Genomic DNA, 71,599 nt, shown 5'->3' with positions numbered 1-71,599 from the left:
TTACCATGACCTCCGCTGTGTTTGAGAATACCCTTAAAGCTCAAATTTCCTCATCCCGTGTTGCTAATAAAGTCAGTTCCTTTGGGATGAGATTACTGACTGTTTTGTGACCTCCTCCAAAGAAAAAGCTCCAAGCCAAGACTCTGGGGTTGAGGGCTGAGGTTGTTTCTTTCTGTGCAACCTCCACACTTTAGGACTTGAGTGCTAGGCAGAGGTGTGGCAATAAACTCAGGTCTTCTCAGCTTGCCTCTACCAGTGTGGAACCACCATATCAGCCAGGGCAGTGGTGATCAGGGCCCCAGTATTTTTGGCCCCACTGTGCTCAAGATAGAGCCTCTGTCCCACCAGAGGGAGCTGGGTGAAAGAAGGGACCCCGACCTTTCAGCCACATTACCCCAGTACTTAGCCATAGCAACAGGTAGCCAGAGGCAGGATGAGAAATGGCAATGTCTTGCCCTTCCAAGGAAGATAGCCCTCTATGGGAGCTACAAAGAGAGGGAGCCCTGTATTCTTGGCTACACCAGTCTGGAATGGAGCTTCCATCTCACTGAGCTGGGAACTAGGAGGGAGAGAGCAGTCTTGGTTCAAATACCATAGGCTCTTGCTGTTCTAATAGAATCTTAGTAGATCTTTCTTTCTTTCTTTCCTTCTTTCTTTTTGCTGCATCACATGGGAACTTAAGTTTCCCAACCAGAGATCAAACCTGAGCCCCCTGAAGTGGAACCACAGGGTCTTAACCACTGAATGGCCAGGGAAGTCCCAGTAGATTTTCTTGGATAGGTATTTTCTTCATTTGGTGTATACTTTTAGGATTATTTCCAGAGACTGTAAATGGTTTTTTTTTTTTTAATAATCTTCACCAGTTTCACTGGGGAGTGGGTCTATGGAGCTCCTCATGCCATCTATAAGAATTCAGTCTTTCCTCCCGCTTCCTCTTTAGCTCACCAAAAAGCCTTCTTTTGGCCTTATCATTTCTCAGGGACATTTATTAGTGATGACCAATATCTTGTTTCCCTTCCTTCTGGGGCACAGGAGACTACACTTCTAAATACCCTGAATTACACAATGCCACATGGCTAGATCTGACCAAGGAAATGTGAACAGAAGCAATATCTGCACAAAGTCTCTATGTGAGTCTCCAGTTTCTCCCTTCCCCTGTCCAAGTGAACCTGGAAGCCTCCTGTTGAGATGGTGAAGTTAACATATCAAAGCACAGTCAAATTTTAGTCACCCCAGGGGGGACAGCTGTTTTGATGAGTTTTTTGGACCTGAAAGACTTAGGGAAAGGGAGAGTCTTGTCTCACACCACTGAAATTTCTGGTGTTGTCTGTATTGCAACATCGTCTACCCTGTCTTGATAAATTCAGCATTCCAGGAAATTCCCTGGTGGTCCAGTGGTTAGGACTTGGCACTTTCACTGCCTTGGCCTGGCTTAGATTCCTAGTTGGGGGAACTGAGATCTCACAATCTGTGTGGTGCAGCCAAAAAATAAAATAAAGAGGTTTAAAAAATTCACCTGGATAAGGAAATGGCAACCCACTCCAGTATTCTTCCCTGGGAAACCCCAAGGACAGAGGAGCCTGGTTAGCTATAGTCCATGGGGTTGCAAAGAGTCAGACATGATTTAGTGACTAAACATGGACAACTAGGTTTGAAACCCAAGGTCTCCCTGGCTGTGTGACCATAAGCAAGTTACTTAGTCTCTCTGAGCCTGTTTTACCTTTTGTAGAAGAGACACAAATCCCCCATCTCAGGATGGTCTGAAGGTCCTTGAGGACATGGAGCTCAGACACTGTCCCTGGCCACCCTCAGAACCCATTCCAGTCCCCAGGAAGCTCTAGTTAGGGCCAACCCTCTGGCCAGTTACCAAGGGTCAGAAGAGAGGGAGCTGAATAACTGAAGGCTAGGGGTAGCAGTCCCATACTGACAGCGGGGACTGGGGTCTGCTGAGACATGCCTACTGGAATGGGGGCTGGGAGGCACCTCTCTCCTGGCTCTGCAGATCCCCAATCTGGCCCAAGTTCCCCTCCTACAACCTCACAGCCTGGATGCCAGTTAGGGACCTGGGTTTGGGGGCTCCTGCCTCTCAGTCAGGTCAGGGGTGGGAGCAGGTCCAGGCCTTCCTAGGTTATGCTTTGGTGGAAAGACTGGTGAGCCTGGCTGGGTATAGTGGCAGCCTGGGTTCCTGCACTGAGTTTCCTGAGGTCGAATGCACATCCTGGTTCTTGGTTTTCCCATCTCTATAAAGGGCATCATGGTAGCACTTGTACTGAGGTTGGGGAGGGGAGCAAAGCTGAGAGGACATGGGCTAGCAGACATGAAGAGGACTGAGGGGGTTCCTGGCATGTGATACTTAGTTTTCGAACCAGGAAGGTCTTAGGCAGATGGGGACAAGTTGGTGACTCCACATCTCAGGCACCTAGATAATAGTGCCTGGCACATGGTCAGAGCTCATAAAAGCTGGTCCTGGGTACACAGACGAGACAGACTCCCTATAGTACCTTAGGGTCCCCAGGAATCCCCAGGACCCTAGTGGTGTAGTCAGAGCAATGGTGGACTGCAGTTTTAGGATCAATCAGCCAGAAACACAAGACTTATACCAAATTAACATCAGATGGAGCAATGCGGGGGATGAGACATAGAACAGGAACCTTGGATTTCCCCATGGACAAGGGCAGGCATGTCAAGTGAACAATAGAGCCTGAAGTATTGGGGAATCAGGTTAGTCCTGAGCCTGGGGAAAGGAGGGCTGAGGAGGGGTCAGTATATGAAGAATTGAGGTTAATTTCAACAGATGTAGAGCTAAATGATTATTAATTTTGTCTAAATAGACAATACATTCACATAGTTCAAATATCCCAAAACTTGAAAAGGCCTTTGTCCTCCCCTCTTCCTTATTCCCACCCCACTCCCTTCATAACTGCTGTTAGGTTATTTTCCTCTCTTTGAACTTCAAAGACAAGCAAACCTGCATTTGTATTCTTATAGATCTCTGCATCTTTACACAGTATTTTCAGTCCTGCTTTATTACTTGCATCTGAACCCCCCAAACTCAGCACTCCACTGTAATGACTTTTGCTAAGGTCACCCAGCCTTAACAAAAGGTTTATACCTTTCTAAAGTATAACCTAGTTCCAAATTATAATTTTTAGTATTTACCTTATTTTATTTCTCTGCAGCATACAACTGCTACTATTTATAGAGACATGCATGGCTAGCTTTTTATAAATATTATCTCATGAAATAAAATGAAATCAAACTTGTCAGATGAGGGGTCCTAATTTGGGGGTAGTGGAAACTAAGTCACTGTGGCAGAGAGGTTAGCACCTGTTTCTAGAAAAACAGCCCCTGGTTGAAACCACTGGTCTAGGTATACCAGACAGCCAGCATTTCCTAACATGACATGCTGTTTCATACCTCAGATAATTTGCATAAACTATTTCCTTCATCTGTAATATCTTCCCGCCTCCTCCTCTGCCTGACATTTGTTAATGGTTCAAATACCTGCTTAAAATACCTTTCTTGGGTAAAGTCTTTGTTTCCTGTGTTAATTTCTTTCCTTTTTTTTTTTTTTTGGCCATGCCACACAGCATGTGGGATCTTAATTCCCTGGTCAGAGATCGTACCTGTGACCCCTGCATTAGAAGTGCAGAGTCACCACTGGACCACCTTAATTTCATTTTTTAAGCTCCAGTGCCTAACACAGTCCCTGGCATAGAGTAGGTGCTGAATGAAGAAAAGGTAAAATTAAAATATAGGTGCTGAATAAATGTTTGCTAAAAAGATTAATCATCATTATTAAGATAATTTTATTTTAGCTCCTTAAGCACTGAATTTCATAAAGGGTATAAAGCAGGATCCTAATTCTAGGGTGGTTTACAATTTAATGGGTATGATAGAAACTGTTAATTATCCTCCATTATCCTTTCTATCATTTTGTCTTGAATAAAAGAAGCCCTGATGTCTGCCTAGTAAAAACATTTCTCAACCTCCCTTACTAAGTCCTAGTCTTGTGATATAAGTGAAAGTGGTATGTGTCCTTTCAAAGAGGAGGGCATGTGCTTCTTACCTTCCTCCTTCCTTTTGGCTAGAATGCAGATGAATTGGCTGGAGCTCAAGCAGCTATTTTGGGTTTTTTTGTTTGTTTGTTTTCAAACAGTTATTTTGGACGTGAAACAGAAGCCTCATGCTAAGGATGGTAGAGCAACAATAGAGAACAAGCCTGTGTCCCCGATGAACATGAAGCCACTATTCCCACCTTGGACTTTATGCCTTCTGACTTCATTTATAGGAGAAACAAATACTTTTGTCTTGTTTTAAAAAGTATTAAATTTAATCTTAAGCAGACAAGATTGGATTGAAGCAGAAGAGCAAAACAGAATCCCAGGAGGCCTGAGGTAGTTTGCACAAGGGTAAACAATTGCAAAAGGGGTTCAACATCAAGGATGCATCAGGCCCAGAGGTGCTTGGGAGTACAGTTTAAATTCTTCACACCTGCAAAATGCAAGGTCCCTCAAGCTGAGAAACAAACAATAGTAACAACAAAAATGACAGTAAAACAGATCTGAACTGGTGGAAATCAAGGGACCCAGTAAAGGCAAACACAAAATTTATCTGTAAGGACATTCTTATACCCAGACACATGGGACTTCTACAGAGAGCAAGCCCAATGAATATGGGCTTATAGCTAAGATTATAGACCACATCAGGAAATCTTCCCTCTGCTTGAGGGAGGAGTCAGAAGAGGCAACAAATGGGATAATTTACATCTGAGGAACTAGGGATAATCAGTTCTGTTCAGTCGGTCAGTCGTGTCCGACTCTTTGCAACCCCATGGACTGCAGCACACCAGGCCTTCCTGTCCATCACCAACTCTTGGAGTCCACTCAAACTCATGTCCATCGAGTCAGTGATGCCATCCAACTATCTCATCCTCTGTCGTCCCCTTCTCCTCCTGCCCTCAATCTTTCCCAGCATCAGGGTCTTTTCCAGTGAGTCAGTTCTTCACATCAGGTGGCCAAAGTATTGGAGTTTCAGCTTCAGCATCAGTCCTTCCAATGAACACCCATGACTGATCTCCTTTAGAATGCACTGGTTGGATCTCCTTGTAGTCCAAGGGACTCTCAAGAGTCTTCTCCAACACCACCGTTCAAAAGCATCAATTCTTCGCTGCTCAGCTTTCTTCACAGTCCAACTCTCATATCCACACAGGACTACTGGAAAAACCATAGCCTTGACTAGATGGACCTTTGTGGGCAAAGTAATGTCTCTGCTTTTTAATATGCTGTCTAGGTTGGTCATAGCTTTTCTTCCAAGGAGCAAGTGTCTTTTAATTTCATGGCTGCAATCACCATCTGCAGTGATTTTGGAGCCCCCCAAAATAAAGCCTGTCACTGTTTCCATTGCTTCCCCATCTATTTGCCATGAAGTGATGGGACCAGATGCCATGATCTTAGTTTTCTGAAAGTTGAGTTTTAAGCCAACTTTATCACTCTCCTCTTTCACTTTCATCAAGAGGCTTTTTAGCTCTTCTTCGCTTTAGGCCATAAGGGTGGTGTCATTTGCATATCTGAGGTCATTGATTTTTCTGCCGGCAATCTTGATTTCAAGCTTGTGCTTCATCCAGTTCAGCATTTCTCATGATGTACTAAGCATATAAGTTAAATAAGCAGGGTGATAATATACAGCCTTGGCAGACTCCTTTCCCAATTTGGAACCAGTTCCCCATTGGAACCACTAGACCATTTAGGTATGACCTAAATAAAATCCCTTACAGTTATACAGTGGAAGTGACAAATAGATTCAAGGGATTAGATTTGATAGAGTGCCTGAAGAACTATGGATGGAGGCAGTGATCAAGACAATCCTCAAGAGAAAGAAATACAAAAAGGCAGAATGGTTGTCTGAGGAGGCCTTACAAATAGCTATGAAAAGAAGAGAAGCAAAATGCAAAGGAGAAAAGGAAAGATATACCTATTTGAATGCAGAGTTACAAAGAATACCAAGGAGAAATAAGAAAGCCTTCCTCAGTGATCAATGCAAAGAAATAGAGGAAAACAACAGAATGGGAAAGACTAGAGATCTCTTCAAGAAAATTAGAGATACCAAGGAAACTTCCATGAAAAGATGGGGGCAATAAAGGACAGAAATGGTATGGACCTAGCAGAAGCAGAAGATATTAAGAAGAAGTGGCAAGAATACATAGAAGAACTCTACAAAAAAGATCTTCACGACCCAGATAATCAAGATGGTGTGATCACTCACCTAGAGCCAGACATCCTGGAATGTGAAGTCAAGTGGGCCTTAGGAAGCATCACTACGAACAAAGCTAGTGGAGGTGATGGAATTCCAGTTGAGCTATTTCAAATCCTGAAAGATGATGCTGTGAAAGTGCTTCCCTCAATATGCCAGCAAATTTGGAAAACTCAGCAGTGGCCACAGGACTGGAAAAGGTCAGTTTTCATTCTAATCCCAAAGAAAGCCAATGCCAAAGAATGCTCAAACTACCACACAATTGCACACATCTCACACGCTAGCAAAGTAATGCTCAAAATTCTCCAAGCTAGGCTTCAACAGTACATGAACCGTGAACTTCCAGATGTTCAAGCTCGTTTTAGAAAAGGCAGAGGAACCAGAGATCAAATAGCCAACATCTTTTGGATCATTGAACAAGGAAGAGAGTTCCAGAAAAACATCTATTTCTGCTTTACTGACTATGCCAAAGCCTTTGACTGTGTGGATCACAACAAACTGTGGAAAATTCTTCAAGAGATGAGAATATCAGACCACCTGACCTGCCTCCTGAGAAATCTGTATGCAGATCAAGAAGCAACAGTTAGAACTGGACATGAAACAACAGTCTGGTTCCAAATCAGGAAAGGAAGTATGTCAAGGCTGTATACTGTCACCCTGCTTATATAATTAGGGATAATAGAGCAGTCCAAAAGAGCTTTTGGAAAAAGGAAGAACCATAATACAAAAAAATGTTAAAGCATTAAAAAAGATGGATTTGAAAAACATCCAAAGAGAAATTTTAGCAGCATCTCTGTCTGCTACCCACTACATGCCAGTAGCACTGGTAACAACTAAAAAATAATCATTAAACTTTGAACAAAGTTTATAAATGTATAGACTGGACACAGCCAAGGGAAAAAAGTCACTAAATTGGAATACAGATCAGAAGAAATAACCTGGAACCTAACACAGTAAAACAGTAAAAGAAAACCTGATTACATGGTAGGGGGAATGAGAAACTCCAACACACATCTAATAGGGAGTCAAGAAGGAGAGAATGAGAGACAGACAATATTTGAAGAAATAACAATTGAGAAATTTTTAATAAATGAAGTAAATTTTTAGAAAGAAAGTAAATCTTCAAGCTAAGGGAGCAACCTCAAGTACTTGGCAAGATAAATAATAACAGATCAACATCTGATATGTTGTAGTAAAATTGCAGAGCATCAAAAACACAGAAAAAAATCTTAAAAGATAAGAGAGATAGACAGTAACAATAGCAGAATAACTACAGAATAACAGGCTTCTCAAAAAAAATAAATAACAGAGATGATAGAATAATAAGATGATAAAATAATATCTTCAAAGTGCTGAAGAGGGGCTTCCCTGGTGGCCCAGTGGTTAAGAATCTGCCTGCCAATGCAGGGGACACAAGTTTAATCCTTCCTCTGGGAAGATCCCACATGCTGCGTGAAAACTGAGACAGTGAGCCCCAACTACTGAATCAATGCTCTAGAGCCAGTGAACTGCAACTACTGAGCCCACAAACCAGAACTATTGAAGCCTGAGTGCACAGAGCCCGTGTTCCCCAACAAGAGAAGCCACCACAATGAGAAGCCTGCACACAGCATTACAAAAACGTACACAATAGCCCAAACTTGAAAACAACCCAAATAGTCAAACACAGAATGACATCCAATAGACAGGGGAGTCCAAGAAAGGCAAAGTGAAGTCCCAGGAAAACATTTATGTAGTAGGCCTAAAGATCAATCAACCCTTACAGGAGTAGAATGGTAGATGGCAGGAGGAAATATGTCTCCAAATATAAAACAAAAACTAGTAAATGACCTGATTTATTTGACCTTATGGAGTATGACTTGACATCTCTGGATGGGTTTGGCAGAAAAATTAGTAACAGGTAGTACAAGGAGACAAATCAGTCAAACTAAGTAAATAACCAAAGTAAGAATTTCCCAGCAGTCTAGTGGTTGGGACTCCTCGCTTTCACTGCTGAGGGCGTGTGTTTGATCCCTTGTCGGGGAACTAGGATCCTACAAGCTGCAGGGCATAGCCAAAGAAATAAAATAAGCAAAGTAATTAATAACTCCAGGGGGAAAATGTCATATACTAAAGGAAGAATAATAATAATATGTTATATGTCTCAGCTAGGAACAACATTCACATAGTCAACGTTAACAGGCTTTCCTGGTAGCTCAGTGGTAAAGAATCTGCCTGCAATGCAGGAGACACAGTTTTAATCCCTAGGTTGGGAAGATCCCCTGGAGAAGGAAATGGCAACCCACTCCAGTATTTTTGCCTGGGAAATCCTGTGGACAGAGGAGCCTGGCAGGCTACAGTCCATGGGGTCACAAAGAGTTGGACAGGACTGAGCGACTCAACAAAAAACCAAATAATGTTAACATTGAATTAGGATTAAATGAAAAAATAAAACTAAATGGGATAAGGAGAAGTATATGCAAGAACAAGATGTGGCATTGTGAATAAATCCTGTTGGAAGCTGTTATTTACTTGCAGTTTATCACTCTGCCATGATTTGAGTGATTTATAACATACAATTTGTGAGCCGGAACTATTTTCTACAATAGACATATTTATGGCATCACAAAATTCTCCAAAACATGTTTTACAAGCTACTGGAGCTAATACATGCCTAAAATAAGATGGGTAAAGACAAGTTCTTTAGTAAAATATTATGAGTCCTTAAGTCCTTATGAAATGGAGCAGGGTTTTATGGTCCTTCCCCCCGCCACTCCTCATGTTATCTGTGAAAGGAGTTAATATAAAAGGGACAATACAATTGATAAAAAGCTGCCTGCTCAGTGAAGGCCAGGGAAGAATTTTCAAGTAAGAATTTTTCTCTTGTATGTGTAGACAGACAAAATTCTTTCTGCTTTTCTACAGTAGAGTCCCAACCATGATATTGCCAGCTTGGGAAGCTGGAAGAAGGATCTTGCAATGTTCAACCAAATGCTGAGAATCAATGATGTAAGGAACTTTGGGGAGAGTTCTTTCTGTCTCTCTTTTGCTCTCCCTCAACTGGTGAAAAGGAGCCATAACACCTCTTCACCATGGTTATGTTCTTTTCTTTTGCTTTGGAATAAATAATATATTGACATGGTGTGATAACCAAAAGGTTAAAAAGGCATACAGTAAAAAAAAAAAAATGAAAAGGTGCTCAACTGAGTTAGTCATCAGAGAAATGCAAAGTAAAGCTACAGTGTGTGCTTAGTGGCTCAGTTGTGTCCAACTCCTTGTGACCCCATGGACTGTAGCCCACCAGGCTCCTCTGTCCATGGAATTCTCCAGGCAAGAATACTGGAGTGGGTAGCTATTCCCTTCTCCAGGGGGATCTTCCCAACCCAGGGATCAAACCCAGGTCTCCCACACTGCAGGCAGATTCTTTACCATCTGAGCCCCAGGGAAGCCCCAAACTACAATGAGCTACCACTATACATCCACCAGACATTACCAAGTGTTGGGAACGATGTGAAGCAACTTGGACTCTCACACACTATTGTGAGAGTGTAAACTGGTACAACCTCTTGGAAAACTATTCGGCAGAGTCTAATAGAGTGAAGTGTATGCTTACTCTATGATCCAGCAATTCCGCTCCTAGATATGTATCCATAGATATGTAAATGCATACCTATGATCACCAAATAACATGTACTACAATGTTCAGAGTCGCATCTCAAATATTGGAATGGATCAATTGTGGTAGATTCATTCAATGCAATATTACACAGCAATGAGAATGAACAATTCAAAGCTACATAGGACAACATAAATGAATCTCATAGTCATAAAAATTGCAAAAGGGAGTTCCCTGGTGGCCTAGTGGTTAGGATTCTGGGCTTTCACTGCTGTGGCCTAGGTTCAGTCCCTGATCAGGGAACTGAGATCCTGTAAGCCGCATGGTGCAACCAAAATTAATTAATTAATTAATGATAAAAATTGAGAGAAAGAAGCTCAACATAAAAGAATACATACTATGTGATTCAGTTTACATAAAGTTTAAGCAAACTAGTTTAAGCAAAACTAACCAATGGTCTTGGTGGGGGAAGTAACTGGGAAGGAACACAAAGAGAGCATCTGGAATGTTGGCTTTGTTCTGCTTCTTGATCTCAGTGCTGCTTACAAGAGTGTATTCACTCTGTGAAAATGCATCAAGCTATATGTTTATTTTTTGTGCACTTATCTGTGCATGTGCTACACTTTCAAATTTTAATTAAAAAGAAACTTTACAGTGTGTGGTAGACAAAACATTGATCCTTTCAAACTGTCTACACCCTAATCCCCAGAACTCCAGTGACTGTTCAATTATGTGGCAAAGGGAATTAAAGTTACTAATCAGCTGACTTAAACATAGGGAGAGTATCCTATATTATCCAGGTGGGCACAACAAAGTCACAGGGGTCCTTAAAAGAGGAAGGAGGGGGCTCCCCTGGTGGCTCAGTGGTAAAAAATCTGCCTGCCAGTGTGGGAGAAATGGGTTCGATCCCTGATCCAGGAAGATCCCACATGCCATAGGGCAACCAAGCCTGAGCACCAAATCTATTGAGCCTGTGCTCTAGAGCCTAGGAACTGCGACTACTGAGCCCATGCACCAAAACTGCTGAAGCCCGCACACCCTAGAGCCTGCACTCTGCAACAGTAGAAGCCTCCCCACAATGAGAAGCCCACGCACCACAACGAGAGAGTAGCCCCTGCTCGCTGCAACTAGAAAAAAGCCTGCATGGCAATGAAGACCCAGCACAACCAAGAAAAAGTGGACGGGGGAGGAAGAGAGAGTGAAAGAGACATAGGTGAAGCAGGGTTAGAGAGAGATGCCATGTTATTGGCTTTGAAGATGGAGGAAAGGGTCACAAGCTGAGGAATGTGAGTAACCTTAAGAATCTGAAAAAGACAAGGAACTAGATTCTTTCCTACAGCCTCCAGGAAGGAACTCAGTCCTGCTATCATTTCAGTTTTAGTCTAATGACATCCCTGTTGGACTTTTAACATACAGAACTGTAAGATGATAAAACTGTGTTATTTTAACCCACCGAATTTGTGGTAATTTGTTTCAGCAGCAATAAGAAACTAATACAGGCCATGTTAGGAGAGATCAGGTGTTTGGTTTCAGACATGTTCAGAAAATCTCAATGTGTTTGATATCTAAGTGGAGATGTCAAAGTAGGCAGTTAGATACATGAGTCTTGAATTCACAGGAGAACTATGGGCTGGTGGTATAAGTTTTGGAGTTGTCAGCGAAGAGAGAAAAGCCAAAAGAACAGATGATAGTAACAAAGGAGTGAGCACAGATAGAAAAAAGGTCTACAAACCGAGCCCTGGAATACCCAGCTCTGACGACTGAAATAGAGTTGTTTAAATCTAACAAGCACCCCAAAACAGGCATATACCAGGATATAAGTGAAGTCGCTCAGTCGTGTCCGACTCTTTGCGACCCCATAGACGGTAGCCTACCAGGCTCCTCCGTCTATGGGATTTTCCAGGCAAGAGTACTGGAGTGGATTGCAATTTCCTTCTCCAATACCAAGATATAAATGCAGAGCTAAGTAGGAGGTCAGAAGCAGATAGATACTTGGCTAGGCTTGTAAGAGTGGGCAGATACTGGAGGCAAGAGTGAGTGACAGATCTCAAATACAGGAAAACAGTCATGGCAACAGGAATTATGAACTCAAACATAAGCTTGGCAACAGAGATAAGAAAATTTAAGTACAGAATCTGGGTAATATATTCTAGATGTCTACAAAAAATGGAGCCTTGGCCCTGAGCCAGCTTTCTGCTTTGTGTTTCTATTACATCCTTAATTTGGTTCCTGCCTGCTGTGGCTGGCTGTATCTCACTCTGGCTTATCATTTGCCCTCCTCTCCCATTTTACCTCTTTTTACCTTAATGGCACATAATACAGATATATGTTCAATTCATACTAAGACTTTTTTCACATTTTAAAACTTTTTATTTTATATTGGAGTATAGCTGATTAACAATATTGTGATAGTTTCAGGCTCACAGCAGAGCTGTTTAGCCATACGTATACATGTATTCACTCTCCCCCAGGGGCTTTCCAGGTGGTGCTGGTGGTAAAGAGCTCGCCTGCCAATGCAGGAGATGCGGTTTCGATCCCTGAGTTGGGAAGATCCCCTGAAGAAGGAAATGGCAACCCACTCCAGTATTCTTGCCTGAAGAACTCCATGGACAGAGGAGCCTGGTAGGCTACAGCCCATGAGGTCGCAAAGGGTCGGATACAACTGAAGCAACTGAGCACTCACTCTCCCCTAAACTTCCCTCCTATCAAGGCTGCCACATAACATTGAGCAAGTTCCCTGTGCTACACAGTAGGTGCCTGTTGGCCATCCATTTAAAATATAGCAGTGGGTATGTGTTCGTCCCAAACTCCCTAACTAACTCTTCCCCTGCCCCAACCACAAGTTCATTCTCTGTAAGACTTTTTTTTTTTTTCTCACATTTTAACACCTCTGAAACCAAGATGCATCTTAAAATTGATGATATGCCATATTTCAATCGGCAGCATTTTTTTCTTTTTTTGATATATAAAATAATGGTTTTAGGTTCATTGATATCTTAGCTTTGATGAAGTACAAATGCTCTATCACTTAGAGCAATACTTCTTTTTTTCCTTTTTATTGGGATATGCTGCTAAGTTGCTTCAGTCATGTCTGACTCTGTGCGACCCCATAGACGGCAGCCCATCAGGCTCCCCCGTCCCTGAGATTCTCCAGGCAAGAACACTGGAGTGGATTGCCATTTCCTTCTCCAATGCATGAAAGTGAAAAGGGAAAGTGAAGTCACTCAGTCATGTCTGACTCTTCTCGACCCCATGGACTGCAGCCTACCAGGCTCCTTCATCCATGGGATTTTCCAGGCAGGAGTACTGGAGTGGGGTGCCACTGCCTTCTCCATTATTGGGATATAGGGGTCTGCAAATTATTCCTCACCATTCTATTAATAATCTTCCTGCAATAGCTTTTTGGAGCTTTTTCTTGGAGCTGCTGCTCTTGCTGAGCAGCAGGTCCATGGTTGAGTGGCTCCTCCTTGAAAGAGAATTTCCTCTTTATCTTGGGGACTCTCTTCTTTCCTGACTCCTCAGGGTCACTAACTGCTTCCTCTTTGGGGAAAGAGTTCTTCCTCTTGGAACAACTTCCACCATCAGCTTTCTCTTCAAGATCACTACTAACTAGCTCCTCCATGGAAAAAGATTTCTTTTTCTTGGGTTGGGAGGAGACACATGGGTCTTCCATTCCGTTCTCCTAAGGAGCCTTCTGGGACTTTTGCAGAGCAATATTTTTCAAATTTTGCATTTCTTTTCATTTCAGGGGCTGATCTTCGAAAAATAATTTACATAAAATAACATTTGGCAATTTTGTGTACAATTCAATGAGTTTACACAAATGCAACCACCACCACAATCATGATAAAAAAAATATATTTTTTATTATTCCAAAATGTTTCCTGAAGCCCCTCTGCAGTCCATCCCTTCTCCCCAACCCTGCCCCTGGCTATCACTGATCTGCTTGAGTGCATGCTAAAATGGCCTCGGTCAAGTCAGGACTCTGCAACCCCATGGACTGTAGCCTGCCAGGCTCCTCTGTACAAGGAATTCTCCAGGCAAGAATACTGGAGTGGGTTGCCATGTCCTCCTCCAGAGGATCTTCCCGGGACTAAACCCCATCTCTTGAATCTCCTGCATTGGCAGGTGGGTTCTTTACCACTAGCGCCACCTGGGAAGCCCTTCTCTCACTCAGTTCAGTTCAGTTGGTCAGTCGTGTCCCACTCTGCGACCTCATGAACTGCAGCACACCAGGCCTCCCTGTCCATCACCAACTCCCAGAGTTTACTCAAACTCACGTCCATTGAGTCGGTAATACCATCCAACCATCTCATCCTCTGCCGTCCCCGTCTCCTCCCACCTTCAATCTTTCCCAGCATCAGGGTCTTTTCCAGTGAGTGTGTTCTTCACATCAGGTGGCCAAAGTATCGGAGTTTCAGCTTCAGCATCAGTTCTTCCAATGAGTATTCAGGACTAATCTCCTTTAGGATGGACTGGTTGGATCTCCTTGCAGTCCAAGGGACTCTCAAGAGTCTTCTCCAGCACCACAGTTCAAAAGCATCAATTCTTCGGAGCTCAGGTTTCTGTATAGTCCAACTCTCATATCCACACATGCCTACTGGAAAAAACATAGCCTTGACTAGATGGACCTTTGTGGGCAAAATAATGTCTCTGCTTTTTAATATGCTGTCTAGGTTGGTCATAGCTTTTCTTCCAAGGAGCAAGTGTCTTTTAATTTCATGGCTGTAGTCACCATCTGCAGTGATTTTGGAGCCCCCCCCAAAATAAAGCCTGTCACTGTTTCCATTGTTTCCCCATCTATTTACCATGAAGTGATGGGACCAGATGCCATGATCTTAGTTTTCTAAATGTTGAGTTTTAAGCCAACTTTTTCACTCTCTTCTTTCACTTTCATCAGTCAAGAGGCTCTTTCTTTGCTTTCTGGCATAAGGGTTGTGTCATCTGCATATCTGAGGTTATTGATATTTCTCCCGGCAATCTTGATTCCAGCTTGTGGTTCATCCAGCCCAGTGTTTCTCATGATGTAGTTTTCATATAAATTAAATAAGCAAGGTTCGATTCCAGTTCTAATTGTTGCTTCCTGACCTGCATACAGATTTCTCAAGAGGCAGGTCAGGTGGTCTGGTATTCCTATCTCTTTAAGAATTTTCTCTCACTAGTTTTACCTTTTCTGGAATTTCGTATCAATGAGATCATACAGCATGTACTCTTTGCGTTCTGTTTCTTTCACTCAGCATGATCATTTTGAGATTCATTCATGTGGATGGATGGATGGGTTCATTTGTAATTAAGTAGTATTTCATTCCGGAGAAGGCAATGGCACCCCACTCCAGTACTCTTGCCTGGAAAGTCCCATGGACGGAGGAGCCTGGTGGGCGGCAGTCCATGGGGTCACGAAGAGTCAGACACGACTGAGCGACCTCACTTTCCCTTTTCACTTTCATGCATTGGAGAAGGAAATGGCAACCCACTGCCGTGTTCTTGCCTGGAGAACCCCAGGGACGGGGGAGCCTGGTGGGCTGCCATCCATGGGGTCGCACGGAGTCGGACACGACTGAAGCGACTTAGCAGCAGCAGCAGCAGTATTTCATTCTATGGATGTGCCACATTTTGTTTATGCATTAGTGGGTTGACAGACATTTGGGTTGTTCCAGTTTGGAGATATTATAAATAATGCATAACTGGCCTTTTTAAAAGCTGGAAGGAGGTCAATCCTATCTAAAGTGAGTTGGATTTTATTTTCTCCTACCTACAGGGCATCAGTACCATGATAGATTCCTAATAACTTTTAAAAAGAGCGGTGAAAACAAATCTCACACATTTTGGTCATAATGCTCCTTTAAATGTCAGTGTTTTGTGCATTAAGTGTCTGTGAATCCTAAAAAATATAAGGAAAAAAAATTCTAAAGGTTCTGAAAGCTCACTTTACAACCAATAATAGAAAATACAAGTCGTTCCCCTAGTGAGGTAAACTTTGGATAACATCGGTTTTATCTCTGGAAAACGAAGCCCACAGAGTGTATCTTTCGATCTGAAAAACATTAACCTTTCAAGATTAAACTTTCCATTTACTTATAAACAGGGAACCTGAAATACTACTTCAGAACTCAGCCAGAAGCGGGTAACCGCTTTGAATGCCGGGATTTGTAGTCCGTGAATTACTCGTCCTAACCAAGATGGCGGATATGCTAATGAGCGGCCCCGAGGGAGTCTGGGCCGCGAGGGGATTGGGCGATGCGGGGATTCCGCGGAAGGGAAGCTAAGACCAGGTGTTACAACCTTTCCAGCGAAGGAAGCCGGATGCCCTGAAGTCTCGCGAGATCCTGCCGGGGCCCAATGGAGCGTTGGGGTCGGTTTATCACTAGGAGAGCTTGTTGGGGGCGGAGCTTTGCCGTGAGCGGGCCGGGAGGCGTAGGTCCCCGGCGTAGCGGCGTTTAGGCCGAGCTACCGCGGTGAGGAGCGAAGCTGTGGCCATGAAGGAGGAGAAGGAGCACAGGCCTAAGGAGAAGCGAGTAACCCTCTTGACTCCCCCAGGTGCTACAGGCAGCGGCGGTGGGGCTTCGGGAGACAGCACCAAAGGGGAAGATAAGCAGGATCGGAACAAGGAGAAGAAAGAGGCGTTGAGCAAGGTGTCTGGCCGGCTGTTGGCCCAGGAGAGGGCGGGACGGTTCCACCACCCGAGAAAGATGGTTGGGAATGGGGCTGTCCTCTTCCTCTCCCAATCTCTTCCTCTGTTTCTTCACTTGAGTGAAAATCGCATCACCCTGTCTCATCCACTCTCCCAAAATGGGGGTTCCCTTCCCGGCAGAGCCCCGGGATGGGAGTGAGGGAGGGCGGGGGGATTCCCTGACTAGAAGGGTTTAAGTCAGAGCCGTGAAATGATGATGGGGGGGGGGGGGCGATAGCGAAAAGGATGAGGAATTGAGGGGGCATTATTAAACAGGAAGGTACTATCACCAGCGGGAGTAGTACGTGATAGGAATATTAACAGGTTAGTTGAGGGAATGGGTGGGTGGCGGCTATTAATGGTCTTGGGCCAAATCGGGTACATTCTGTTCGGGGAGCAGTGAGGGAATTGGGGGTATTTCTTAGAATTTTGAATTCTTTATGCTGACTGAATAAGGACTTTATCAATCAAGAATTCCTGGCACCCACAAAAGACCAGGGTTGGTTTACAAATTTCTTACCACTACTGAAAAATGGGTGACAGAAAATGAGGCGAAAACCTAGTAAACCGTGGGGCTTCGGGTTAACAGAACCTAAGATTTCCTTGCTCCAGGCAGTTCTCGTTTCCGAGAGTTTTTTTTTTTTTTTTAACTATGTTACTGTTAACGTTTGACTAATCGTTCTGAGCGTTCTGAACATTCTCTTGGGTTTTTAGAAGTGATCTCATCTTTTAAAGGCCAACTTTCTTCAGGGACAGTGATTCAGGTATGACAGAAAATTGATTTGTACTAATTTTATTTTCCTTATTCATTTCTTAAGGTGGTAATTCGGAGATTACCGCCCACTTTGACCAAGGAGCAGCTTCAGGAACATCTTCAGCCTATGCCTGAGCATGATTATTTTGAGTTTTTTTCTAATGATACTAGGTAAAATAAGAGGGAGGGGTAAATGAAAAAGGTTTCTTCCATTCTTTTTTTTAATCCTACTCATGATTTCTATTTGATTTTTGAGCCTTTTTAATATATGCATACTTGTAATTCAGCCAGACACCTGCAAGCACATTCACATAATTGCTTTCCTCCCTGCAGTTTGTATCCTCATATGTATGCAAGAGCATACATCAACTTTAAAAACCAAGAGGACATTATTTTGTTCAGGGATCGTTTTGATGGTTATGTATTCCTTGACAATAAAGGTGAGTCCTTTTAACTGAAGGGGAGTTTGTCATTTGTTTAAGACAATGTATCCCTGTTCTCTTGATGCCTTCATAGTGTTTCTGAAATCCTGAGTGATAAGATGAGCAACATTTAAAGAGTTTTATGCATTTGATAAGCTTATGATAGCCTTATAAATAGATAATATGAGTTTTTACAGGTATTTGTATTAACCTATTATTTCTGTAGTTTGTCAACCAAAGGAAATTGCCACTGTTTTCTCCTCCTGTGACAGTTCTTTTGCCCTGTTTTAGGTGATCCGTTGTCTTGAGTATTTACTAGTTTTAAGTGATACTGACAAGTGACTCTTTAAACTTGTATGACAAGTTTTAAATATTTACTTCTCATCTTGCTTCAAGGACCGATACTTATTTAATTCAGATCCTTTGTCAATAGTTGCCAGTTGGAGTACTGTTTAACATTCTAAGTTGTATGTAATTAAACCACTGAGCTTGATGATTTCCCACTTCCTATCCAGGAGTTTATAGGGAAGAAAAACTTCTGCATTAACCCTCATTTTATTATTTGTTGCTTGCAACATTTAGCCAGAGAATGTCCAAGCCTTGCTACTTTTGCTACTAAGTTTGCTACTTTTCTTTTGGCTTTGCAATATTGAATGATGTGTGTTTTTGTTAGATTATATTTTTTCAATATTACTTCAGAGTTGGTAAAAAATGAAATCTTTGTCAGGGAATATGCCAGTAAAAGTTGAAGAATTGCTACTATGTTTGTCCAGTTTTTATTAATCCCCCCAAACCAGCTACTTTTCTGCTCCACCAATTTATTCCAGTAGATAGCAAGTGGTTTCCTGAAAATCTGAGTTGTGTTTAACTTTTTCCTCTCTTTATCCCTTACATTTAAACAAGTGATGGATTTTGTCAATTTATTGTTTTTAATATCTTGTTCATCTAGACTGAGGACGTTAGACTTACTGATACTTTCACATGTCCTCATCACCTAATGCTTAGACAACCACTCTCTCTAAACTTATAGAATTTTCCATTTTCTGTATAATTTAGTCTTACTTAGCCATGAAAATAATCTTTTTGAAGATAGTGACTTAAGACAGCAGTTGTGGGAAAAAAGTCCAAATTCCTTAGGTAGACAAAATATTTTCATCACTTCAGAAAGAATCCTGTATTCATTAACAGTCATCTCCCATTGTTTGGCCTCACTTCTATTATTATTAATTTTTTTTTTTGCCTATATTCCACAATTTCCTTTTGCTTTGGTCTGGTTTATCTATTCCTTTTCAGGTATATCAGTTATTAAGGTAATATGATTCTGCACTCACTAGGATTTCTAAAATCTTGTTTCCTCTGTGACTGCTTTGTGATATCTAATGGTCAGTTCTAGTCATTTATCCTGGCTTATGTTTACACACCAAAGGTGTAAAGATGGTATTTTATACCTTCTATGACATTATTCTATAGCAAGGATTTGATGTATTTTTCCAGTAGTCACTTAGGTTTTTAAAAAATTATTATTGAGATATAACTCATACCATAAAATTCAGTGGTTTTTAGTATATTCACAAAGGTTTATAACTATCACCACTGGGTAATTCCAGAATGTTTTCATCACTTCAAAAAGAATCCTGTATTCATTAGCAGTCATCTCCCATTCTCCTCTCCCCCAGCCCCTGGCAACGGCTAATCTACTAACTATGGATTTCCTTATTCTGAACATTTCATATGAACTAAATCATATAATATATGGCCTTTTGTGACTACCTCTTTTACTTAGCATGTTTTCAAGATTCATCCATGTTATAGTATGTATCATTATCTCATTGCTTTTTTGTTTTTTGACATTATTAAAAATTATGATAAAATACACATAAATAAAATTTATCATCTTAACCATTTTTAAGTGTGCAGTTCAGTAGTGCTGAGTACATTCACATTGTTCTGCAACTAATCTCTAGAACTTCTTCATCTTGTAAGACTGAAACTCTGCCCATTAAACAACTCCCCATTTCTCCCTGCCCCAAGCCTCTGACAGCTAGCTGTTAATACATTCTGCCTCTTTGAACCACTATTCTTATTAAGTTGACCATTCTAGGTGTCTCATATAAATGGAATAATAGTATTTGACTTTTAGTGACTGGCTTATTTTAATTAGCATATTGTCCTCAAGGTTAAGCCATGTTATAGCATGTGTCAGAATTTCCTTTTCCATTGTATGTATATACTTCATTTTCTTTATCCTTTCATCCTTTGAGAGACATTTGGCTATTGTGAATGCTGCTGCTGGAAATGTACAAACATCTGTTCAAGTTTCTGCTTTCACTTCTTTTGAATATATACCCCAAAGTGGAATTGCTGGGTCATGTGGTAATTCTATTTTTAATTCTTTGAGGAACCACCATACTGTTTGCCATAGTGGCTGCACCATTTTATATTCCCACCAGTAATGCCTGAGGGTTCTAATTTCTCCATGTCCTTGCCAACACTTGCTATTTTCTGGTTTTTTTCCCCCCTTTAACCATTCTGACAGGTATAAGGTGATATTGCATTGTGGTTTTGATTTACATTTCCCTAATGATTAGTGAGGTAATATTTTAATCTCTTCACATTCTTAAGCACACAGCATCTTTTCATTTGCTTATTGGCCATTTATATATCATCTCTGGAGAAATGCCTATTCAAGTCCTTTGAACATTTAAAAATCAGATTATTTGGGGGTTTTGTTGTTGTTGTTGAGTTACAGTTCTTTACATATTCTGTATATTGACCCCTTATTAGATATATGATTTGAAAATATTTTCTCCAGTTCTGTAGGCTTCCTTTTCACTCTGTTGATTGTGTCCCTAGATGCACAGAAGTTCTTAATTTTGATGCAGCACAGTTTATCTGTTTTTCACTTTTGTTGCCTGTGCTTGTGGTGTCTCCTGCTGTATTTTTTAATAACAGCTTTACTGAGATATAATGCACATGCCATAAAATTCACCCTTTTAAATAATTACAGTTCAGTGTTTTTTTAGTATATTCACAAAGTTGTGCAGCTATCACTACAATCTAATTTTAGAACACATTCATCACACCATGTACCCATTAGTTCTTACACCCCATCTCTAGACAAGCACTAACCTGCCTTCTATCTCTAGCCTTACTTATTGTAGAGATTTCTGGTTTTGTAAAAAAATCAATTAAGGTATAATTTTCATTTTAAAATGCATCCATTTTACATGTGCATTTGGTGACTTTTGGCATATTTATACCCCTGTATAGTCAGTATTGTGATCTTGTTTTGTTTTTTGTTTGTTTGCTTTTTGGCTGTGCCATGCAGTTTGCAGGATCTTAGTTCCCCCACCAGGAATCCAGTCTGGACCCTGAAGTGAAAGTGCCAAGTATTAAGCACTGGACCACCAAGGATTCCCTTTGATATATTTTTTTAAATGAAAATTAGTTTGTAGATTTTTCCCCCCACATATCACAATATCAGAGTTTAGAGGTTGAATTTAAATGAATATTTTAATTCCCTCCCATATATTTTTGTTGTTTTTTTGGTATAAATTGGGGACTGCTTTGGTACCATGTTAATTTTAGTTGTGCCAATGAGATTTATGCCTTTTGGGAGACCCTATTCAGATCACTGTCATCAAAGGAAGCCTAGAGAGCAGGAGATTGAGTCTCTTGTATCCATTTTTGACATTTTCTTTCTTTTAGCAAGTGTGCTATTTTTTCTAAACAGGTCAGGAATATCCTGCCATCGTAGAATTTGCACCTTTTCAAAAAGCTGCAAAAAAGAAGACTAAGAAAAGAGATACTAAAGTTGGAACTATTGATGATGGTATAGTATAGCTCTAGTTACTTAATGTGCTAATGCCATGTGTTTTTTCATTTAATCTTCGATTAATAATTGATTTACAATGTTGTGTTAAAGTGATTCAGTAATACATATATCCATTCTTTTTCAGATTCTTTTCCCATATGGATTATTACCAAATACTGAATAGAGTTCCCTGTGCTATATAGTAGGGCCATAGATTTTTAAAAGAATATATTACCTTTGTGGGAATTGAGTGGACTCCAGTCTTTTAAATTAAAACATATGAAATAAAGTTCATGAGAAATGTAATTCACTGATGAAAGCTTTGCTTTTAGAATGGAGATGGGTTTCCTCTAGTTATCACTCTCTTTGGCTAATGGCTTTTCATTCCTTCACCATTAAACAATATATTGTTGACTGTTGAGTAGTAAATCACCTTAGGTATATTCATTAGAGGACAATGGAAAAAGTCAGATGTTTCAAAATACAACTCCTTAAGGCCCCTTACATAATTTGACTTTTGGTTTCCATTTGTATAAAGAGGAAGAGTTATTGAGAACTGTGATGGAAAAATTTCTGTGCTTGAGTAACAACATAAAGTAACTGAAGTGGCCAATCCTGTTTCTAGGCTTTGAATATGCAGTTAACTGCACACATTGAACTGAAATACTGGAACTAAAAAACAAATAATTGCCATTTATGGTAAACTGGATCCAAGTTTTGAGATCTCTGTAATGTGGTTGTTGGTTAAGGACTTAGCCATAATATTTTATATCAGATTGGTATTTCAGAATCACCTAGTTTGGTTTCCATTATTATTTATTACTATAATGTGTATTTTATAAAGAAAACACAGGCAAGACTCAACACACAGCTGCTTATTGACTATATCATAGACTCAGATGTTGAAGACTAGATCAGGTGACATGCTCCACAGTGCATTCTCCACATAGAATATAATGACTCAGATGTGCTACCCCTTCTGATGTCGGAGGCATCTAGGAAAGAATTCCAGATATTACCATCACCTCTAGTGCCACATCTAGGACATCCCCCCTCATTTATCTGTTTAGAACACCCAATTTTCATTTTCTGAGTTTCTTTAAAGTGAGGTGTACCCATGTAGGAACTGCTTACATGCTCTACATGATACTCTCTGAGGGTCCCATAGCTATAGCTTACAGTTCTCCCATAAGTATGACTCTGGATTAATAGGAGTGGTGGTTTTTAAAAGCAAACTACTTAACATCCCTGGAGGTTGTGTTAAAATGCATGGTGTCTCACTTTGCCTGACTCTGTCGGTATATCTAATAGGAGTTCTCAGAGTAAGTGACCAATAAAGCCCCAAATAGTCTATCTTATGGGTATAGTTGGGTTTATTTTCAATCTTCCATGAAGCCGAAAATTATCTTCTTTGATAAGTAAATAGCCTGGATAATATTTCTTATTTTGTTTAAAGTCTGCTATATTTTCTATTTACTTAAATAATTCTTTAGATCCAGAATATAGAAAATTTTTGGAGAGCTATGCTGCAGATAATGAGAAAATGACATCTACTCCAGAGACACTGCTAGAGGAAATAGAAGCAAAAAATAGAGAACTAATAGGTAAGTGGGCAAAAGGAATTAAGCATTATGGTTTTTTCATCAGAAGACCTGTCAGACTCCCACTTCCGTCATTTGCTAGCTATGTGACCATAGTAAAGGCACTAACTTCTCTGAGACTGCTCGTTCTACTATAAAGTGCAGGTAATAGCTGACTCACAGGATTATAAGAATCCATCAATAAGATGGGAAATATTCTCTGACTTAATTGCACATATGCATATGTGCAATTAAGTCATGTCCAACTCTTTGTGACCACATGGACTATAGCCTGCCAGGCTCCTCTGTCCATGGGATTCTCCAGGCAAGAATATTGGAGTGGGTTGCCATGCCCTCCAGGGGATCTTCCCCACCCAGGGATAGAACCCGGGTCTCTTATATCTCTTGCATTGGCAGGCGGGTTCTTTACCAGTAGAGCCACCTGGGAAGCCCCCTCTGACTTATTTAGTGCCACACAAATGTTAGTATAAAACTTTGAAGAGCTATATGGGACCTTAAGATGTTAAAGAGTCTTTGAAGATCAGTTGGTTTTCTACTAATAAGTTCATATTCATAAAAAAAAAAATTTGACTTGAAAATATTTAAAAAAATGACATTGGTTACTGCAGAATTGAAAACCTCTTGAGAAATTCTAGCTTGGATGTTGGTTTTGGTATTAAGTTGTCACTACTGCATCGGCTCTAAACATAAGCATAGCCTCCAACATGCACAGGATTTCCACTCCTAGGAATTTCTCCAAAGGAAGTATGCTTTTCAAAAAGCTAGCTGTAAGATTAGATAGCATTGTTCAGAATATTGAAAAATGAATTAAATATTCTTTTAAAACTTGGTTTTTATTAATGGATGCTTCCCTGGTGGCTCAGCTGGTAAAGAATCCACCCGCAATGCGGGAGACCTGGGGTTGATCCCTGGGTTGGGAAGATCCCCTGGAGAAGGGAAAGGCTACCCACCCCAGTATTCTGGGCTGGAGAATTCCCTGGACTATATAGTCCATGGGGTTGCAAAGAGTCAGACACGACTGAGCGACTTTCACTTTCATAGTATAAGCCCACCTCTGATAGTTTCCATAAAATAAATTCCCAGAAGTGGAATTACGGGGTCAAAAGTATTAAAGATATTTTTAGCCCCTTATCCCAGTTTCTTCCTGGTTGAACAGATTTATACTCCCATCTGTAAAACAAGAGAATGTCCTTCACACCTTATTCTCACTGACACCAGGAATTGCTCTTTTTAAAATTTGTTTTATTGTTTTAATTTAAATTTCTTAACTTTTAATAAAACCTTCCTAATTTAAGTAGACTATTGTAAAACTTCTTTCCAATAAGATAGTTGTGAACTTACTGTTTGAGGGGTGTAGTTTTCCCACCTCGGGTGGTTGGCAGGGAATGTCAGAAAATGGACTCCTTTCTAGGGTTTGATTAAGTATTATTAATAATCTGTTTACATTTGTGTAGCTAAAAAGACAACTCCACTTTTGAGCTTCCTGAAAAACAAGCAGGTAAACCTTTTGTTTTTCTGGTTCTCACAATACTTCTATTTCATTGGTTCGCATTCTGTAAATTTAAGAGCATTGGGATTGTACAGTAGGGATAGCTGCTTTCTCTACCACTGTTCTTTAAATATTTGGCTCTCTGACCTGCTCCTTCACTCTGGTTGTTGGACCATAGATTCACTCTGCAGCGCTAGGGGTTCCTTAGCTTGTTCCAGTGGCATTCTTGATTTCCTGAAAGCCTTTGGATACTGTAGCAAGGCAGCAGTGGGAAACTGATGAGCAGGCTGTGGTCTTTTTCTCTCTCATATTCTGAATGGAGTCGGGAGGGGGTTAAGGAAGTGGAAAGTGGGAAGGAAAGATGATACAGTTAAGTGGGTGCCCACCGTACTTTCTGAACTATGTTTTTCGTGGTAATTACCTTGTCTGAAGACTTTGTTGATGTTTCTTTGCAGAGGATGAGAGAAGAAAAGAGAGAAGAAAGGAGGCGGCGAGAAATAGAAAGAAAAAGACAAAGAGAAGAAGAGAGGAGAAAGTGGAAAGAAGAAGAGAAACGAAAACGGAAAGATATAGAAAAGCTAAAGAAGATAGACAGAATTCCAGAAAGGGACAAATTAAAGGATGAACCAAAGATTAAGGTATGAACATAAGTTAAACTGACTGCATGTTGCTGAAAATTGCATGTACTATATCTACTTCTTCAAATGTGCATGCATCTTGTATTGGTGTAAACTATTTTAGTTTTGTTTTTGTCTTTTTTGGGAGGGAGTGAATCTTTCCTGTAATATTCATGTATTACTCTTAATTTAAGATAATTTAAAAGATTAAGTAGTTTACATGGGATTTCTCTAGTGCAGTGTTATTTATAATCATTGAAAATGTTCGATTTTGGATTATTATTCTCTCAGTTCATATATAAGGGCTTAGGGCTGGCTGGCATGAATTATGGGTTTTATTCAGCTTTTCCTTCATATTTGATACATGAAGTTGCCTCATCTGTTTGTTTTCCACTGTCTTCAGGTACACAGGTTTCTGTTACAAGCTGTGAATCAGAAAAATGTAAGGACCAAGTACATGATACAGAGCACCTAGTATCATGTCACACACACACAGGTCTTAGTTAATAAGTCCTTTTGGTGGCGGTGGTGGTAGTGTTACCTGTAGAAAATGCCCTCAGGCTGACTTGAGTCTTAAAAGCTGAACCGTTTTAAATTCCTGATTTAGAAAGAAACCCAGATGATTTCCTGATGCTCTGCTGTGTACCCAGAAGCTTCAACAATGTGCAGTCATGCCTTAAGAGCTCTTTCCCCTTCCTTTATACACCTCTCATACCTGGCTGCCTTGTGGGAGTTTTTGGAATATACATCCTCTCCCCTCTCACATGATTCCCCACGTTACCTTCTTGGGTCTACCTGGGAATCTGTGAGCAGCAGATTCTGATTAACACACTGCATGTAGGAAGAGGAAAACCTGTGGAAAGACTCCAGCCTAGCTGCTTCCCTTCCAGGGGCCTGGCTTGGGCAGCCCTTGCTCCAGCAAACTGCCCAGGGGAGTACTTGTACATAGTATGGCAGAGAAAGTCAGAGAAAATCTCACAGAGATGATGGCTGAGTCTCCTTTTACCTCCTCAGAATTCAGCCGGTCAAGTCGCTAGGGCACCCCGAGGCTCTCCAGGACTCATTGGTGATAAGGGGCTTGGCGGTGGCAGGGTGGGGAGGTACTCGTCTTAATTCCTTCTATCGATCTCTGTGTCTGCCCTGCTACAAGCAACCTGACTTGCTATTTCTGTCAGCAAGGCAGAAGGTCAAGCCGGCTATGCTAGAGACGTTCGTTAATAGTCTTATTAGAATAATGAACATCTTGGCTCCTGACGAAGATGTTCATTAGAGAAATAAGAACACTTGCAATGAAACCTGCACATGTTATCCTCACTTTGCACTGGTGCCTCTATAGTGTCCACTCTGGACTCACTGTTTTCAGTGGCTGTCTGTGTGCTGAAATACTTCATGCTTAAGTCTCATGCGCGGTGCTTTGCCTTTAGCTTCGTGGCTTGTATGATGCCTTCACACTGAGATGAAACTCTGTATGATGCCTTCACTCTGAGACTTGAAATTCCTAAAAATCTCTCTGAATATCCAACACTTAGGTGTGTATTCTAGAGAGATTTGTAGAAGCGGCATAATAAACTGTTAACAATCTGAACTTTATAAACCACTTTTTTTAGAATTGCATTCTGTCATATATACATATGACATTGAACAGAGTTCCTATTCAGTAGAGATGGAACTTCACAGTTCTGTTGTATGAGATATTTGGATTTTTAAATCAAATGCCAAATAATTCTTGCTTTTCATCTCTAATGATAGTATGATTGTACCATCATAAGTATGTAGCTACTCTCAGACTCAAGGCAAAATTATTCCTGCAATGGATCTCTCCTTTGGTGACAAGGTATTTGTTGTTCTAATAACTGTGTAAAAATAGTCCAGCAATAATGACCTGGCTAGCATTTTAAATTTGTACCATATTTTCCTATCAAGTTATACCGACATGCTGGCTTGCTACAGAAGGCGTACTTGAAAGTAAGGGTTGATCTACTCAAAGGTTGACCCATTTAAAGCCAAAGGAGTCTTGATCCTATTGCCACAAAGTGATTAAACCACTTCACTGGAGTGCATAACACTTTCACATTAATAGCACCCTTCTAGCAAATTACTGCTCTTTGTGCACTGTTTGTTCACCTGAAAGTCTGAGTACTGCAGAGACGGGGCCTTCAATAGCCTGCATTGAAAATATTTAGTATATTGTTTTCTTTGCGAGAATCAGAAGACAATCCCATCCTTCAAAATAAACCTAAGTTTGTTCTCTTTAAAGCTGCTCAAGAAGCCAGAAAAAGGAGATGAAAAAGAATTGGACAAAAGAGAAAAGCTCAAGAAATTGGACAAAGAGAATCTGAGTGATGAAAGAGCCAGTGGGCAAAGTTGTACATTGCCCAAGCGTTCTGAGGGTGAATTTAAAGATGAAAAGCCTAAGAGGTCGGTAGTCGAGGGCTCTTGGGTACATTTGTTTTCGACCTGTTTCTGGCTGCTAGTTTTACTGCTGCATTCTGGACTTGTACCTGAATCAAGATACTGGGTTTTATGAGGGGTATGGGGATGAGGAGGACAGGTTTCAAGTATTTTAGTATCTTAATCTGGTTGAATGACTTGGGGTTTTTTCCCAAATTGCTTTTCAAAATAGTAGGTTTTTTTTTTTTTTTTTTTTTTGCAATGCTGCTCCGAAAGTTCAGCCTCGTTGGAGTGGCCAAGGCAGGATCAGAGTGTTCCTTGTGATTAGAAGAGCTTCAAGGGTGCATTCTCAGATTTGTTTTTCGTGCAGACCTGAAGATGAGAGTGGCAGAGAATACAGGGAGAGGGAGCGGGATTATGATCGAGACCAAGAGCGCATCCTGCGGGAGAGAGAGAGGCTGAAGCGGCAGGAAGAAGAGCGCCGCAGGCAGAAGGAGCGCTATGAGAAAGAGAAGGCTTTCAAGAGAAAGGAAGAAGAAATGAAGAAGGAGAAAGAAACACTTCGGGATAAAGGAAAGAAGCCTGAAAGTACAGAGCCAGTAGGCAGCTCAGAAAAAACTGAAAAGAAAGAAGAAGTGGTTAAGAGAGATCGCATAAGAAACAAGGTGCTGCATTTCATTAAACTTCTTTTCATGAGGATTTTCTTTGTCTTTTCCTGCAAGTATAAAGGAGAGGGCTAGCTCATTGTTACGGAATTTTAGGGGAACTTTATCTGTACCTTTTTGCAGTCTTGGTGGGGTCCTTTTATTAAAGTTTGTGTATACTTTTCAACGGAGAAGGCAATGGCAACCCACTCCAGTACTCTTGCCTGGAGAATCCCATGGACGGAGGAGGCTGGTAGGCTGCAGTCCATGGGGTCACTATGAGTCGGATATGACTGAGCGACTTCACTTTCAGGTTTCACTTTAATCCATTGGAGAAGGAAATGGCAACCCACCCCAGTGTTCTTGCCTGGAGAATCCCAGGGACAGGGGAGCCTTGTGGGCTGCCGTCTATGGGGTCACACAGAGTCGGATGCGACTGAAGCAATTTAGCAGCAGCAGCAGCAGTACTTTTCAAACATACACAAAAGTAGAGAGAACAGAGGAGTAGTAGGATGTACTTATCACCCAGCTTTGGCAATTATCACCTTGTGGCCAATTTTCTTTCTACTCTACCCCATCTTACTCCTATGGGATTATTTTCAAGCAAAACCTAGACAGATAATTTCTTATTTAAATATGTCAGTATTAAGAGTAAAGACTTTTTTTAAAAAAAGTTTGGTCACACTGTGAGGCAAATGGGATATGGGATTTTAGTTCCCCGACCAGGGACGAAACCCATGCCCTCTACAGTGGGAGTGTGGAGCCTTAACCATTGGATTGCCAGGGTTTTTTCTTAATAAAATAACCCTAATATTATTTTTCTTAATAAAATAACCCTAATAGCATTTTCACACCAGACAGAAGAAGAATTTCTGACAATAACTCCTTAGCATCCTATCTACCCAGTGTATAGATTTTCCCAATTGTCTCATTAACATCTCTTTTCATTAACATCTTTTTTATAGGCTCTAAACAAGGTCCACAAATTGTATTTGCTTGAAATGTTCCCTTAAGTCTCTTTTAATCTAAGTAATTCCTCTTCCTTTCGTTTTCTACCATTTCTTTGTTGCAGAAACCAGTTTGCCCTCTAGAGCGTCTAATAGTCCAGAGTGGCTAATTATATCCCCGTGGTAACATTGAACATGTTCCTCTACCTTCTATGTTTCCTTGAAAACCAGTAGTCATATCTAGAGCAGGGTCAGAAAATTTTTTCCGTTCAAGGGCCAGATGGTAAATATTTTAGGCTTTTGTGGGCCATGTGGTCTCTGTCAAAACCAGTAAGCTTTGTAGGAAAGTAGGCATAAACAGCATGTAAAAGAATAAGCATGGCTGAGAGCCAAACTTTTTTCACAGAAAGAGGTGGGTGGCCCCCTCATCTAGAGGCCTTAATATATTCAGACCCAATTGTTGGCAAGAAAACTTGATAGGTGGTGGTGTGCAGTTCCTACTGCATTGTATCCGGGAGCATACAATGTCTTGGTATCCGTTTATTGTGATGTTAAGATTGACCAATAGTAATGGTACTATGGTTATGTGATAAGATGTTCTTGCTCTTAGGATACACAAGCTGAAATATTACCAATGAAGAATCATGTGATCAATAATAATGGTATTATGGTTATGTGATAGGATGTCCTTGCTCTGAGGATACACAAGCTGATACACAAGCACTTATTCTCCAGTGGTTCTGCAAAAATAATAATGTATCTATGTATGTGTGTACCTGCATACACACTAGAGACAGCAAAGGCATTTTTGACAAAATGTTAATCATCATGAATCTAGGAAAAGGGGTATTAGGTATTCATTGTACAAGTTTGGCAACATTTCTATAGATTTAAAATTTTTTGAGATAAAAAGTTGGAAAAATGGCTGATCAATTAGCTCCGGTATTGTAAGCCTGATCCATATAAAATTTTTTTATCAGCCTTTCTCCTAATGATGATGTTTAGGTTCATTATTTCATAGGGAGAGATTGGAAAATGTTGATATATATATACAAATTCTGCCTTTCCTGTTGCATTTATGATCTGAAATTCTTCCACAGAGAGTTGTTTTCCCTTATCAACTATTTGGTTAGTCTTGAAATTCAGTTCACACAGGAAAGGCAAAAATAGCACTTGATCCATTCCTTTTATTTACAGTATTCAGAGTAATGAGTTGGTGTCCCAGCAACTTGTAGGGGTTATCAATGAGTTTTGTTCTGCTTAGTCTTTAAATAACTTGTGGATTTAGAAATACTTGGTGAACTCCAACTTGTTATTATCAGTTATTGCCCTTGCTGACGTTTAACTTGTACTATCTTTGCACACTGGCAGCCCCATCATCGGTTTCTCTAAATACTATGTGGCAGTCTCATCTGTTTTAACGTTTCTTCTTGTTAAAGCAGTGAAATGTTTTGCTGGAATTACTCACTTGAGAATAATGCTTTAAGGCTCTTTCATATGTCAGGGAGAAAGGACAAGGAAGGCTCATGTTGTCTTTTGTTGAATTAGGAAAAAAAAGGCCTATACATTTAAGTTTTCCAGGGTCATATTGTGATAAACCAAACACATTACTTGAACTGAGAGGTATCTGGTGATGATATTGAGGCCTATTTAGGAACGTGAGATGTAAAGTGTTACCTAGAGATTCTCAAGCTGGGTTGTCACCTTGTCAAATCTGAATTAAGAGAGAGTCATATTTGTGCTAAGTTACTAGTGTCTGAGCTCATAACTTCAGGGACTTTGCATTATTAAGAATTGGCATTCTTTATTATTGTTTTCACTCCTAAAATTTTCTTAAGTGGTGGTGCATTTTAAAATCCATTTACTGATGGGGAGGAGAGGTAGACAACAACCACTCTAAATAAAAACTATTCAAGCTGATTCAGTACATCTTGAGATAGTAAAGAAAATTAGGCAGTAAACTTATCAAAATTTACTCTGGGCATATAAAATAATACTTGATAACTATTGCTTATAAATAGTTGTTTTTTATTTATAAAAATAAATAGTTGTGAAATAGTTGTTTTTCTTTGTAGGTAGGGGAAAGGAAGCAGGCAGTTTGAAGCCAAGTAACCATCAACACTTACTGTCATGTACTGTGCCCTCAAATTTTGATCTCGTGTGGGCTCTCACTGGTATATATATTCCCCTGGACATGCTTAGTAGCAGTTTTGTAACATGAGCATTTCATTTTACTTTAGGATCGCCCGGCGATGCAGCTTTACCAGCCAGGAGCTCGAAGCCGAAATCGACTCTGTCCCCCTGATGACAGCACCAAGTCTGGAGATTCAGCCATAGAAAGAAAGCAGGAAAGTGGTATTAGCCATAGAAAAGAAGGAAGCGAGGAGTGATAGGTCCAAATGGCCTTAGGTGTCCTGACTGTCTAGGCAGCCAAAGAGCACGAATTAAGCAATCCAGAAGTGCCTTCAGGGCAAAGGAATAGAGAGAGAGAGAGAAAGGGGGTCGCTGTGCTGGTGGGGTACACTGCAGAGGAGTATGTTTTGCGTTAAAGCAGGAACCCGATTGCAGGTTCAGATTGGAAGTACAATTTTCATTTTTTATGCAGTTCCTACAAATTTAAAGTGTCAGACAAAGCTGAGGGGGAGAGGACACGCATTGCAGTTTGCAGGCAAGAAGTATCACGAGAGGACTTATTTAGGTATGACACGAGAAGAAGATAGAAGAACTGGCTTTAAAATCAAAAGGTTTTCTTAATCCTGGATTGAATTTTCTTAAATTTCAATGGAGCAGAGTCACTGTGAAGTCTCGTTCAGATCTAGTTATAGTCATTGTTGGTGATAACTGTTGACTTTGTGTAGTGTAGAAGCAAGAAGCATGTAATTGTAATACAAGTACAGTGAAGGATATAACACATTTTCACTTATGCAGAAATTTAAATAGTCATGTCATGTCGATATCTTATGTCCTAAAGTTTTAGGATTAGTTTGGGAACAGCTACCCACTCCAGTATTCTGGCCTGGAGAATTCCATGGACTATGTAGTCCATGGGGTTGCAAAGAGTCGGACACAACTCAGCAACTTTCACTTTCAGTTTAGTTCTTTGTTTGCTTACGTGAGATTAGTGTAAAAAAAAAAATTTTTTAAACATCTCCTTTTGCCTTTAGTAATTTTTATATTTGTAAACTTTAACCCTTAGTTGGTTCTTGACAATCCAGTCTTTGTTTGACTTTAGGTCTCATGAGCTGAGTGCCTACCCTCTCCAGGAAGGAAACTGCACCAATATTTGTTCCTGTTCAACTTAGCTTGTTTTGCATTGATGTCAATAAATATCAACATCACTCAAGTATGAAGCTAAGTGTGTTTATTAACTTTACAAAATAGCTATTACTTTTGAGAAATTAAACTTTTGATACTTATCTTTTGGGAATTTTGAAAGTGGATGAATGCTATTTGTTTTTGCCTTCACTAGCACCATGCTTTTATTTTACCCCCAAAGAAGACCAAATCATGGTTCACCGTTCTTGTTCCATGAGAACCAGAATTCGTCTGGACGACATCCTTGAGCTACTGCTTCATTTCCATCTTGCCAGCTTCTCCTATGATGGCGTCAGTTTGCCTTTACTTAATAAGTCACTGCTTTATGTTTACTCAGCTTTTAGAAACCAGAATCCCAAAAGGCAGGTAAAGAGGAAGAGACATTGAAGGTGATTGAAAGAGAATGCTCCTCAGCTGACACAAAGGAGGAGGAATTTTCAAGGAGAAGAATGTCTGGCAGTGTCCCATGCCACAGGGAGAGGAGATTAAGGAAGACAAACATGCAGTGTTCACTGGATTTGGCACTATTGAAGCATGTGTGAACTGGTGAGAGAGAAACCATGTTATAGTGAGGGGTGAGTGGCAGGTGGGAAGTGGAGATGGGGGCAGATGGACATTCGGGTCTTGGAACTCAGAGGAGAGATTTGCACTGTAGATACCAGTTTCGAATTCATCTATTTTTAGGTGATCATTGAAGCCATGGACCTGGATTTAATCACTTAGAGGGAAAGAGTAGGGAAAAAACAGAAATAGACCTAGAGCCCAGCCTTAAAGAACTCTTAAGGATGCTAAACAGGTAAGGGAATGTATCTATAAAGACAGAAAAGGAGTAGCCAGAAAGTAAGTGAAAAACCAGAAGACCAGTATTACCTAACCCAAGAGAAAAAAATGAAGAAGGAAAGGGGAGTGGCCATCAGGGTTAGATGCTGCTGGAAGGTCAGTGTGATGCCTGAAAAAAGGCCATGGAATTCAGCGACTTAACAAATCACTGATGACCTGGAATGATAAGGAATGAAAGCCAGACTGCCCTGAGAATGGAAACAGCATAGACAGCTCTTCAGAGAAATCAAAAAAAATGGTGATAAAGGGTATTGGGGAAGGATTTTTTTTTAAATATGACAAATACTAAAGCATTTTTAGAAGCCCAAAGTAAAGATCTGAGAAGAGATGAATACCAGGGGAAGAGAGAACCAGTAGTGTAGGTTTCCTGAGAAGGCAGGTGAAAAGGGAGCCTCTTGACAGCCGAGGTTGTTGACAGTAGAGGCGTTGGCCTTCGGAGGAGCATCGCCCCAAAACTATCAGTCATGAGTTGGCATCACTTGCCTTTGTACCCAGCCTGGGGCCTGTTTCCAGCCCTCATGGCTGTTTTTGTGTCACTACCTCCCTCTTCTCTTCTGCTTGCCTTGCCAGTCCAACTCGTTAAACCATACTTACCTATCCCCTGTTAAATTTCCATCCATTGATGTACTCCCTTTAACAAACATTTACTAGTCTCTGACTGTGTGCTAAGCCCTGGGATTCAAAGACTCAAACAAGCCCTTGTCCTTGAGGAACCATCGGCCAGTGGTGTCAAGAGACAACCAGAAATAACCAGAGCACAGTGCACCATGTGAGAAGGGCTGTGGTGACAGCCTGGAGTGGGGATCTGCCCCTAGGCTGCCAAGTGTTGCTGAAGAAAATCCCTAAACCAGGCCAACTGCTGAGACTACAGGAGGGCCCTCCCTCCTGCAAAGCAACTGATGGCATTTTTGCCTTCTTCAGATACAGATTTGATTTCTTTGGAAATAAAGACAGGATGGAGACAGTTCAGACACTGGATATCTGAATATTCATCTAGCACCTCCTGTATGTTGGCACTAAGGCCATAGTTGTGAATAAGGTCCCTGCCCTCCTGAGGCTGACAGCCTTGCAGAGTTTGCTGCTCTGGTGGAGAGAAGTGATACTAAGGGAAAATAGGCAGGAAAAGTTCAAGGAGCGAGGGTAGTGAGAATAGGTACCTACAGGGCAGTGCAAAGGGGGTGGCCTATACATTCATGAGGCTTTAATGCCTTCAAAATCAGGAACTATATCCCCTTGCCCAGCAGGCATATACAAAGTAGTCCTGAGGCAGTCATTTAACTGATTATAAATTAAGATCTAACTTGACCTTTAGTTCCATAGGAGATTAATTAGAGTTTTGTGGCCTTTTCTGGGTATATAGAAGCTCAGTGTACATGTTTTTTTGGAGCAGTCCAGAATTTACTATCTCTAGGACTGTCCTCTACACCGTAACAATGTATTATGACCATTTATATCCTTAGAAAGAAAGCAAGGAGCAGATAAGCTGCCATTTGGTGAATTCTTGGAAAGTGTATACTGACAATATATAGGATAGGCCATCCTTCAAAATCACAGAGTTCATTTATTCATCTACCAAATACTGATTTCAGCTCCTACTCTGGAGACATGGGTAAATACATAACAGTTCATTGCTACTGTTGGACCTGATGTATTATCCACATTTCCAGACTTTAAGACTCTCCTCCACATCTCCAGCCCTGACTAATCCATCCCCTGGACATCATCCAAAGACCCCAAGCATCTGGCCGCAAACTGAACTCAGGTTCCTCCCATCCGGTTTTCCAGAGGATGTGAACCACCTACTCACTCATCACTGAGGATCAGGTCTGACTCCATCCTCACTCCCCATGGCCACTCAATCATTCTGCCCATTCATCTCCCTCCTCTCCAGCCCTTTGTAGCCCAGGTTCAGGCTGCCATCATTCATGCAGCCATTTAGTCATTCACCATTTTCTGAGCACACACCATATGCCATTCATGTTCTAGATTCTGGAATTACATCAGTGAACAAAACAGACAAACTTCCTGCCTTCATGGAGCTTACATTAAAGTAAAGAGAGAAAATAAGCAAACTACTTATGGTTAGAAAGTGACAGGCACTTAGGGGGAAAAATAAATCGGGGGAAAAGGAGTATGATGGTCATGGATGGGGGCTGAAAGACTTCCATGAGAAGATGACTTTTGAATAAAAAGAAGGAAATGAGATAAAAACCAGAAAAAAAAGATTCTGATGGAGCAGTCAGTAAGATAGGAAGAAAACCAAGCCAAACGTGCTGTCCTGGAAGTCAAGTAAATAAAGCATTCTAAGGAGAGGTCAGCTAAGACAAATGTTGACAGGTCAGATCAGATCAGAGAAATGAGTATTTCACAACACAGGGGTCACTGATAATCTTAGGACAATTTCAGCTTGAGTGCTAGGTGAAAACCTAATTGGAGTGGGCTCCTGAGAGGATGGGTACCCACTAGGATGGCTATAATTTTTTTAATAGAAAATAACAAGCATTTGGGAGGTTGTAGAAAAATTTGAACTATTATGCAGTGTTACAGGGAATGTAAAATGGTACAGCCATTGTGGAAAATACCCCACTAGTTACTCAAAAGGTTAAACAGTTACCATATGACCCAGCAATTCCACTCCTAGATATATATCCAAAATAACTGAAAACACGTAGTCAAACATACTGGCTTCCCCAGTGGCTCAGTGGTAAAGAATCCTCTGGCCAATGCAGGAGATGTGGTTTGATCCCTGGGTTGGGAATATGGCAACCCACTCCAGTATTCCTGCCTGGGAAATTCCATGGACAGAGGAACCTGGAAGACTACAGTCCATGTTGGACTACAGTCCAACAGTTGGACACAACTTAGCAACTAAACAACTCAAACATAATTGCACACCAGTGTTTATAGCACTATTCATAATAGCCCCAAACACAGAAGCAACCCTACTGTCCATCAACTGATAAATGGATAAACAAAATGATATGTCCACACAGTGGAATATTATTTAGCCATAGAAGGAAAGAAGTACTGACACATACCACAATATGAAAGAACCCTGAAAAATTAATTATGTAAAAGAAGCCAGACACAAATGGTCACATAATGTATGATTCCATTTATATGAAATGTCCAGAATATGCAAATCCATAAAAACAGAACGTGGTTGCCCAGGCCTGGGAGGAGAAGGGGACTGCAGAGTGACTGCTAATGGGCACAGGTTTCTTCTTGGGGTAATCAAAATGTTCTGGGCTTAGATACTGGTGATGGTTGTCCACATACTAAAACCCACTGAATTATACACTTAAAAATGGTGATGTTTATGGTATATGAACTATAGCTCAAAAAAAAAGGATGGGGAGAGTAATTGAAAAGTACATATAGAGTGATAGTAAGTCAGAAAGAAAAACACCAATACAGTATACTAACGCATATATATGGAATTTAGAAAGATGGTAATGATAACCCTGTATGCGAGACAGCAAAAGAGACACAGATATATAGAACAGTCTTTCGGACTCTGTGGGAGACGGAGAGGGTGGGATGATTTGGGAGAATGGCATTGAAACATGTATAATATCATATAAGAAACGAATCACCAGTCCAGGTCCGATGCATGATACTGAAGGCTTGGGGCTGGTGCACTGGGACGACCCAGAGGGATAGTACAGGGAGGGAGGAGGGAGGAGGGAGGAGGGTTCAGGATGGGGAATACATGTATACCTGTGGCGGATTCATGTTGATGTATGGCGAAACCAATACAATATTGTAAAGTAATTAACCTCCAATTAAAATAAATAAATTTATATTTAAATAAATAATAAATAAATAAATAAAATAAAGACCAGGTTTTTGTTTTGAGTGGATTTTTAAGATGGGAGAAACGACCACGTATTTATCTGTGCATTGATGGGAACAATCCAGGGAAAAGCAGGGACAGAAAGGGAGAAACAGCCAGAGACAGGTTTCTGAATAGGTAACAGGGGTTAGGATTCATTGTAGGAACAGGACAAAGGTAGAGAGGATTGGAGTACAGTGTTGGTAGCTGGCATATGGTAGGTGAGTTGTGGAGTTCTCCTGTAATTGCTGAAGTTTTCTCAATGATTAGGAAGCAAGGCTGTCGCTGAGAGTGAGAAGGGAGGAAGCCGGGCTGAGACAGTGGGCAAACTGTGGACCAAGCCTGGTCATTGCCTATTTGTATACAGTCTGCAAGCTAAGAATGGCTTTTGTATTTATGTTATTATTTTTCAGTCACTCAGTCGTGTCCAGTTCTTTGTGACCCCATGGACTGCAGCACGCCAGACATCCCTGTCATTCACCATCTCCCAGAGCTTGCTCAGACGCATGTCCATTGAGTTGGTGATGCCATCCAACTACCCTTCTCCTGCCTTCAATCTTTCCAAGCATCAGGGTCTTTCCCAATGAAGTCAGCTCTTCGCATCAGGTGGCCAAAGTATTGGAACTTCAGCTTCAGTTTCAGTCCTTCCAATGAATATTCAGGACTGATTTCCTTTAGGACTGACTGGTTTGTATTTATAACTAATGGGGAAAAAATAAAGAGAATAATATTTTGTGATATAAAATAATTCTATGAAATTAAAATTTTAGTCTCTGTAACTAAAATTTTGTTGGAACCTGATCACACCCATTAGTTTATGTACAGTAGCTACAGCAGCAGAGTTGACTAGCTGTAAGAAACATCGTATGTCACCTGCAAAGCCTAAAATATTTGCTATCAGAAACAGTGTGCCAGCCCCCTGATCAAGGCCCTTTCTGGGACCAGGGGTCACCTGGGAAGCTGTCAGAAATGCAGACTCAGAACCTCTCATCTTGGACTTCCCTGGTGGTACAGTGTGTAAGAATCCGCCCGCCAACGCAGGGGACACCGGTTCAATTCCTGATCTGGGAAGATTCCATATGCAATGGAGCAACTAAGCCTGTGTGCCACAACTACCAAAGCCTGCATGCCTAGAGCCTGTGCTCTGCAACAAGAGAAGACACTGTGATGAAAAGCCTGCACACTGCAACTAGAGAGTAGCCCCCGCTCACTGCAACTAGACAAAGCCCAAGTGCAGAAACGAGGACCCAGCTTAACCAAAAGAAAATAAAGAGAGAACCTGTCGTCCATGTCCAACAAATTTCCCAGGTGACTCGTGTGCACGCTGAATCTTGAAGAGCACTGCTCTAAGAGGACCAGAGGGTGGCTACACTGGGGGAGTTCAGAGCTGCAGGGCAGCACTGAGAGACCCCTGGAAGCCAGAGGTTGTGAACCTCAAGGGAGGCCCGTCGGTCTTCTTCAGCCTCATTCAGCTGCCAGAGGCACAGGCTGTCAAGGAGGTGAACTGGATTTACCAGGGTTACTGTTTCTCCAAGCAAGTACAAAAAAGGGCAGGGTGTGGACCACTGAGTGGCTGATACAATTTAAGTGAAATAAGGAGGGAAGAGGAGACATGGCGGGGCAGCAGAGGGAATAGGGAACGGGTATAGGTTCAATGGCTGGGTGGTCCTAGTGAGGTGGGAGCATCATCAGTACTGGGGTCCTACAGGAAGTTAGCTGCAAGGAGAGCAGAGAGTGGGATCGTCGTAAGGTTGAAGGCAGGGCAAAGGAACAAGAGGCTACAGGTGGATGCTGAATTCACCCGAAATCATGACAGGAACAGTGCTGGAGAGAGCAGCAGTGAGCCAGGAGTTAAGTCTGCAAGGAATGGTGGGAGAGGCTGGGGGACACTGCAATGAAAGAGCGCATGGTTGTGCTGGGACTTGGAGCAGCGGCCCCTGTGGGTCTCCTTGTTTCCACTCTTTTTGAAGCTCTACTCTGAGGAACCCTCTTGGCTAGGCAGAAGTGCTTTAGGGGTTCCTCAAACAAGAAGTGTCCAGGCCAAACACTGAAGCTGTCCACTGCCCTGAGGGGCCTGTTCTGTTTTGTCTGTCTGAGGTCTTTAGTCATTCATTAAGCTTCCCTTGTAGCTCAGTTGGTAAAGAATCTGCCTGCAATGCAGGAGACCTGGGTTCAATTCCAGGGTCAGGAAGATCCCCTGGAGAAGGAAATGGCAACCCACTCCAGTATTCTTGCCTGGAGAATCCCATGCACAGAGGAGCCTGGTGGGCTACAGTCCATGGGGTCGCAAGAGTCAGACACAACTTAGCGACTAAACCACCAAACCAAGGTCATTCATTCATCAAATATTTACTGAGCACCTACCATGTGTGAGGCACTATTCTAGGCTTGGGGAAGACAGCAGTGAACAAAATACATAATCTATGACCTCATGAAATTTACTTTCTAGGGAGGGAGTTAGGCAATAAAGAAAGAAAAAAAGGACTTCCCTGGTGGTCCAGTGGCTAAGACTCCATGCTCCCAATGCAGGGCACTCGGTTTCGATCCCTGATCCGGGAACTAGATCCCACATGCCGCAATTAAGATCTCAAATGCTGCAACAAAAAGAATCCACGTGCTTAGTCAACTAAGACCCAGTGCATCCAAATAAATAAATAAAAATAATAAATATTAAAAATATTCATTTGGCTGCATTGGGTCTTAGTTGTGGCACGTGGGCATGCAGGGCTAATCTGCTCTGCACCATATGGGATCCTAGTTCCCCAACCAGGGATTGAACCCACATCCCCTGCATGGGAAGGTGGATTCTTAACCACTTAACCACCAGGGAAGTCCCAAATAATAAATATTAAAAAAAAAAAAAGACTCCTCGAGTCCAATGCAGGGGACCGAGTTACATTTCATCTATAGTTTTATCTTTGGATCCAAGTAAAAGTATCTTTATGTTGAAATATAACACCCATACAGAAAAGCACACAAACCCAAAGTGTTCAGCTAGATGAATTTTCACAAAGGGAACACACCCATAGAACTAGCACCCAGATCACGAAATAGAATGTGACCAGTGTCTCCTCCCCCAACAAGGACAACCACTATGCTGACTTCTAAAGGCATAGATTAGCCTCGCCCAGTTTTTGTTTTTTGACATAAATGGAATCATACAGTAAGCATGTTTCTGTGTCTGGCTTCCTTTGTTCCACATTAGTGGATGTTTGTGAGATCCACCCATGCCATTGTGGGTAGCTGTAGTTTGTTTATTCTCATTGCTGTATAGGAGCGGTTCACAAACATTTTAGTCTTTAGAACCCCTTTACAGTTAAAAATTATTAAGTGGGAAGACCTTTGTTATGGTTGTGGGCTCTCCACCTCTGCCGGATCAGGAAGCTGGGGACACGCCCTCAGATGCCGCGACTGGTCCCTAACTGTAGCCCCTCCACTACTCATGATAGATTCCTGTGGCCTTTTAAATGATTTAATAACGATAAAAATGGATCCAAAGTGATTTCTCTACTGAAGCAGAAGATTCTTATTATCTTCCATTAACTCAATTTAGTCTTCGGGAACGGGCAGAATGAATGAAGTACAGAAAACTGAAGAGAAGAAAACCTCACTTTGGAACTTTCTCCATGACTATTCTTAAACCCTGCCTTTCTACTTATTTTAATTTTGCTGTAAATTTATAAATAGTGAGGACCAAAGAAATAGAAAAAACATTTGGGAGCTTTATACCAAGAAATTTGCCTAGAAAGCTGCTATTCTTGGAGGGAAAAGCATATCAAGTTCCTCTCTTTTTTCTTTTTAACAAAGTTTCTTATGTCCTTTGATTTTGAAGGATAGGACATATAAACTCATACCTGCAGACTATTTTTACAGCTGTGTAAGAATAATGAGATTTGTAAATTAAGGGCTTTGTAATGTAGATGTTTTGCTACTAGAGTTGACTACTCAGAAAATCTTTTATAGCTCTTCAATGTTTTATTTTTGATCTATCACTTCAATGACATTATTTGACCAAACAGAAGTCATTCTGTCTTCTTAAGCTATGACCTTGTGAACAGTATCTGCATTTACTGTGCAAATGTCCATGTATTATCTGTTTAAGCAACATCATAGTGCCATCACTCAAGGATGTTGAATGAGGTGAACATTGATATACCTCTTTCCCCTTCCCCCCATTTTTTAAATGTAACAAATACTTTTTATGTTCCCCTTTCCTTTCCCCTTTCCCCTTCCCCTTCGGGAAACATGTCAGGAACTAGATAGTTTAAGACGAGCAATTGAGGGGACTGAGAGATTGATCCACAAAGAGCCTGGCTTCTTTGTGCTTCATCGTAAGGCATTCTGCTAGCCAGCCTAATTAAGTACCCTTTTAACAAGAGAACCTCATGAAAATCCAGCTGGCAACTCAAGAAGTTCAGGAAGCAGGACCACAGAGGTTATACTCTGGGATCCTGGTCATGAGCTTGGATGCCTCACCTTGTTGAAAAGAGACACTGGACCTAAATGGTGCAGATGACTTTGTTCCTGCTTGGCTAAATTTCTCAACGCCACAGTCAGCTAAGTCACCTACAGTGACTTTTGAAAAACACGGAGAGCACCTACCCCAAGGAAATGGTAGATTTGGAGTAAGCCATTGTAGACATAATTCCTCTGATGGCTTTTTCAACAATGGATCTCTTCGAACGACAGGAGGTTCTTGGCACCAGCCCTCCCTGTTCCGCCATGATTCTGTGGACTCTGGTGTCTCTAAGGGAGCATATGCTGGAATCATAGGGAACCTATCTGGTTGGCATGGCTCTTCACGAGGTCGTGATGGCATGAGCCAGCATAGTAGGCGTGGCACAGGAAACCACTGCCACTGGAATGGCAGCTTCCACTCCCAGAAAGGCTGTGCCTTTCAGGAAAAGCCACCTGCAGATATTAGGGAAGAGAAGAAAGAAGGTGGAAAAGTTGCAGTTTGAAGAGGAAGACTTTCCTTCTTTGAATCCAGAAGCTGGCAAACAGAATCAGCCATGCAGACCTATTGGGACCCCTTCTGGAGTGTGGGAAAACCCACCTAGTGCCAAGCAGCCCTCCAAAATGCTAGTCATCAAAAAACTTTCCAGAGAGGATCCTGCTGCTGCCTTCTCTGCTGCATTCACCTCACCAGGATCTCACCATGCAAATGGAAACAAATCGTCAACCATGGTTCCAAGTGTCTATAAGAACCTGGTTCCTAAGCCTGCACCACCTCCATCCAAGGCTAGTGCATGGAAAGCTAACAGAATGGAACACAAATCAGGATCCCTTTCCTCTAGCTGAGTCTGTTTTTACCAGTCCAATCTCTGTTATCAAACCAGTAGTACTGGCTGGTGGTGTAGTTTTAGCCTCTCCCAAAGAGAGCCCCGCCAGCACCACTCCTCTGATTGAGATCAGCGCCTCTCGTCTGACCAAGTTGACCCACAGAACTACTGACAGGAAGAGCGACTTCCTGAAGACTCTGAAGGATGACCGGAATGGGGACTTCTCAGAGAGCAGAGAGGGTAAGAAGTTGGAAGATTTGGAGGACAACAGCACACCTGAACCAAAGGAAAATGAGAGGAAGGCTGTCATCAGAATGGCCTCGCTTTCCCTGGAGAAGGAAATGGCAACCCACTCCAGTATTCTTGCCTGGACAATCCCATGGACAGAGGAGCCTGGTGGGCTGCAGTCCACAGGGTCGCAAAGAGTCGGACACGACTGAGTGACTTCACTTCACTTCACTTCCCTGTAGAAGAGGAAGGGAAGGGCCCCTCTCACTCTTTGGAAGCAGAGCACAGGTTACTGAAAGCAATGGGATGGCAGGAGTATCCTGAAAATGATGAGAATTGCCTTCCCTTCACAGAGGATGAGCTCAGAGAGTTCCACATGAAGACAGAGCAGCTGAGAAGAAATGGCTTTGGAAAGAATGGCTTCTTGCAGGGTCGAAGCTCCAGCCTATTCTCCCCTAAGAGAAGCATTTGCAGAGCAGAGTTTAAGGACTTGGCCAAGGAGACAAGTAGCAGTGAGACATCTGATGACAATGCCTGAAAATAGGCATATAAGTGCTCACAGTTAAATCTGACCCAGTAAACTCAGCTTGTGTGTTTAGGGATTACACAGAAGAAATCGTTCTTTTCCTTTTCTATGTTATTGTTGAATACTTCACGCACAAGGGAAATAATCATATCCCAAACAGAGAGTTAGCAATTGGCTTGTTCAGCTTTTGTTGTTGTTCTTCCTTGTTATCTGCTTAATAGAGAGAACTTTGTGTGGTGGGAAGAACTTTAAACACACACACACACATACACAAAGCATATATGGGGCAATGCACAGGTGGGAGCTGGCAGTCCTGAGTGAGGAGGAAACACTGGTTTGCAGCAACAGCTTCTACTACCAGCCCTTGGGGCACTCACCCCATTGCTCAAGCAATCACTGTCAATGACAAAGTGACTACTGAAGTTATAATTGTATTAAATTAATGCTAACAATTTGGATATTTTATTTTATTTCTGGCTGCTCGGGTCATGTTAGCCCTTAACCAAGCATATGTGGTTTTCTTCCCTTTCTGGGTACAGCCATAAAATATTTGGATATAGGAAATATTGTGTTATTCTTGCAGCCTTGATATTCAGGGTGGATTGTAAAATATAAATTTTTGTGAGATTTCAAAGATTAAGATTATTTTGATAACATTATTTACAGATTTAAAAGATGTAGTTATCACAAGTCTGTTGAGGGGGAAAACTACTGCATAAAATAACTAACTTGGAATAAATATTTTGCATCAGTTTGGATTGTCTTGTGTAAGAAGCATATTTACTTTAAAATTAGATGAGTGGATTTAGAGGTCTGAGGAAAATCTGAATTCAGACACACCCATTTCTCCTTTTAGCAGATACATTTTTGATGCAAAAAAACATGTGCAATAAACTACCAGTAATAAAACCAGAAAAAAAAATTATTAAGGACTCCAAAGGGCCTTTAGGGCTTCTCTGGTGACTCAGATGGTAAAGAATCCGCCTGCCAATTCAGGAGACCCAGGTTTGATACCTGGATGGGGAAGATCTCCTGGAGAAGGAAATGACAACCCACTCCAGTATTCTTGCCTGGAGAATTCCATGTACAGAGGAGCCTGGCGGGCTAGAGTCCATGGGGTCGCAAAGAATCAGACATGACTGAGCGACTAACACTTTCACAAAAGGCCTTCGTGTGGATTATTTCTATCAACTGAACTGAACCGAACCGAAACCCCACGGTACACCTGTGAGAGGACAAGAGTAAAAGAAGCAGATGACTCCTTTGTATTATTATAAAAATACTTCGATCCTGCAGGCCCTTTGAAAGGGGTCTTGAGGATCTCCCAGAGTTCCCTGGATCACACTTTGAAAACTGCTGCTGTACAGAAGCCCTGTAAATATACCACACTTTACATGTTCAGTTGAAGATAGACAGTTTCCTGTTTGGGGTTGTTAGAAATAATTTTGCTATAAACAATTTAGTACATGCCTTTTTTCAAATTAAAAAATTTATATATTTACTTTTTAAAGTCACACCCTATGACACGTGGAACCTTAGTTCCCTGACCAGGGATGGAACCTGTGCCCCCTGCATTGGGAGCACAGAGTCTTAACCACTGGATCACCAGGAAAGTCCCAGTACATACTTCTTGATGCATATTTGTTCACCTTTCTGTTGGAGAAACATCTAGGAGAGGAACTGTAGGGCCATATAGAATGTAAGTGGAACCATGGAAAATATTTACATGATTAAAAAACAAAATTAAATTTATAAAAACAAATTCTCTCTTCATCCATCTTTTTTCCCTCCTAACTTGGGAAACGACTGTTGTCCTTTTCAATTTCTTTCCTGATGCTCTTCAGCCTGCCCACTGTGTCTGCTGAGACCCCCACACTATTAAACCTGGGTTTCCCTGCATCTTTAATGTCTCTCCTTCCTGCCTTCCTCTCCACGATCTACCAGAAACCACCAACTCCTTTTTATTTTTTGGCCACACTGTGCAGCATGGGGGATCCCAGTTCCCCGACCAGGGATTGAACCCATGAGCCCTGCATTGGAAGCGCAAAGTCTTTACCACTGGACTTCCAAGGAAGAAGTCCAAGAGAGTATTTAAAGCCATGATACTGGGTGAGGTCACCAAAGGAGAGAGTGTATATAGGAAAGAGAAGAAGTCCAAACCTGAACCTCAGGGCTCTACAATGTTTAAAAAGAGAGAGAGAAAAGGAAGTGAGATAAGGAAGAATCAGCAAAAGAAACTCAGAAAGGGTGACATGCAAGGTAGAAGGAAAACCAGGCAGAACAAGTGCCCTATGAAGCTGTAAGAATTAAAAGAATGATTTATATAAGCTCTTAGCAGTGTCAGTCACACTCTAAACCTGAGGAAATGGTAGCTATGATGATGATGATGACAATTAAAATTCATCTATTAAAGGCTTATCTGTTGCTCCTTCTGGCCACCAAAAATAAAATACTGGCTCTTAAATAAATAATAAAAATCCAAGGTAAGAAGCCTGAGGTCTCACTTGAATCAAATGTAAGTTTGGCTGAGGGTCTGAACCTAAACACTAAGTGGAATTAAAGTAACTAAACTTCTGCTGTTAAAAATCCTTACCTAAATCTATTACTGTAAAAATGCTTTAAGTGATTGAAAAGATAGAGGTCTTTGTTTTTAAATGTGGAGAAGGAAAAGAAGCGACTGCCAAGAAAGAACTGTTGTTTAGTCGCTAACACGACTCCGTGCGACCCCAGGGACCGCAGTCTGCCAGGCTGCTCTGTCCATGGGATTTTCCAGGCAAGAATACTGGAGTGGTTTGTCATTACCTTCTCCAAGGGATCTTCCCCAAGCAGGGATCCAACCCTCATCTCCTGTATTGGCAGGCGTGTTCTTTGTCACTTAACCACCAGGGTAGCCCCGTAGAGAAGCAGGTGTGGGTGCAAATCCCACTGGCCCTCACTGGTTGGGCGTCCCCCGCCCCCGCCCCCGCCCCCGCCCCCGCCCCCGCCCCTTCGCGTGCTCCCTCTCTAGCCGAGGACCGAAGTCCCTTGCGCTGGAACTGACGTCTCCCCCGCCCTCTTTGGAGATAGCCCCGCCCCCTTGCTCCTCCCGCCTTCGGAAGGGTTTCTGCCTTGGCATTTATCATGGACCGTCTGCCTCACCCGTGACACAAGGTGCCCCTGGCACACTAACAGGCTCCAGAGGATCCCAGTTACGTAACTGAAGCAAACCAAATTCCATTTCACACGAACAAGCGCTCTTTCCCACGGTCTAACGGGAGCGTGGGCACAGAGGGACCGCCAGAGGGCGTTGGTTGGCGCACAGTGTGACCTCCCCAAGCCCCGCCCCCAGCGGCGCCTTCTAAACACGTCCTTCCGCTCACTTCCTCCTCTTTTCTCTTCTCCGCCATCCTATGTGCGGTTGAGTTCTCTCCTCACCATGGTAAGTCCATCCGTTACCATCGGTTCTGGGATGGCTTTCCAAGACCTGAGATCTCTGCTAGCTCCCCGGCGCCGCGGGCTGCGTCGAGGTGCGGGATCCTTTTTAAGGCCTTTTCCAGAGGAGATGGGAGTTTGGCCTCGGCTCCAGCCCGAGGGCCTGGCGGGAAGTGAGCGAGCTAGCACCTAGGGAAGGGCGGGCTGCGCCGGCCCCGCAAGGTCCGAGAGGGCGCTCTCTGTTCCAGGCCGCTACTCAGGCGGCCGGGGATTCCCGTTTTTCCCAAAGCGAACTGTGTTTCTGGGGCAAGAAGTCGAGTGGGCATCCCAGAAACTGGCCCGACTTCGGGATGTTGTCAGTGACACGCGGGATGTTTCGGTCATCGAAAAGGGAATGTGGACTGCTGGTTTTCGAAGACTTATTAACTTGGGGGCCAGAATCCTTCCACTTGATGAGTTTATAGGATTTTTAGCCCTTTGTTCTGGAACTTGAACGTCACCCCGTTTAAACTTGAGGGACAAGGGGTGATGTAGTGTGAATCTGTGTGTCATTCGGGCGTTCTTCGTAAAATGCTAGCTGCGTGCGGGTTTTTCCTGTGATAGTACCCCGGAAAATTTTAACTGTGTATATGCTTTTAGATGTGGAGAGGATCGGTATCTGGTGTTATACGGTTTTATTAGCAGAAATTTACAGTTGCTGCTATGAGCTGGGAGAGAGGAGTGTAGTCTTTTCCTTTGTAATAACTCCTGTTATGCAAGGGTGTGTTGAGCCACATCGGTCAGACTTTAAACCAGCATTCAGGCCATTTCTCTGAACTCTACTGCACACCGGGGAGGGAGGTGTTTGGGTTTGGATTAGATGACCCATGGAGAAGGAAATGGCAACCCACTCCAGTATCCTTGCCTGGAAAATCTCATGGACAGAGGAGCCTGGTGGGCTGCAGTCCATGGGGTCGCAAAGAGTCGGACACGACTGAGCGACTAACACTAACTAGATGACCCAAGTTCTTTATGAAAGCCAAAAAACAGCCGGTTTAAGTAGAGTTAGATTTAATACCAAGATGGTCGGTGAGCTGGAACAGGTCTGCCAAATGTCAAGGACTTTGTGTAAGGTGTTTTTTTCTCTTTTTTGAATGCACCGCATGGCTTGCAGGAATCTTAATTCCCGACCGGGGATCGAAGGTGGCCCCCTGCAGTGTAAACACAGATTCCCTAACCACTGGCCCGCCAGGGGATTCCCAGTACCCTGGTGTACAAAACAGTGCACTGAAGCTGGTTGACTTGCAAGTTGTTAGTGGAAACCATGTGCTCTAGTCCCAGTCTTCAGTGATTGTGGTCCTCTCAGTCCTAGGGTGACAGCAGGGAAGACTGGATCACACCCTAGCCTTGTATCTGCCTTGGGGGAAGTGAGGAACAAAGCAAGGGGCAGTGATGGGTTTAGCATTGAGAAGGTTTTGGGCATATGTTAAGCATTTGAGTATTTGTTGGATTTAGAGAGTTCCCAACTTTTGAATAAGTTCTGGTATTGCTGTTAAATGGATTGCGTTTGCTTCCCAGTCTTCTCACAAGACTTTCAGGATCAAGCGATTCCTGGCCAAGAAACAAAAGCAAAATCGTCCCATTCCTCAATGGATTCGAATGAAAACTGGCAATAAAATCAGGTAAGGACACACTCCCCCACCCATGTGTTTTGTTAAATTTAGGATTACTTTGGGTGCACAGTTGAAAGTTATATGCAGTTTAATTAATTAATCTTGTGCCACCATTCTGAAATTCTTTTTTTTTATTTCCTGGTTGCTTTCCCTCTGAGCCAGAACATAAGGTGGCTCTCTCATTACACATCCCAGTGGGAAGACCAGAAACTGTTTATTTTTTCTGAAGATTGAAAGACTTGCTTTCCCCTGCAGAATTGAGCTGATGGTTTTAGGAGAAAGACATTACTAGAATTTCTCCAAAGGTCCTCTGAGGTCATTTAGGTTAACTCTAGACAAAGCTGGATCTAAGACTCTCCTGCATGCCTTTCCAACCAAAGTATTTTCAGAGCATTTTTAAGCTGACACTGTAGGTTGGGCCTAGCAAGTGAGTCCTTGCCAAGATAAACACTGAAGCTCAGGAGTGCAAGATTGTGAAGCTAGTGTAGAAGTCTGATTTGGTTGTATGGCAAATAGAAGTGGGATTAGTTTGCTGATGTGAAGACCAAGGTTGAGGTGTGAATTGTCAGGGCTAAAATGAAGGCCCATTTCCTTAGTTCGTTTAGCCAGTTAGACATGTGGAAATCGCAACCCACTGTAGCTTTATAGGCCAATTAATTGCAACCTTTGGTTTATTGTATCCCATCCGTGATGGTAGGACCTGCGTTTGTAGTTGTGAGAAATGAAAGAAATGTATGTAAAGCTCAGTGCATAGCTCAGTAGAGGGTACCTGCAATTATCAGATGCTGGTCTTTTGCTCTGTGGTCTAACTTTTAAAATGCAGTGAAAGCAGGTTGCAATTACAGTGCTTTCTTTTGTGGAAGTACTGACATTATCCTGCTGAAAGAAAATCTGTTGATCGTTTTTTGATTTTGCCATTTATGGGGGTAAAATCATGACTGATTGACATGAACAGTTGATGGCCTTTGAAGTGACTGAGGATATTAATGTATTACCATTATGCAAGAGCTTTTATGTACATGTAAGCCATTATGTAGAATGACTGGTTTGATCTAGTTTAGTAGTTGGGGTTATATATCTCCGTCTGGGTCTGCTCCAGGTCTGTTGAATCAAAAGTAAGTGAGCTTCTCTACTACTTACTCCCAGTAAAGAACGAGTGTGTTTTCCTTAGCCTGGAGTCATTTTGAGAGGTAAAAAATTGATTTGACTAGTTCTTTAACACATCTAGCAAATCATTTTTTACTCTCCAAAAAGAACTCCAAACTTGCTAAAGAAGGGAAAATGGAACCCTTTGCTTTCAAAGATTTTTTTTATGGTACTTTTAAGGCAAAGTTTATGGTGAGTAAGAGCAACTAATTTGAGGTCAGACTGCTTTTGTAACTTGGTATTTCCTTCTGTGTAGGTACAACTCCAAGAGAAGACATTGGAGAAGAACCAAGCTGGGTCTATAAGAAGCAAGCTGGGTCTATAAGAAGTGGTCTTAATTAAGACCACTTTTTTAAGCAGCCAAATCACAGTGAAAATATCACTACTGTAATGCTTGGGTCCTGGTGTTTTTTATTTCCTAACTATCAGTCTGAGACTCAGTAATAAATATGAAACGTTGGAACTGTTGTATTATATGGTTTGTGATGACGTACTAAATAAATACTCCTGTCAGTTAGGACACGGGGCTGTCCAATGATAGAAATGTTCTCTAGCTACCGAGTACTTAGAAGTACAGCTAGTAAATTAGGAACTGGCTTTTTAAAATTTTGTTGTCTTATTGTTCCCTATAACTAGCAGCTCTTAACACCTACTGTAATAGGAAGTACACGTATGTGTCATCCTTGTACCTGAAGGCAGCACTTTCTAAAAATAAACTGGGGGGAGGGATGCTTGCCACAAGACATGCAGGATCTTAGTTACCCTACCAGGGGTTGAACCCACTTGGCTGCCAGGAAAGTCCCGTAAAAAGCATGTTTATATGCTGTTCTATGGTGTGAACCAGGGTTTGGCAAAGTGGTCTCCCGCCTGTTTTTGTACGGCCTGTGTACTAAAGTTATGCATTTTTAAATGGTTGAAAAAATCAAGTATTTTTGACATTTAATAAATTCAAGTTTACCTACCAGGCATTATTCCTAGGTACTGGGGATTAACCAATGGATGGATAGATAAATGTATGTTAGGCTAGTAAGAGGCCAATACACAGGCCATAGCTAATGTCTGGGAAAGATGCATGCTCAATTACTCAGTCGTGTCTGACTCTTTGGACCACAGGTGCCTCTGTCTATGGGATTTTGCAGGCAAGATTAATAGACAGGGTTGCCATTTCCCACTCTGGGGGATCTTCCCCACCAAAGGATCAAATCTCGTGCATCGGCAGGCAGATTCTTTAATCACTGGAGGGAGCTAAAATGCCCTAGTTACCTGTGGAGTTAGGTTGGAACTGCAGCAGGGCAAGGGGGATCCTGTTTGGTGTTATCTGCCTACCCAGTTTGTACACCTCCTGTGCTGGAGCAAGCCAAGAAAGCAAGTGACAGGAGCTGTCAGTGCAGCAAGTGGGGGTAGTGGCCATACATAGCCAAGGGGTCCCTGACTTGTAACCACACTAGGAGACACATGACCACAAGGACCACTGTACTCACCAGAAGTTTTAGAGTGGCTGCCAAATAACCAGCCTAGGAACGTGGGCGCTACCAACAGATCTTGGAAGCACATTTTCTAGTTTACGAATCCCAGATTTCAAATATTTCTTCTTAGTGCATCAATCTTTGCTTTATATTCAAAGACAGCTGTCACTGTGTGAACAGCAAGGCAGAGGGACTTGATAACAATTGACAGTCATGTGATGGAAATTACTAACCATTTGGGCTTCTCTGGTGGCTCAGAGGTTAAAGCACCTCCCTGCAATGCAGGAGACCTGGGTTGAGAAGATCCCTGGAGAATCCCATGAAGGGAGGAGTCTGGTAGGCTACAGTCCACGGGGTTGCAACTGAGCTACTTCACTTTCACTTTGGAGTCCTAGGGATACCTCAGCCTTATCATTCAGAGTAGGTGGGAATTCTTGAGCCCAGGGAATTTATGAAAAAGCTAAGGTCACATGGCAGAGGGAGCTTTCTCTACAGACCTTAAAAAGGAGGGTTAAAATTGAAAGAGAAAATGATAGACATTTTGGGTGGGTGGGTTGGCCATGTAAAAGGGGTTTGTTTCTTTTGAGCCTGGGGTTGGACAGGTCCTGGATCCAGTGGCTCCACACCCCACCTTGTTTAGTCGATAAGTCATACTGGACTCTGCGACCCCATGGACTACAGTGCCAGGCTCCCAGTATTTGTTTGCTCCATGGACTAGATCCCTTACTTCCTGAAGGGAGGAATAGGAGCTTTGAAACGTGTAAGACTTAACATTTATCTTTAAGAGGTACAGTGTAAGATCAGCTTTTGAAAGACAGTCAACCCCATGGTGACCTAAGAAGCAGGCAGCAGAGTCTGGCCAAGAGTTGGCAGTCTGGAGGAACAGGACTACAGAGTCTGTATTCCAGTTCTGTTGGTGCATCAGCTGTGAGGCTCAGTGTCATCTGCAACATGGGGCCAGTGGGACCTCCCTCAAAGGGCTTTGAGGATGAAGTAAATAATGCACAGAAGCAGTTGATTCAATGACTAGGAAAAGGGAGAATAAAGGGGAGTGAGCAGAACTAAAAGTTTTGGTGTGGGCTGTGCTCGTGGTCGGTCACTCAGTCTAACTCTTGGGACCCCATGAACTGTAGCCCACCAGGCTTCTCTGTCCATGGGATTTCCCAGGCAAAAGTACTGCAGTGGCAGAGATCAAACCTGCGTCTCCTGCTTTAGCTTCCCTGGTGGCTCAGAGGTTAAAGTGTCTGCCTCCAATGCAAGAGACCCGGGTTCGATCCCTGGGTTGGGAAGATCCCCTGAGAAGGAAATGGTAACCCACTCCAGTATTCTTGCCTGGAGAATCCCATGGACGGAGAAGCCTGATAGGCTACAGTCCATGGGATTGCAAAGAGTCGGGCACGACTGAGCAACTTCACCTTCACCTTCTTTACCACTGAGTCACCTGGAAAGCCTGGATAAAGCAAAAATAGACACAGGGACTGAAGATGGTGGGAAGGGGCAGGTTGGCATGGGGGAATCAGGCAGAGCTGGTGTGGAATTGATGCTCAATATCAGCCTTTAGATAGATAGCCGTTCCCTATTTCCAGGGTTTGCATTTGGAGTAGAGTAATCCCTTGAGGACTTGGAAAGAAAGGAATAGGTTGACTTAAGAGCTAAAATCCTGGGCCTTACACTTGCCTCTAGTTGAATCCCAGCTCTGTTCCTGAACCAGAGATCCACTGGAGAAGGGATAGGCTACCCACTCCAGTATTCTTGGGCTTCCTTTGTGGCTCAGCTGGTAAAGAATCTGCCTGCAATTCAGGAGACGTGGGTTGGGAAAATCCCCTGTAGAAGGGAAGGGCTACCCACACCACTATTCTGGCCTGGAGAATTCCATGGACTGTAAAGTCCATGGGGTCGCAAAGAGTCGGATATGACTGAGCAACTTGCTCTTTAAGGATTGAATGATAATGTCTGTAAAGGATCAGTTCTACCAGATAATCCTCCCATTTTACAGATGAAAAACAGTGAAACAGTTCTCAAACAAAAAATTTTTTTTTAAAAAAAAGCAAATGCCCTGGCAGTCCAGTGGTTAGGACACCGTTTTCATTGTGGTGACCAGGGTTAAAGAAAAAAAGTTACACAATCCTCATTCCTGCTAATAACCACTAACAGTTTGAGTAACTTACCATGGCAGGTGACTGCTCTCAACAGGAATGTCAATGAGAACCAGGTTGAACAGGGAATTGATTTTTCTTGGAAAGAGCAGGGTGAAATATTAACCATTTACACTTCCCTGAGGGTATTTTACCCCAGAGAAGCAAACATGAAGCCCATGCTTATGTAAAATGTTGAGTATTTGAGGAGCCAGAGGCAAGTATGACCTGCTGGGTATTGCAATCGAGAGCATGCCGTGAGTCTATGCCTGTGCATGTCACATATGCCCATCTAGGAATGCAGGAAGGGAAGGTGGCAAACCCTCAGAAAATGAATCGATCCTTCATTGGGAGCAACTTTCCCCCCCCAGGGGACGTTTGGCACTGTCTGGAGACATATTTGGTTGCAAAAAATGGGGGGAGGGGAGGTGCCAGTGGCAGCTAGAGGATGTTTAGCCAAGGATTCTGCAGAGTCGGACACAACTGAGGTGACTTAGCACACACACATGTTGCTAAACATCCTTAAATCCATAGGACAGTCCTCTACAACAGAGAAGTGTGTGTGTGTTTGTGTATGTGTTCACGCGCACTCAGTCGTGTCTGACTCTTTGGACCCCATGGACTGTAGCTTGCCAGGCTCCTTAGTCCGTGGAATTTTCCAGGCAAGAATACTGGACTGGAGTGGGTTGCCATTTCCTTCTCCAGGGGATCTTCCCCACCCAGGGGTTGAACTGCGTCTCCTACATTGGCAGGCGGACTCTTTACCACTTCACCACCTGGGAAGCCCACAACAAAGAATTATCTGGCTGAAGATGTCAGTAATGCTGAAGTTGCGAATTCATGGTTTAATAGCACTGCAACCAGCCAGAGTTAGCTTCTTGAGACAGATGTGCTGGGCTCACCACTCCCCCCTCCAACCCTTCACACTACTCTTGGGAAAAATCTCACTCTTAACATGGCCCCAGAGGAGTAGGGGTGGCTCCCACCCTCTCTTCACTCAAAGTTGGATCCAGCTGCACGGGGCTCCAGGTCTCTCAAAGCACAGCTCCACCCAACCTCAGCCTTCCCACTGTTACTCCCTTGACTTGGAACATTCTCCCCCTTCACCTGGTGAACTCCCATTCATCCTTCAGTTCTCAAGCTACTTTGCACCTTCTGGCGGTGACCTTCCTTCACTGCCCCTCTCCCCTCAATCTAGTCAGGGCCTGCTGCTTAGCACCTCTTAAATCACCCCTTGAGTTTCCGTCCTGATTGTAACTGTAAAGGTCTATATGTGGTTAGTTAATTGATGTCTATCTCCCTCACTTGACTGAGCTCTACAAGGATAGGTCAGTCTTGCTTATTGCTGATTGCTTTTATGTACCAGCATCTGGCATAACAGAGCTGCCCAATAGATACATTTGTTGAGTGAGGAAAGCAGGCACTCAATAAATTTGTTGAATAAATGAGGAAAGGGATACATACGGAGCAAGAGCAGTACAAAATGTGTGCCTTGACGTGTGTTTACAAGGAGTGAAGGACGAATGACTTGCCTGGGGAGTTGGGAAGGCCTCACCCAGGTTCACAAAGAGGCCAGTGGTGTGTGTGCACGTGCATGCATGGTAGCTAGGCAACTGGGGTTTAAGGTGCTAGGGGAAAAATTGGAGACTCAGGCACATCATGGAAGCTCAGGCATAACTGGTAGGGAAAGGTGAGAACTTCCCAGCACTCACCCTCTGTTGGGGTACCTTGTCACCACACTGCGGGGCCGACGCCTGCCCATGAATTCTGGTCACTGATGAGGCCACCTGCAGCTGCCTAGAAGCAGCAGGACAGGACTCGTGTCTCACCCTGATCCTAAATGGAACTGTGTTCTCTGGACCAATTTGAATAATTTAGAGTCCAGCAGAGTTGATACTACAGATGTTTCAGAAATGTTCCATAAAGACAAAGATGCCTATCTTTGAGTGAGAGAAATGATAGAAAAAAACGCACCAAAAAAGCCAACACCAACAGCACAGGCCAGGCCAGAGGCATTTTCTAGAAGAAGCAAAGAAAAAGAGAAAGTTTCAAAGTTAACAACTCTCTCCTCTTAACAAAACACCAAAACTCCCACTACTATCAATACTGGAATTACAGGCCATTTAAAAAATTCTCTTGAAATACGACATATACACAGAAAAGTGCCCTTTCCCTAAGTGTGCACCTCGGTGAGTGTCCACAGCATGAATCTAGCTGTGTCACCACCACCCACATTGTTTCAGTTTGCTGTTTTCTGTGGGTGTTTTCAGAGGCTTCAGGAATACTGAGACATGTCAAGGACACCAGGGATAATCCTGAAACATTAATCTCTGAGCTGTGGGATCTGAAAAAGACATATCTTTTTGACCTGAGACCAAATTCTTTGGTTTGAGTTGCAAGGAGTTCAAGCTAGAGTCTAATGTTTCCTCTCTCCGGACACTCAGGGACGAGTCCCAGGTTCTTATCTGGAGCTGCTTGTTCTGTGGGAGCCTTTGTAGCTGCCTTACACACACCCTGGCACCTCTTTCTGAGAGTTCTCTGAGTCACTTATTTGTGTGGGTTCCAAACAGCAAAGGGTAGAGGTAACTTTTTCTGTTGTTATCAATTCGTTATTGTGGTTGTAATAAAAATTTTTTGTGTAATTTTTGGTCACACTGTACAGCATGCAGAATCTTAGTTCCCGGTCCAGAGATCAAACCTGAGCCCCTGGCAGTGGAAGCATGGAGTCTTAACCACTGGACTGCCAAGGAAGTCGCTGGAATAAAAAAATGTTTAAAAAAATAACTGTAGGGGAAACTGAATGCAAGGTATATAGGAACTTTCTGTAATATTTTTGCAACTTTTCTATAAACCTAAAACTATTTGAAAATAGACTATTGATTTTAAAATAAAATGAACAACCATACATCTAAACCTAGGGGTGAAATTGATTGATTAAGCATGCATTTTAAAGCGCTCAAGGAGACATGCTGATCTGTGAGTGACTCCCTGGTATGTTTATAAATCACCAAGGCTGTCGAGCTCCACCAATGATGTCTACATCATAAACAACTACCTTAAGGCAGTGACTACTCAAGTTGGTTCCCCATTTGTTGGCAGAGGAAACGCACTGTTTGCTGTTTTTTTCACAACCCTCTGGGTTGTGCTTTGGTTAATTGCATGGAGACTGCAGAGTGACAGGGAAAGCTCACAGAGCATTGCAGCTGGGCAGGTCTGGGTTTATATCATGTACCTTTCATTCGCTACTTTGGGGAGTTCCTTAAGCTCCCTGAGCATGTATAAAATAGAAGTGAATAATACTGTGCCACAGACTTGTTGTGAAAATTACATGAGATGGCATGTCTAAAGTGTCTAGTCTATTGCCAGGACTTAGTAAATGGTAGCAATCATGTTTCAGAGTTTCTGATGTAAGTTAGTTAGTATTAGTTGCTCAGTCACGTCCTACTCTTTGCAATCTCATGGACTGTACCCCACCAGGTTCCTCTGTCCATGGGATTCTTCAGGCAAGATACTGGAGTGGGTAGCCATTCCTTTCTCCAGGGGATCTTCCTAACCTAGGGATCGAACCCGGGTCCCCCTCATTGCAGGCAGAAGCCCCTCCTGGTATAAACCTATAACCAATATTTTTTCTTCTTTTTTTCTTTTTCGTTCCTTCCTCCCTTCCATCCATCCTTCCTTGTTTCTGTCCTCCCCTGCCCCTCTCCTTCCTCTTTTATTTTTTGACCAGATTGGGGAGGGGATGGACAATATCTGTTTCAGCAGGAAATAACAGAAAGCTGGCACTGGTGTAGACATTCAGGTGCAAACTGAAAACTGAAAGTGAATGGATAAAAAATAAGCTGCTATAAGACTTGTTAAATTAGGGAGAAAGTTGAAGTCTGGAGTCCAGTGCTAAGAAAACAGTAAACAGTCCCAAGAATGTGAGGATGTTCATCTCCAAATAGGAACAGGGAAGAATAACCTTCATTCATTTAACAAATATTTATAGAACATTTACATGTGCCAAAGAGTGTGCCAGCTGCTGGGGTTACAGTGGTGAATAAGTGACACATGGACGCTCCTGAGGGATCTCATAGTCTAGTCCAGTGGTGACACATATACCCTTGCAAGTTTATTGATTTAATACTTGTGTGTGACTCATGCTTGTGTTTTTTTTTTATATAATAAATGCATTTTAAAAATGAATGTCATGACCCACTAATAGGTTGCATCTGCAGTTTGAAAAACGCTGATGTGAACTGGGAAGTAGACACATAGACAATGTTATAAGTGCAATGATAGAGAAGTATTCCTCAGGGTCAAGGGAAGTATTCTGAACTCACATATTTTTAAAAACTTTGGTTAAGGCCGATGCCAAAACAGTATATGTCCCTAGTGTGAGATACATTTTTGCATCTTGAAATCACCAAAGTGACACTCATATGTTTGTAATATGCATATACATATATTTAGCATGTAATTTGTGGACCCCAGAATGACAACATTTTATACAAACAAAAGCTTTGTGTTTTAAAAGACACCTTTTCACTCACATTTTGAAAAACACTAGAGATAGTATGTTTTTCCATTATCAATTGTCGGGTAACAAACTATCCCCAAACAGTGACCTAAAAGGAACCTTTTTTTTCTGTAATCATTTTTACTTCCTGGGTTGGGAACTGGAAGCTATGCTCCCAAGCTGGCTTTTACACTCACATGTTGGCTGCCTGGGTGTTGCTTGGCCTTTCTCTCCACATGGCATCTCAGCCACCAGGCCTCTCTGTGTGGCTTGGGCTTCTCAGTGTGGTGATCTCAAGGTAGTCGATTGCTTAGGTTGCAGCTGGCTTGACAGTGTTCCAAGAGACAGGAACAGGAAGCTGTTGCCAGTCTCCAAGGACCCAGAAACTGACAGGAGGACCAGCTTCACGGCTTCTGACCCACACAGTCACACGGGACCCTGTGCTTAGTTTGATGCTCTGCTTTTGTGATCTTGAAATTCTTAATACATTTTTTGGTGGGATCTTTCATGTTCATTGTGGGCTCTGACCAGTATATCTCTCTGGCTGTATTTTGCTGGTCTGAGCACAGAGCCTACCTGGATTCAAGGAAGGGGGATAGAGACCCCACCTGTCGTTGGGAAGAGTATCACAGAACTCGTATTTGTCTTTAATCAGTCACAGCATGGTAGGAGAGAGAGCATGGGAATACTGGAATCAAGAAATCTGAGGGCTTTCCCTGGTGGTCCAGTGGTTAAGAATCTGCCTTGCAATGCAAGGGACACTGGTTTGATTCCTGGTCTGGGAAGGTCCCACATGCCTTGAAGCAGCTAAACCCATAAATCACAACAACTGAACCAGCACTCTAGAGCCCAAGAGCTGCAATGACTGAGCCCATGCACTGCAACTGCTGAAGCCTAAAACCCTAAAGCTCCACAACTAGAGAAAGCCCATGTGTGGCAATGAAGACCCACCACAGCTTAAAAAAAATTAATAAATCTTAAGGAAAAAAAAAGAAATCTGAGGCCTAGTCCCAGTTTTACAGCTACAATGAGCCTGTTACTGACAAACCAAGTCACCTTGGGGACTTCAGTTTTCTGCCACTCAAAATGAGGAAATTGGTTCTAGAATTCATGAACCTCTAAGGCCACATTTGTGACTCTCTAAATGTATATCTGATTCATTAGAAAAAGTGTTTCCACAGTGCTCACCAAAAGGAGCATGGGAACAGAAGAGAAATGAGCTCCAAAGGGGGAAAAAAAAAGCCTGCAAATCTAAATTCAAGCCTCCAGTCCCCACTTGTTCATTCTGCAAATATCTAATGCAGAAGCAGACACAGGGTTCTGGGTGCTGGGCTGCAGGGGTGAGCCGTATCAACAGGTCCCCATCTTTACAGGCTAACAGTCTGGAGGGGACGGGCGAGTGTGCCGACCGCCAGGAACCCTGATGCTAAGTGCTGTGGTGAGGAGGGCACTGGGTCCTTGAGAACCTACCCTGAACATGGGAGGGAAGGAGGGGCTGAGGAAGAGCAAGCTGAGCCCCCAAGGCCAAAGAGGAATTAGATCTGGTGGGTGGAGTGTGGTGTGTTCATATCCTACACAGAGGAGACAGACGGTGAAAAGGCCCAGTCAAGAGACACAGATGTATAGAACAGTATTTTGGACTCTGTGTGAGAGGGAGAGGATGGGATGATTTGGGAGAATGGCATTGAAACATGTATAATATCATATAAGAAATGAATCGCCAGTCTAGGTTCGATGCAGGGTGCAGGATGCTTGGGGCTGGTGCACTGGGATGACCCGGAGGGATGGTGTGTGGTGGGGGAGGTGGGAGGGGGGTTCGGGATTGGGAACACGTGTACACCCATGGCAGATTCATGTTGATGTGTGGCGAAAACAATACAATATTGTAAAGTAAAAATAATAATAAATAATAAAAAAGAACTATTTTAGGGACTTGAAAGTCACTCTGTGTGGCAGAAGTATGGAAAGGAGACATCCTTGGGGGTGGTGGGAGAGGGTGCCAAGTGGAAGTAGTGATGAATGAGGAAGCTGGAGAATAAGCAGAGGCCAGATCACTAGGAGACCGACGCCTTGAGAGAGAGATTGGATTGTGTCTTGAGACCCAGAAAAACATTGAAGGGCTTGAAACTTGACAGACGCCTATCTGGTTTGGGTTTAAGAAGCTACCGAGATTAGTGTGTGGAGTGCTGAGATCAGACTGGCTGGGGATGGGGCAGGACTGGCTAGAAGTAGAGACTAGTGAGACGCTGTGGTTTGTCATCTGGGTGAAAAAGGATGGTGACCAGCATTAGGGCAGAGGCAGTGGAGACAGAGTTACATGGGCAGAGGAGAGATTTCCTAAAAGCAACAAGACTTGTGACTGAGTATAAGTGGAAGAGGAAGAGGGAGGTGGCAAGGATGACGCCCAAATTTCTGGCTTAAGAAGGTGGATGGTAGTGTCATTTGCTGAGAGGGAAAGACCATGAGAATACTGTTCTGGTGGGAAAGTAGAGTGAGTAATCAAGCTGGTTCAGTTTGGGGTCTGTATCTAGCTTGGGATGGCCGTAAGCCTTTCAGGTGAAGGTATTCCATAGACAGCTGGAGAGTGAAGATGCGAGTCAAGAGAGAAATGGAGAAAGCTGCTGGTTTTTTTTTGACCCGAGTGACAGCTTGTTTGAATCATGATTTGAAGGGCCCAGAAGGAAAGAAGTAGGAAGACTGAGGGGACTGTATGCAGTCACTGAACCAAAGCTCCCAAGGGCTGAGAAGTAATGACTCAGAACTCAGGATTCGGGATTTGTCTCACAGACAAAGAGACCCCAGGAGTTAAGAGGTCAGACTCCCGAGTCTGGGTTGGAACACTTCATTCTATTACCTTCTGACTGTGAGACTTTTGGACAAGTCACTTGCTTTCCTTGAACCTCAGTTTTCCTTGACTACAAAATGGGGAAATTATGAGAACCTACCTCAGAATTTTGAGCATGATGATTAAAGGAGATAATGCATGCAATATGTTTCAGTTCAGTTCAGTTCAGTCGCTCAGTCGTGTCCAACTCTGCGACCCCATGAATCGCAGCACGCCAGGCCTCCCTGTTCATCACCATCTCCCGGAGTTCACTCAGACTCACGTCCATCGAGTCTGTGATGCCATCCAGCCATCTCATCCTCTGTCGTCCCCTTCTCCTCCTGCCCCCAGTCCCTCCCAGCATCAGAGTCTTTTCCAATGAGTCAACTCTTCGCATGAGGTGGCCAAAGTACTGGAGTTTCAGCTTTACCATCATTCCTTCCAAAGAAATCCCAGGATTGATCTCCTTCAGAATGGACTGGTTGGATCTCCTTGCAGTCCGAGGGACCCTCAAGAGTCTTCTCCAACACCACAGTTCAAAAGCATCAATTCTTTGGTGCTCAGCCTTCTTCACAGTCCAACTCTCACATCTGTACATGACCACAGGAAAAACCATAGCCTTGACTAGACGGACCTTAGTCGGCAAAGTAATGTCTCTGTTTTTGAATATGCTATCTAGGTTGGTCATAACTTTTCTTCCAAGGAGTAAGCGTCTTAATTTCATGGCTGCAATCACCATCTGCAGTGATTTTGGAGCCCCCAAAAATAAAGTCTGACACTGTTTCCACTGTCTCCCCATCTATTTCCCATGAAGTGATGGCAATATGTTTGCTGTCAACTAAAAAAAGCCTCCCTCCAAAAAAAAAAGCCTCCCACAATCTAAAATATGTGAATTATGTTTTATTTGGGGACCTTACTGAGAACTATAGCCCAGGAGACAGCCTCTCAGAGAACTCTGAGGAAATGTTTCAGAGAAATAAAGGAGGAGCCAGGATATATCAGAGAAGGCGATGGCACCCCACTCCAGCACTCTTAACTGGAAAATCCCATGGATGGGGGAGCCTGGTAGGCTGCCGTCTATGGGGTCACACAGAGTCGGACATGATGGAAGTGACTTAGCAGCAGCAGCAGCAGGATATATAGGAGAAAAAATGGGGGAAAATGTAGTCAAACATGAAAAGATTACTGCTAATCACACAAAAACATCTCAAGTTAATGATTTTAGCGCTTTTCTCTGTATGGGAAAATTCGGGTGTGGGCTTATAGAAGTCATTTCTTAGATATGCATCTTAACTATCTAGGGCCAGTATCCAGTTTCTCTCTCTCCAGAATTCGCCTTGCCGTCAAGGCGTTTGCAGTGGCTGCTGGTTTGATGGCAGGAGACATGTTATTTACTAAAACGTCAGGCAACATTTTTTTCGTCCACATTACTGTAGTGCCTGGCACACAGTTAACACTGCATCAGTGGTACCTGTCATTACTATATCAAAGCACAGGAAGGGAAAAATGAGGGCACATGAAGGTCACTTCATAGATTTGATTGCAGGAAGTTGAACAAATTCTTTTTAGGTGGTTTTTATCTTTTTGATGAAATAGAAAATGAAGTTATCTGCTGGTGGGCTACTTGCTAACATTTCTGGGGGGTAGAAAAGCCACTCTTTTGGCACTGAGTAGGATACAGGATAGTCACTATCAACAGAGGGTCAACAGACTACCAGCCACTTAAATCATCAAGACTTGCTTTTATTTTTAAAAACTTTTTATTTTGTATTGGGGTATAGCCAATGAACAATATTGTGATAGTTTCAGATGAACAGCAAAGGGACTCAGCCATACATATACATGTATCCATTTACCTCAAACTCCCCTCCCAGCCAAGCTGCCACATAACATTGAGCAATTCCCTGGGCTGGACAGTAGGTCCTTGTTGGGTTGAGGGGAAGTGATAGCTAAGGAGTTTGGGGTGGACATGTACACACTGTTACCAATTAAGACTTGCTTTTAAATTAAAGTAAAAATGAAAACAGCGGAATGACTCCTCATTTTGTAGCCTAGTACTAAAACTTGTAGAGTACAGGGAATTCCATGATGGTCCAGTGGTCAGAGGGCTTCCCAGGTGGCGCTAGTGGTAAAGAAGCTACCTGCCAATGTGGGAGACTTAAGAGATGTGGGTTCCCCGGGTCGGGAAGATCCCCTGGAAGGGGACATGGCAACCCACTCCAGTATTCTTGCCTGGAGAATCCCATGGACAGAGGAGCCTGGTGGGTTATGGTCCATAGGATCGCCAAGAGTCGGACACGACTGAAGTGACAGCACGCACACAGGCTAGTGGTTAGGACTTGGCACTTTCACTGCTGTGGGCTTGAGTTCAATCCCTGGTTAGGGAACTAAGATCCTGCAAGCAGTACAGTGTGGCCAAAAACTAAAATAAATTTAACTCAGTTATCGTAAAAAAATAAAAATCTTGTAGAGTGCATATTCAGAAGTATTTATCTGATTTTTTCCTGATCTAATATTTTTTAATAAGCTTTATTTTTACAATAGTTTTAGATTTACAGAAAAGTTGAGAGGATAATATAAAGTTCATAGTTTATTCAGATTTTTTTAGTTTTTACCTAATTGCCCTTTTCTGCTCCAAGATCCTACATCACATTTTGTTTGTCCTTTCCTCTGTTGACAGAAAACAGCATTGTTTCCATCTTCTGGTTATTATGAATAATACTGCTATGAACATTCACATATGTTTATATTTTCATGTCTCTTGGGTAGATACCTAGGAGTGGAGTTGCTCAGTCATATGGTAAATAGGTTCTGGTACCAACTCGATGGACATGAGTTTGAGTAAGCTCCAGGAGTTGGTGATGGACAGGGAAGTCTGGCATGCTGCAATCCATGGGGTCGCAAAGAGTCAGACACAGCTGAGCAACTTGAACTAACTGAACTGAACAATGAACAATTTTCCAACACCAGCTGAGTGTTCTACAATGCAACTCATTTCTGACACTACACGTAGACAGCATCAGATTCCATAGGTCCAAGGTTCAATCCCACAAGACTGTCCCTGGCCCCACCCCTTCAGATGCTTGTCACAACCCCAGACTCTCACCTGTGCTTCTGACTGACAGGCTATAGATGGGAGCTTCCAACTACCACACCCCTTGAGTTTCACAGGCCAGTTGCAAATGCAGGTTGTTACCTGTACTGATCGACTGGCTATAAATCAGAGATCCCCTGCTTGGGATCGATTCATTTGCTAGAGAGGCTCACAGAACTCTGAGAAACATCCTGTGTACTAGATCACTGGTTTATTATAAAATGATGTAACCCAGAAACAGCCAGATGGAAGAGATGCAAAGGGCAAGGTATGAAGAACAGGTTAAGCGCATCCATGCCCAATCTGAACGCGCCATGTTCCCCAAATCACCATGTGTTTAACCAACCTGGAAACTTTCCAAACCCTGTCCTTCATTGGGCTTCCCTGGTGGCTCAGCAGTAAAGAATCTGCTTGCAATGCAGGAGACCCAGGTTCAATCCCTGGGCAGGTAAGATCCAGGGGAAGATCCCCTGGAGGAGAGCATGGCACTCCAGTATCCTTGCCTGGAGAATTCCCATGGACTGAGGAGCCTGGTGGGCTACAGTTCATAGTGTCACAAAGAGTCAGACATGACTGAAATGACAAAGCACACACGCACTAACAGAAGCTTCATTAGATAAGCACAACTGATTAAATCACTGGCCAATAACTGATTCAACCTCCAGCCCCTCTCTCCTCCTGGAGGTTGGTGGGAGGGGTGGTACTGAAAATTCCACCCCCTCCTCGCACCTTTGGTTCCCCTGGCAACCAGCCCCTAACTTTAGGTTACCTAAGGGCTTTCCCCAAAGTCACCTTTTAACATACAAAAGCCACCTTTATCACTCTTATCGTAGGAAATTCCAAGGGTTTTAGGAGCAGCTCTGCACCAGGAATGGGGTTGAAGACTAAATACATGTTTTTTATCATAAATTTTCGGAGAAGGCAATGGCAACCCACTCCAGTACTCTTGCCTGGAAAATCCCATGGACGGAGGGGCCTGGTGGGCTGCAGTCCTTGGGGTCGCTAGGAGTCGGACACGACTGAGCGACTTCACTTTCACTTTTCACTTTCATGCATTGGAGAAGGAAATGGCAACCCATTGCATGAGTGCATGCTAAGTCACTTCAGTCATGTCCGACTGCTTGCAACCCCATAGGCTGTAGCCCACCAGACTTTTCTGTCAATGGGATTCTCCAGGCAATACTGGAGTGGGCTGCCATTTCCTTCTCTAGGGGATCTTCCTGACTCAGGGATTGAACCCAAGTCTCACATCTACTTGCACTGGCAGGCGGGTTTTTTACCACTTGCACCACCTGGAAAGCCCCATAAATCACAGTATTGCATATAATAATCCCATGTTTAACTTTTGAGGAAATGGCATACTATTTTCCAAAGTGACTGTACCATTTTACATTCCTACCAGCCATGACATTGAGCACATTTTCCTGTGCTTGTTGGCAATTTGCATATCTCTGAGAAGTGTCTATTCAAGTGTTTGCCATTTTTTATATCAGGCTGTTTATATTTTTGTTGAATTGTAGGAGTTCTGTATATATTCTGGATACTAGGCTTCCCTGGTGGCTCAGGGGTAAAGAATCTACCTGCAATGCAGGAGCTACAGGAGGCGCAGGTTCGATCCCTTGGTCAGGAAGATTCCCATGGAAAAGAGCATGGCAACCTGCTCCAGTATTCTTGCCTGGAGAATCCCATGGGCAGAGGAGCCTGGTGAGCTACAGTCCACGGGATCACAAAGAGTCTGACACAACTAATGCGACTTAGCATGCACAGACTCTTATGAGATATATGGTTACAAATATTTTCTCCTACTTTGTGGGTTGTGTTTTTACTTTTTGTTAGTTTCCTTTCAGGCCCCAAAGTTTTTAATTTTGATGAAGTTCGATTTATCTATTTCTTCTTTTGTGCCTTGTGCTTTTGAGGTCAAATCTATGATTCCATTGCCAATGGATACCTATTTATTGAGCACCTTCCATCTACCAGGAACTAGGGACAATGTAGTAATAAGACAGACTTGGTTCCTGCCCTTGTGGGATTTAAGTCTAGTGGGGCAGAAGAGGGGCTTCCCAGGTGGCTCAGTAGTAAAGTATCTGCCTGCCAATGCAGGAGACACAGGTTCAATCCCTGGATTGGGAAGATCCCCTGGTGAAGGGAATGGCAACCCACTCCAATATTCTTGCCTGGAAAATTTCACGGTCAGAGGTACCTGGCAGGCTGCAGCCCTCAGGGTCACAAAGAGTTGGACACAACTGAACGACTGAGCATGCGCATATACATGGAGCAGGGGAGATATCAGTCTAATAACTGCATGGATAACATCCCAAGTGTGATAAGGATTAGCAAAGGTGCAGTTCTAACATAGCCTGAGGGTCAGAGAAGACTTCCCCAAGGAGGTGACATTTAAACTGACATTTGAAGGGTAAGAGTAGACCAGGTAAACGGGGGCAAGGAATAGAGGGAGAGTGTTTCTAAACAGGGAATAGCATAGAGGAATCCCAGAGTTCAGGAGAACACAGCTCTTTTGAGGAACAGTGAGGACTGTGTGTCTGGAGCAGAGTGGGGATGGGTTGAGTGGGGAAAGAATGAAATGTCTTAGGGAGAGAATGTAAAGTGAAGAGAACTTTCCAGGACTTTAGCCTGGTAAGTGCCAGCAACTGAAGCCATAGGAAGTCATGGAAGACTAGAGAAGAGAGTTTCAAGGAGGAGGAAGTAGTCCACACTGGCCAGTGGTGTCAAGAAATGATGGGTGGTAAAGAATCCACCTGCCAATGCAGGAGATGCGAGTTTGATCCCTGGGTCTGGAAGATCCCCTGGAGAAGGAAATGGCAACCCACTCCAGGATTCTTGCCTGGGAAATCCTATGGACAGAGAAGCCTGGTGGGCTACAGTCCATGGGGTCACAAGAAGTTGGACACAACTGAGCAACTGAACACAAACACACACGTGCATGCTTGCCAAGAAGTGAACAAAGGTGAGGACTTCTCTTTGGCAGCTGGGCCCTGATAGCTCAGTTGGTAAAGAATCTGCCCGCAGTGTAGGAGACCCTGGCTCGGGAAGATCCCTTGGAGAAGGGAAAGGCTACCCACTCCAGTATTCTAGCCTGGAGAAGTCCATGGACTGTATAGTCCATGGGATCGCAAAGAGTAGGACACGACTGAGCGACTTTCACTTCACTTCAGGTCATTCTGGGAGACCTTTGTGGCGGAGGCAGAAACCAGAATGCAGAGGAGTGATTAAGAGGTGAGGAAATGGAGGGACTTCCCTGCTGGTCCAGTGGTTAAGAATCTGCCTTGCAATGCATGGGATTCCTGGTCGGGAAACTAAGATCCCACATGCCGCGGAGCAACTAAGCCCATGCACAGTAACTACTGAGCCCATGTGCTCTGGAGCCTGCAGCTGAAAGGCAGCAAAAAAAGAGAGAGAGAAAGAGAGAGAGGTAAGGAAACGGAGATGTGAAGGGAACTGCCTTCCTTTGAAAAAGTTTGGCTGGGAAGTGTTTGTCACCCAAAAAGCCTGGCTCCTAGTAGGTGGTCAACAAGTGTTTATTGCACTAAGCTAAACTGAGGGCGCTCTCCAAGATACAGAAGAGGGACAACTGACGGAATTAGGCTGTGGGAGGAGGCAGGCTTGAGAGCATGCATTACCTCTTGAAAGGATACAGACATGCTCCTTCCCTTCATTAAAATGAACGGAAAGAGCGAAGACGGAGGCTGGGTGTGGAATGCAGGGTATGTTGGCTGGGATAGGAGGGGGCATTTCTGTAGATAACAGGGTCAGGAGATGAGCAACTTGTATGCTTTTATTCTCTTCAGAGGATTTCAGGTTTAGCTCTAAGTCCAGTTTATGACTTTCTCTGGAAATAATAGCTAACCTGTTTAATAGCTGGTGGGCAATTACTTAGTTGCTGCTTTGACTTCTATGGGCTGAGAACAAGGTAAGTCAGCTTGGTTTGATTGTGTCTAAAGTAAAAATGGGTAGGCAGTGAACAACATCAGCAGAGGAACCAATACCTCCTTTGTGGAGCAGCCACTCATCTAGTACAAAAGGAAAATAATCTGCAATCATGGACACATTTTGGTGGTGGGACAATGCAGGTAACCACTAGAACCTGCTGTGTACCTTTCAATTTTTCCAAATGAGAATTTGTTAGTAAATTCTTTTTTTTTTTCCTTTTTAAAAAATATTGATTGATATGGCTGCATCTGGTCTTAGTGGCACCATGTGGGATCTTAGTTCCCCAACCAAGGACTGAACCTGTGTTCCCTGCATTGGAAGGCATATTCTTAACCACTGGACCACCAAGGAAGTCTCCTAATAAATTCTTGAATGCATTTGTTAATGAATACATTTACTGTTATTTCTTATTTCCTATGTGTCCTGTGGATTGCTAGGTGTTGTGCATTGTGTTTTCTCGAATCATCGGAACATCCCTGCAAGGGAGCTTGTATTGGTCCCATGTTACTGCTGAGGAAACTGCAGCTCAGAGAGGTGAATGATTTGCTCAAGGTCACTAATCAGTAGCAGGTTTGGAAGCCAGGTTAGGCTGAGTGCTTTCGACCACTCCAGCTCTTTTGGCGATTTTGCTCCAGGGGCCACTGTGCGCCCTCCGCTGGTCTAAGATGGATGCACGGGGTGGGGAGGCGAGGTCCAACCCAGATTCACCTCACTAGCTCCTCACTTGTCAGTTTTACATCTGGGGCTCTGAGGTGAGCTTCATTTGAGCAAAGGCTGCGTGTGTGCTAAGTCTCTTCAATTGTGTCCGACTCTTAGGGACCGCACGGACTGTAGCCCGCCAGGCTCCTCTGTCCATGGGATTCTCCAGGTAAGAATACTGGAGTGGGTTGCCATTGCCTTCTCCGGGGGATCTTCCCCACCCCAGGATTGAACCTACGCCTCCTGCATCTCTTGCATTGGCAGGCGTGTTCTTTACCGGTACTGCCACCTGGGAAGCCCCAAGCTAAGGCTATGGAGAAGAAAAAAAACAAAGTCTGAAGGCCACTGCCTTCCACAGGGGTCTCTGAACTTCCCAGCAGAAGCCTGGCTTTCCTTGAAGCATTTCTCCTGAAAGACACTGCTTGAATGATGTGTTTTCCCCCACTTGTCTCTCCTGACACATCTATCCTCCACAGGACTGTAAGAGTGATTTTTCTAAAATCCCATCCTGTTTCTCCCCTGCTTAGAAACCTATGGCTCCCAGCTACCTCGAGGTTAAAATTCTCTGTTCCTCTTTTAGCATGGCCTCGAAGACCCTTTGTGATCTGGACCCTCGTCTACTTCTTCTCCAGAGTTGCTGTTAATTACTCCCCAGCTCCCACCTTCCTGCCAAACTGGCTGACTCACATCTCCTGGTACTCGCTCTGTGCACTGATACATACTCCAGTGGCCCTGCCAGGAGGCTGCTCCCCTGTCTCCACTGACATACTCCTGCTCACCCCTCCAGCCTCAGATCAGGTATGATCTTCCTCCCCAAAGCCTTTCCTGCACCTTTAGGCCTGGGTTAGGCCCCATCCTCTGTGCAGGATCCCTTCCTCCAACGCTGTTGCTTACCTGGTTACAGCCCTGCTTCGGCGTCCTTGTCCATCTGTCCCACTAGAATGCAGATTTGCATCATCTGCTTAACTCTGCTTTGCTCCCCTGGAAAGAAGTTTCTCAGGGAACTTGTTCTTTCTCTTGGGGTGAGCATACCAGAAATGCCAATGGCTTGATGTGAGGCATGTGGAGTTTTCAGCATGGGAGTTTGTCCCCTGCAGCCAAACCTCAATTTTACATGGAGGAGGTAGGCTAAGCAACATCACATGATGAAAAAAATTTGTGGGAAGAATAGCTGATGACAGGAAAAAACTCTAGAAAGCTGATTTCAAATCTTCCAGCTGACTTGGTTTTCATTCTGGACAGAACAGGGCAGATGCTTGTCTTAGGTCCCTGAATCTGCTTATAGTTAAGATTCTGAGGTTCAGACTTTTCCTATAAGAACGGACTACTGTTAGAAGTGTCCTTTGGATGTGGGGCAAAGTCACATGCCAATCTTCTTTCTAAGCCCTGTGGCAGGAAGGGAAGGCCTTCACCCAGCCAGCCTTCACCAAGCCCAACCCACCTTGGGAGAGGCTGTGAAGCAGAAACCACCATCCTACATCAGTTAGCCAATTTGCATCTAGAAAATGGGCATGGGGGTGGAGGAGGGTTATACCAGGTGCCCATGCCAAATGCCACAAGCAGGAGATGCTTGCCCTTCCACTGTGGACATCAAAGAAGTTCTTTTACATTTTTTCTTTTTCTTTGGCTGTGGCGCACAGCTTGTAAAATCTTAATACCCCGACCAAGGATCAAAACAAGTACCCTGCAGTGAAAGCACTGAGTTCTAATCACTGGACCACCAGGGAAGTCCCAAAGAAGTTCATTTAGAAGATGAAAAATTAACACATATATATGGAATCTAGAAAGATGATACTAATGAGCATATTTGCAGGGCAGTAGTGGAGACACAGACATGGAGAACAGACTTGTGGACACGGAGGGGGAAGCAGAGGGTGGGAAGAACTGAGAGAGTAGCATGGAAACATAGACACTACCATGTGTGAAATAGATAGCCAGTGGGGATTTGCTGTGTGACTCAGGAAGCTCAAACTGGTGCTCTGTGACAACCTAGAGGGGTGAGATGGAGAGGAAGGTTCAAGAGGGAGGGGACATATGTATACCTATGGCTGATTCATGTTGATGTATGGCAGAGACCGTTACAATATTATCCTCCAATTAAAAATAAATATATTCTTTTAAAAAAGAAATGCTACATTCAGAAGAACTATACATAAAGGTCTTAATGACCCAGATAACCACGATGGTGTGATCACTCACCTAGAGTTAGACATCCTGTAGTGTGAAGTCAAGCGGGTCTTAGAAAGCATTATTTTGAACAAAGCTAATGGAGGTGACAGAATTCCATCAGAGCTATTTAAAATCCTAAAAGATAATGCTGTGAAAGTGCTGCAACTCAATATGCCAGCAAAATTGGAAAACTCAGCAATGGCCACAGGACTAGAAAAAGTCAGTTTTCATTCCAATCCCAAAGAACGGCAATGTGAAAAAATGTTCAAACTACAGTACAATTGTGCTCATTTCACATGCTAGCAAGGTGATGCTCAAAATGCTCTAAGTTAGGCTTCAACAGCATGTGAACTGAGAACTTCCAGATGTACAAGCTGGGTTTAGAAAAGACGGAGGAAGCAGAGATCAAATTGCCAACATCTGTTGGATCATAGAAAAAGCAAGCGAATTCCAAAAAAACTTCTGCTTCATTGATTATGCTAAAGCCTTTGACTGTGTGGATCACAACAAACTGTGGAAAATTCTTAAAGAGGTGGGAATACCAGACCACCTTACTTGTCTCCTAGAAAATCTGTATGCAGGACAAGAAGCAACAGTTAGAACCCAACATGGAACAACGGACTGGTTCCAAATTGGGAAAGGAGTACGTCAAGCTTGTATATTGTCACCCTGCTTATTTAACTTAAACGCAGAGTACATCATGTGAAATGCCGGGCTGGATGAATTCCAAGCTGGAATCAAGATTGCTGACAGAAATATCAGCAACCTCAGATATGCAGATGATCCCACTCTAATGGCAGAGAGTGAAGAGGAACTATAGAGCCTCTGGATGAGGGTGAAAAAGGAGAGTGAAAAAGCTGGCTTAAAACTCACATTCAAAAACCCAAGATGATGGCATCTGGTCCCATCACTTCATGGCAAATAGATGGGGAAAAAGTGGAAAATGACAGAATTTATTTTCTTGTGCTCCAAAATCACTGTGTATGGTGACTATAGCTACAAAATTAAGACACTTGCTCCTTTGCCGACAAACGTTCATATAGTCAAAGCTATGGTTTTTCCAGTAGTCATGTACGAATGTGAGAGTTGGACCATAAAGAAGGCTGAGCACTGAAGAATTGATGTTTGCAAATGGTGGTGCTGGAGAAAACTTGAGAGTCCCTTAGATAGCAAGAAGATCAAACCAATCAATCCTAAAGGAAATCAACCTTGAATATTCATTGGAAGTAATTCATTGGAAGGACTGATGTTGAAGCTGAAGCTCCAATACTTTGGCCACCTGATGGAAGAGTCAGCTCATTGGAAAAGACCCTGATGCTGGGAAAGATTGAAGGC

The 71,599-nt window shown here is 42.9% G+C and overlaps 2 protein-coding genes, 1 non-coding gene and 1 pseudogene across 4 annotated transcripts; all 4 read left to right on the top strand.

Annotated features, from left to right (window-relative positions):
- Window positions 1–16,263: 16,263 nt before the first annotated feature.
- UPF3B (UPF3B regulator of nonsense mediated mRNA decay) lies at window positions 16,264–32,466 on the top strand. 2 transcript variants are annotated; one of them, XM_068962212.1, is made up of 11 exons: window positions 16,264–16,479; window positions 17,336–17,442; window positions 17,605–17,711; window positions 21,427–21,525; window positions 23,001–23,111; window positions 24,563–24,606; window positions 25,053–25,235; window positions 25,618–25,656; window positions 27,472–27,632; window positions 27,976–28,270; window positions 31,437–32,466. In XM_068962212.1, the coding sequence occupies exons 1-11, from the start codon at window positions 16,324–16,326 to the stop codon at window positions 31,584–31,586; spliced, it is 1,452 nt and encodes a 483-aa protein (XP_068818313.1). In that variant the 5' UTR covers window positions 16,264–16,323; the 3' UTR covers window positions 31,587–32,466. The 2 variants fall into 2 exon arrangements, with proteins under 2 accessions (XP_068818313.1, XP_068818314.1); XM_068962213.1 differs by lacking the exon at window positions 25,618–25,656.
- Window positions 32,467–38,995: 6,529 nt separating this feature from the next.
- Window positions 38,996–43,234, top strand: LOC138071592 (vasculin-like protein 1 pseudogene; annotated as a pseudogene).
- Window positions 43,235–46,585: 3,351 nt separating this feature from the next.
- Window positions 46,586–49,879, top strand: RPL39 (ribosomal protein L39). The gene is made up of 3 exons (XM_068962898.1): window positions 46,586–46,640; window positions 48,191–48,294; window positions 49,688–49,879. The coding sequence occupies exons 1-3, from the start codon at window positions 46,638–46,640 to the stop codon at window positions 49,734–49,736; spliced, it is 156 nt and encodes a 51-aa protein (XP_068818999.1). The 5' UTR covers window positions 46,586–46,637; the 3' UTR covers window positions 49,737–49,879.
- LOC138072076 (small nucleolar RNA SNORA69) lies at window positions 49,111–49,242 on the top strand. Its single transcript, XR_011144227.1, has one exon. It is a non-coding gene; the product is annotated as a small nucleolar RNA SNORA69 (small nucleolar RNA).
- Window positions 49,880–71,599: the final 21,720 nt, after the last annotated feature.

The sequence above is a fragment of the Capricornis sumatraensis genome, chromosome X, assembly GCF_032405125.1.
Source record: "Capricornis sumatraensis isolate serow.1 chromosome X, serow.2, whole genome shotgun sequence".
Lineage (NCBI taxonomy): Eukaryota > Metazoa > Chordata > Mammalia > Artiodactyla > Bovidae > Capricornis > Capricornis sumatraensis.
This window is presented reverse-complemented; position numbering and strand designations above follow the sequence as displayed.

Bases quoted from the DNA above. Each gene is read 5' to 3' on its own strand.
- UPF3B (XM_068962212.1), top strand. From the start codon at position 16,324: ATGAAGGAGGAGAAGGAGCACAGGCCTAAGGAGAAGCGAGTAACCCTC. The intron at 25,236-25,617 runs GTATGAACATAA...CACTGTCTTCAG, and splicing joins AGGATGAACCAAAGATTAAG to GTACACAGGTTTCTGTTACA. The intron at 25,657-27,471 runs GTAAGGACCAAG...TTCTCTTTAAAG, and splicing joins AAGCTGTGAATCAGAAAAAT to CTGCTCAAGAAGCCAGAAAA.
- RPL39 (XM_068962898.1), top strand. The intron at 48,295-49,687 runs GTAAGGACACAC...CCTTCTGTGTAG, and splicing joins AAAACTGGCAATAAAATCAG to GTACAACTCCAAGAGAAGAC.